Raw genomic sequence first — 72,089 nt, 5'->3', positions numbered from 1 at the left:
AAGAGTTCGTATCTCTGTTTCTCAATGTAATCAGCAAATCAAACAGATAGAAATCCGTGAGCCTGATTATTATGTGAAACAACCTGAATAGTACCAAATACCAATGTTCAAGTGTCAATCAATATAATCAACAACCAAAGGTTGGAATCTCTAATTGATTGAACTACGCACAACCTGTGATATTTCTATTACATAACAAAATATAATGCGGAAAAGAAATAACATAGACACCAGAAAATTTGTTAACGGGGAAACCGCAAATGCAGAGAAACCCCGGGATCTAGTACAGATTTTAACATCACACTGTATTAAACTGCTATAGACACTAGCCTACTCCAAGTTAACTTCGAACTGGAATGTAGTTGAGCCCTAACCAATCTCACACTGATCAAGGTACAATTGCGCTCCTTACGTCTCTGAATTCTAACAAGACTCTACGCACTTGATTCCCATAGATGATCTCACCCACAACTAAGAGTTGCTACGACCCAAAGTCGAATACTTGATAAACCAATCTGTCTCACACAAAAAAAATCTATTGTATAGATATATATGTCTCCCACAAATAAACCCTATGAGTTTTGTTCCGTCTTTTGATAAATCAAGGTGAACAGGAACCAATTGATATGCCGAACATATATTCTCGAAGAAAATCGTAGAAATATCAACCACCTCACAATAATATTAATCATATGGTAGCGAAACAAGATATTGTGGAATCACAAACGATGAGACGAAAATATTTGTGATTACTTTTTATCTTGCCTAACGGAGAATAAATCTCGAGTCAATCTTAAAGAAGATAGTACTCAATCACGATAGAAACAACAAGATCATATCACGCAACTACAGAGAAAATAGTTGGGTCTAGCTTCACAATCCCAATGAAGTCTTCAAGTTGTTAACCTACAGGGTTTCGTGAAAAACTTAAGGTTAAAGGAGAATAGACTCTGGTCTCGACTAATATCACACAAGAGGTGTGGGGATCAAGTATCCCAGTTTCTAGAGTTCTACTTTATATAGTCTTCAAATCAGGGTTTGCAATCAATGCTACCTTGGTAACAAAGAATTCAATATTCATCGTTAGATGAAAACCTGATTTGACTCAAGATAATATCTTTCAACTATTATATCGAACTTAGCTTGTTACACATGTTAGATCACTGCCGGTCGAACTCGCAAGCGTTGCTATCTCAAGCTTGTTTGTCAATGTTAGTGATCAAAACTATAAGTGTAGATTTCCAGTCTACTTATAGTGATATCTCAGACTAGGATAGATTGTGTAGTTGAGCATTAGACTTCACGACGTTCATAGAATCGAAGAACTACTAAGGCGAGCTTGTGGAACTTCATCAATAAAAGGTATGTAGAGACTGAAACTCATCCATCACATGGAAAGTCTATTTCTACTTTATCTTCTATATTGAGACACAAGTCGCATTACTATGGTTTTCGATTATACACATTTGAGATTTCGAGCTGAGTTTAACTCGCTTATATATTTCTCGAAATATGTGTTGGTAAGCTTTCGCTTTAGCCAATTTCATCTTATATTCTTGACGAAAGTCAAAATATGATCATGTGAAAATCTCCTAGTAACATCTTACATGGTTTGCGTGATACAATCATTTGGTGTAGACTTGGAATGTTTCGTTATGATTATTTCAATATCTTGAAAATTCCTTTGATGCTAATAGTGTGTGAAAACGGCTATTGTCATCCTCTAAGAAAGTTTCAATGATTGAAATAAGAGTTTAGAATACTTAACCATCATTGGATTATAAACATAGTGTGCATTCTTGCATGTATATGCATACCCGTATGCGTACTTATAGTTGTGAAATTCCGTGTACCAAGTACACATACTGGTACGCAAACTTGCGTAAGGTATAGGTCCGAGAATTTCAGCTGGGTTTAGAAGTGTACTTAGGTATGCATACCCATTCACATTCTGGCGAACCCAAACTCAGACCGGATACTTAAGTATGCGTACCCGTTTGTATACTTGAGTGGTTAAAGTTCTAAAATCGGTTTGTTCATGAACTAATACATTTATATATTAATGAATGCATTTTTCTCAAACCGTGGCTATAATGTTCATGAATTGATTCGAGTGAATCAAACCGATTTTTCTTTCATTGTGTTCTTGTATACTTTTATGAAAATATAGCAATTGAACAACTCTTTAACTAGTTTAGTTTGAGTCACTTGAACTAGTTATGGTTAAGATGAATAAGGTTGATATGAGAGTGTTCATATAGCTAACCTCGGTTAACTACTGTTGAGCCAACATGGTGTACACATTTAGGTACGGTTACATAAACCTAAATGAGGGTACATTTCGTTTGTGTATAACAAGCTAAGTTTGATCTAACGGTTGAAATATATTAGCTTGAATCTAATCAGGTTTTCATCTAACATCGAATATTGAATGCTTTATTACCAACGTAACTTAGATTGCAAACCCAGATTTAAAAACTATATAAAGGAGAACTCTAGAAACTGGGAAACCTAATCCCATACCTCCCGTGTGATGCTAGTTGTATAAGCTAAATTTGATTCTCCTTTAACATTAGGATTTTCACGAAACCCTGTAGGTTAACGACTTGAAGACTTCATTGGGATTTTGATGCCAGACCCAACTATTTTCTCTGTAGTTGCGTGTTCTGATCTTACTTCTTCTATCGTGTTTGAGTACTATCTTTGCTAAGATTTGCTCGAGATTTTATCTCCGATAGGTAATAATTAAAGTAGTCACAAACATCTTCATCTCATCGTTTGTGATTCCACAATATCTTGTTTCGCTACCATACGATTAAGATTATTGTGAGGTAATTGATATTTATATGTTGTTCTTCGGGAATATAAGTCCGGTATATCAATTGGTTCATGTTCACCTTGATTTATCAAAAGACAAAACAAAACTCGTAGGTATTTTTGTGGGAGACAGATTTATCTATTCCAATAGACTTTTCCGTGTGGGACAAATTTGTTTATCAAGTCTTCGATTCTGTGTCGTAACAAATCTTGGTTGTTGGTGAGATCAGCTAAGGGAATCAAGTGCATAGTATCTTGCTGGGATCATAGACGTACGGAGTGCAACTGTACCTTGAATAAATGTGAGATTGATTAGGGTTCAACTACAGTCCAGTCTGAAGTTCATTGGTAGTGGGCTAGTGTCTATAGCGGCTTAATACAGTGTGCTTTTCAAATTTGGACTAGGTCTCGGGGTTTTCATGCATTTGTGGTTTTCCTCGTTAACAAATTTCTGGTGTCTGTGTTATTTCTTTTCCGGATTATATTTTGTTATGTAATTGAAATATCACAGGTTGTGGTTGAATTGATCAATTGGGAAATCCAACCTTTGGTTGTTGATTGAAATTGATTGATCATTGAACATTGGTCTTTGGTACTGTTCAAGTTATTTCTCTTATATTCAATCGTGCTCGCAAATTCCTATTTACTGATTGCAAATTGAATTGAGAGATAGAGATATAAAATATTTTGATATACTTTTCTCTAGATTGAGTCTCACTGTCTAGTTGATTCTCTTGAAAGTATATTGGAGTTTTTCTATTCAGATTACCAAATGAATTATTGGGTGTGGTTGTTGTACCCCCGCTTTTTCAATTGGTATCAGAGCAGGAAAACACGTTAACGACCTTATAAGTCTGTGTTTATAGCGATCTGAATATGGACATAAGTGTTATCTCTGATAAACGCATTACTAGAAACAAAAGGTCTGTTTCTATAAAATCTATAAAATAGAAAGATTTGTCGATATCGAATATAGATGAACCTAGTGTTCCAATGAAACAGATTTCCATTGACAAGTGTTACCCGGATTACCTCACTGACGAGTCTGACTCTGAAGTTAAAAGGGAAGAAGCCAGAGAGAGTGCAGTGATTCTAAAACTTGTTAGAATCCAGGATATAATGTCAACCGGTTGAAACACAAAGTCAATGCTCTTATCGGTATGGTAAATGAGCGTGACTCGCTTATAAAGGTCCTTCGAGACGAAAACGCCTCAGTATGTTCTTCACGAACTCTGCTTGAGGAAAAACTCAAAGAGGATTCTTTTGAAACTGAACTTCTTTTAAGTAAACTCTCTATTCAAGAATGTTATAAAGAATCCAATATACCAACTGCTTCTGATTTAACTGGAAATTTTTTTGTTCCAGAAGCAAAAACAAAATCCCTTCTCGATGAAAAAGATGTGCCTGTGTCTTCCTATAATCAAGGAATATCCGCATCACTTGGAAGGAATATATCTCCCAACGGTGGCATTAAGACTGTTCTGTCTAATCACTCAGGTGATCAGAAAGTGTGTCTCTTTTGTGATTCAAAAGGACATGGTGAACAAAAGAGGAAATCCAGGTTGGATGACAATTCTATTGTTCGTCTTCAACACACCTTATATTTAATTCTCAAAGGTGTAACTGAAATTCGTATGTCTAAACCAATTGGTTTTAGTACTCACCATGTGTACCCCACCAGGAAAGTCAGTTCGATGTGTTCCTCAATGTTCAAACGCAAAACAGTCTTCCTAAACCAATTCCTCGAAGAAGAACTCAAGGATCTTTTGCTATTAAAAAGGGATATAATGTTGTTCATGATGTGAAAAAGGTACCAGAAGAAGGAAGCAAAAATGGAGAGATGGAAGATGACCTAAGAATGATAATTGAGGATTATAAAGAGATTATTAAGAGGCTGTCAATTCCCTTTAGTCAAAAATCTTCAGGTAAGAATACATATTATGCGTCGTATTTTGATTATAGTAAATTTTATGATAACTTTTCATATCATAACGGTTTTCCTCCAAATATCAGGAGAAAGAGGTTGAACCGAAAGCAACGTTTATTTGATGAGCTCAAGGCTCATACTTGTGCTAATTAATCACAAGGTTGAAATCTCACTCACAAAAATTCCTGGTTGAGTGAGATATATATCCAGGTATACTTGTTGGCAAGGTTTTTTATGATTCTCAAGCTATTTTCTTATCGTTCGTAGCGATTTATCATTCACAAATACTTTTTGCACAAGTATGTGTGTGCTTTTGCTTTGTCGAGATTTTGATTTTACTCTCGAAATTTAGGTATGTCAAAATTGCTACACTTATGCTCTAAATTTTTCTCTGATGAGAATGTAAAATTTATTGAGCTAAAAATTTGTGAAATCATTCTTGTAGCAAAACAGTGCTGATCAAGCAGCTTTCTTATTTTATGTTTTTCACTATTTGGATATTTTCCGACTATGGGTCAGTTTGTGTGTGTAAGGGTACCCATGTTACATGTCACTGGCAGACTTTGGAAACCCTAAAATCTGTTTTCCTGAGAAACAATTTAAATACCATAACCTTTTAATTGATACGCGTACTCCAGGTTTTGTTTATCTAGAATGACTGCTCCACCGTGTTCTTGGGATTTGTCGGAAAATTTTGTTAATAACTCTATTTACTTAGAGTTCAAAGTAAAAAAGAAAAGAACCATTGTTAAAGATGATTATCTTCATCCTGGTGCATCATGATTTTATGCATATTCTCCTCAAGATCGAGAAAACGCCGAGATGGTTTCTGCTGAAGTGGTTCATGGTTTCCTCAATGATCTCGGGAGAGCAAAACTGAAGCTTGGAAACTCTATGAAGGATCTTGATATGTTACGAACTAAGTTGAAAAAGGTTAATTATGACCTTATTCTCATGAAATCACATGTTAAGGATCTTCTCAAAGAGGATATCTTCTCTGAATAAGCTGTCAATGTTGTCAGTCACGAGCTTGAAGGTCTTGAAACCCGTGAAGATACTAAACACAAACTCTCATTTATCGTGTGTTCAGTTGTGGTGGTTTTGGAGTAGTTTTGTTTTTAATCTTTGTCTAGGAAACTTCTTATGAGAATTTATTCTTGTGTTTTGAGAAGAATAACTAGGGTTTGGTATAGCCATTATTGTGAGTACACATAGTTATTGCCAACGTTTTCATCTTGCAATGTTTTTAGATTTATTTATTTAAATTCTAAAGTTGATTTGGAAGATGATTTTTGCAGTATTAATTTTTATGGTTTTATATATTGCAAATTTTTATGGGATATGTTGTTTACGTCCGTGAACCTTGACTGTCCCATATTTTTTTTAAAAGTTAACTCTATTATATGTCGGTATGAAGGTATTGATAAAAGATAGAATGAACTTTTGGCTACACAAGTTAAGCTTTTTATGTCATTATGCAAATATTGATGGAAGAAATGATGAACTTTAGTTTACATAGATTAGGAATATAATGAATCTTTGATTATTCCGCAATATTGGTCTTTCCCTGATTCACATCTCTGTGTATATACTGTGTTGCTCCGTAAGTTCTCTTATGTTGAGCATGACCAATTAAATTGATCATTTTCCTTGTGGTTAATTCAATTGAGATTTTTGGATACAAATTCATGTCTCATGTGATTTGTTAATGTCCAAAGAAATCCTTTTTTTCTTGTAAAAGTAAGGTCGCTCTTGTTGTTCTTTCGGGAATGACATTTTATGGGGGAGAGTTCTTATTTGAACTTGTGCTTGATTGACAAATATTTGTGGGGAGTGTAGTTGTGGAATATTGTAGAGGTTATCTTGTATCTTTATAAACTCCTTGATGAATGCATTTAGTTTCGGCAATATGATTGCATCTAAACAAGTTGATATGTTGTTATCTTTTGGTCATGAAATATCTCTATGGAAATTTCATGAGGATCCCACTAGTTTTCGTACCTTTGCCAATTTATATTGACAAAAGGGGGGAGAATTAATGTGTAGTTCACACTACAAATACATATATGGCTTACAGATCATTATGTAAGGGGGAGTGTTTTCATTGTGAGATGAAGTATTGACTAAGAGGGAGTGATACATATTGTTGTCAAAGTTGTGATACAATTGGACTTTGATGTTGTATAATGATACTATGACACTGTATAACAATGATTGAGAGCAACTGTTTCTCATTGTTATTGCTATGGATCTTCAACAACGATAATGCAGAATTGAACACATTTGGAATCATTGGAATACCTGGAAGTGACGAAGATTTCAAGTAATGTTGAAGAACCAGGGAGATCAAGCATTTGGATGAGAAGCTACAAAGTTTATTTATTTTGTAATCCATATGTATTGAGAGTTTTGTCACTAAATTTGACAAAGAGGGAGATTGTTAGAGCACTGCTAGGTCGAACTCGCAAGCATTGCTATCTCAAGCTTGTTTGTCAATGTTAGTGATCAAAACTATAAGTCTTGATTTCTAGTCTACTTATAATGATGTCTCGGATTGTGTAGTTGAGCATTAGACTTCACGACGTTCATCAATTGAAGACGAATAACTACTAAGGTGAGCTTGTGGAACTTCATCAACAAAAAGTATGTGGAGACTGAAACTCATCTATCACTTGGAAAGTCTATTTCTACTTTATCTCCTATATTGAGACATAAGTCGTATTGCTATGGTTTTCGATTATACACATTTGAGATTTCGAGCTGAGTTTAACTCGCTTACATATTTATCGAAATATGTGTTGGTAAGCTTTCACTTCAACCAAGTTCATCTTATACTCTTGAAGAGAGTCAAAAGTTGATCATATCAAAATCGCCGAGTAACATCTTACATGGTTTGTGTGATACAATCATTTGGTGTAGACTTGGAATGTTTCATTATGATTATTTCAATATCTTGAAAATTTCCTTGATGTTAATAATGTGTGAAAACGGCTATTGTCATCCTCTAAGAAAGTTTCAATGATTGAAATAAGATTTTAGAATACTTAACCATTATTGGATTATAAACATAGTGTGCATTCTTGCATGTATGTGATCCATGAACGGAACTAAAGTATGCATACCCGTATGCGTACTTGTAGTTGTGAAATTCCGTGTACCAAGTACACATACCAGTACGCATACTTGCGTAAGGTATAGGTCCGGGAATTTCTGCTGGGTTTTGGAAGTGTACTTAGGTATGCGTACCCGTTCGCATACTGGCGAACCCAAACTCAGACCGGCTACTTAAGTATGCGTACCCGTTTGCATACTTGAGTGGTTAAAGTTCTAAAATCGGTTTTTTCATGAACTAATACATTTATATATTAAAGAATGAATTATTTGCAAACTGTGGCTATAAAGTTCATGAATTGATTCGAGTGAATCAAACCGATTTTGCTTCGATTGTGTTCTTGTATATTTTTATGAGAATATAGCAATTGAACAACTCTTTAACTAGTTTCATTTGAACTAGTTATGGTTGAGATGAGAGTGTTCATATAGCTAACCTCGGTTAACTATTGTTGAGCCAACATGGTGTACACGTTTAGGTTCGGTTACATAAACCTAAATGAGGGTACATTTCATTTGTGTATAACAAGATAAGTTCGATCTAACGGTTGAAAGATATTAGCTTGAATCTAATCAGGTTTTCATATAACGGTGAATATTGAATGCTTTGTTACCAAGGTAACTTAGATTGCAAAACCTGATTTGAAAACTATATAAAGGAGAACTCTAGAAACTGGGAAGCCTAATCCCCACACCTCTTGTGTGATACTAGTTGTATAAGCTATAGTTGGTTCTCCTTTAACCTTAGGTTTTTCACGAAACCCTGTAGGTTAACGACTTGAAGAATTCATTGGCATTGTGAATCCAGACCCAACTATTTTCTCTGTAGTTGCATGTTCTGATTTTACTTCTTCTATTTTGTTTGAGTACTATCTTTGCTAAAATTTGCTCGAGATGTTATCTCATTGATAATGACCTACAGAGTTTGGTTAAGTCCGAAATTATTGTCAAGTAATCACATTTTGATTATTGTATTGTCTCGATCTCGTATCCATAGACGATCACACAAAGTGTGAATACGAATTTGTCATATTGTCTCGACTTTTTCCATAGACAACCACTTTCGGTAAGAGGACTTATAGGTGGATATTTTAAAGATTGTGGTGTATTTGGGTACCCTCGTCTTTTCATTCTTGATCAACATGAGGAGCAACTTCCTGGACAACCTCTTGTTGTAAACCTCCTCACGCCTTTTCATCATAGTCATCATCGTCGTCGTCTTGACGACGGTAGACCGTTGGACGATCAATATCCGCTCGAATCATGTTCAGTTTTTTTTTGCTCGAATCAGGTTCATATTTCTTTTTATTCTTCTTCTTCTGTATTTTTTTTTAGGCTTTTAATTATTCTAAGAATTATAAGAGAGGAAAGAGTAATATGTTTTCCATCCTAATAAAAGCCCATGGTGGTAGTCTTTCATAAAAAAAAAAAAGTAATTGTTATTATTATTTGTGTTTTTTTTTTTGTCGACTCTGTTTGAGTTAGATATTTTATGACTTGATAGCATGTAGATTTAGGGGATTTCAATAATGTCGTCCGACCCAACGAGTCAGATTCAAATTAAGAATCTAATAATAGATTTATATGATAAATCTCCATGTTATTTATTCAATATGATAAATTCGGAATACAATGGGATTCAATACCCTTCTTTTCCTCGTTGTAAGTAAGAGGGCGAGACCGCAAGAGTTCAATTCTTATTACTGGCAATCTTAACCGAGATAAATGTGTTGCTTATAATTACTTCTTCTATATAAACACCCAAAAGAACTCGACCCCAGTTTAGAAAATAATAATGAATCCTATATTTACACGAATACCGAAATAAAATAAAAAGGTAGGTCTAAAATGAAAACCTGACTTTACTGATGTTCATTTGTTTGTCTAGTTAGAATTTTTGACTGAAGTATATGGACACAAGTATATAAAATCAGTTGTTGTCCATAATTCTTTTGGATACTTAACAAAAGGGTATTCAAATACCAAAAGTAGAAGTTTATAAGCAAAAGTAATTTATAGAAACAAAATAAATTTGATTCATAAAAAGTCTACTTTTTTACTTTTAGAAGTCACTGTGAAAATGTATTCCCAAACAAACTCATGACTTTTTGTGGTGTTTGGATACCCGGAAGCACAAGTCAATCCCATAAAATAGAGGAAAAAATATTTTCCTTCACAAAAATTAACTTTTTTGCTATAGATTACAAGTCATTTTGAAATTGTATACCAAACTCTCCTTTGACTTATTTGCTTTGTGAAATCAAAGAACAACTTCTTAAATGGTATCCAAACATGCTATTACCTTTCGACTTGTTGAAATAAAACACGATTTCGTAATAACTTTTAGAAGCAAAAAATTTAACAGAATGTTCGGATATCAGAAGTATAATCCACTCTCAAAACTTAGAAGAAAAAGTATTTGGTTCACAAAATATTACCTTTTTACTTTTATTAGAAGCCGTTTTGGAATTGTTTCGGGTAACATTTTGCTCCTTTAGATGAATACATACCCAGAAGTTGTTTTTTGACTTCCGAAAACAAAAAATCATAAATTAATTCGGATACACAATTTCAAAATGACTTCTAACAACAAAAAAGTCATTTTTTTGGTGAAGCAAAATATTTTTGCTTCTTATGCTCCGGACTTCTTCTGCTTCTAGCCAAATGCGCAATAGATACCCTTCTAGCTTCATCTGAAAGTAAAAACCCTAGACCGTTGTATGATCCGACTACAACTGATTTTCCGATTGAAGTAAGAGAAGAAGAAGAAGAGAGAAGGAAGATGAAGTAGCATCAAAAGATCGTCCTCTTGACACAAAGCTATACGCTTTACTAAACATATTTCCATAAGCTCCAGATGATGAAATTAGAAAAACATATCGTCAATGGGCTCAAATCTATCACCATGATAAATAACCTTTTTTGGTTCCTACTTATGGAAGTGTAATTTTTTATAATAATTTTGCCAATTTTATAAGATAATATTTTTTTTAAAAAATTTCTTGTGGAGACCAACTGACATATAATTATAACTTATATTTTTCATAAATATAATGCCTTGTTAAACTAGGTTTTCTTTTGCCTGATTGGACTTCACCTTAAATTTATACCAAATTTAAAATATAATTTTATAACAATATGAATAGATTTTAAAACTCAAGATTGTTATATTATGGTAATATCAATTGGCTCTATTTTACAAGAACGTTTCAATTTAGAATGATATATACTTCCTCCGATTCGAAAAGACAGTCTGATTTGATTTTGTCAAGATATTAAGGAGATCATAGTAGTTTACATTCCTAGCCATAATTACTTTCCTAATTTATTTCAATAAAAATGTTAGTAATAAAAACTACCAAAAATTGTTATAGGGTTGTAAATAGGAAATTAAAAAAAAAAAAAAAACTAAAACATGTCGATTTATGGAAACAATATCAATAAAGTAAAAGAAAACATATTCTAAATATTGGGTGGCTAAGTATATTTTCCTCCCGCTGCTTCAAAAAAAAAAAATATCCCTCCCGCGTGAAACTATAGGAGCGAAATTGAACGGGAACATTAAAATGTAAAAATCAAAGTTCGCTTCAAAATTAAAATCTGGATTTGGATAAAAGAGAGATGAAAAGATTATGGAGATAACAAATGGTGTTTGGAAAAAAATATATGAAAAGATTGTATATTTGTGGAGTATAACCTTTATAAGGAATTTAATTTGGAACCATATATATTGTCTTCAAAAATGAATGAAGGATATTTTTTTTTGAAGCATAGATTTTATTATAAGAAGTTTAATTTACAACTTGTCGTGGGTATGTGGTACCCACAGAGTCTTGAAATAAAACGTGACTGATAAAGGATGGGATTGCCTGGTCTCAGATTTTGGTGGAATAGTTTCTTGCTTGGATTCCATCCGCTGCATGATTTTCTAATCCGTCCGCTGCTTGATTTCCTTCCCTTTAGTTGTGCTGTATAACGACTTGTGGGATTTGCCTAAGTCTACTTTTTATTTCTTCAATCATTCCTTCTATGTGCCAAGGTGGCGTGGTAGTTGATGTGATGAAACGCAGGAGGTTCTCCGAGTCTGTTTCAAAAAGGATTCTAGGCCATTGTCTTTATGCTGATGTTCTTGAAGCCAATAGTAAGGCCCAGGTTTCTGCAGTTAGTGCTGTCGTAATTCCTAGTGGTTGAGCCATAGCTATTAAATTTCGTGCATCAGAGTCTCTACAGACGAATCCAGCTCCTGCAAATCCCGGGTGGCCTCTGGATTCTCCATCCGTGTTAATCTTAATCCAGTTGATATTTGGAGTGGACCAACTTACCGATATTGTTGCTATCCTTTTATCTGTTATCGGGTGGTTTAATGTTGGTGTATCTACTGGTATGATTGGTGGTGAAGCGTGCAGTGCCCATGAATATTCTTGTTGTAGTTTTTGTGCCTAGGCTACGATTTCTTCTGAAGTTGTTTGTTTTTGTTGGTAAATTAGATCATTTCTAGATAGCCATAGGTTCCAGAATAAAAAACGAAATGAGGAAATTATAGAAGTTGATGTTGGATGCTGCAGGATTTGGGATATGGTTGTTTGTGGAGTTAATGTGAAGGCCGGGGTAGGGTTGGTGTTTGGTGCATTTGAAAGTTGATTGAATAAGATGTTCCAGGAAGAAGCCGCCGCTGGACAATGAATTAAAAGGTGGCCTGCTAATTCCGTATCAGTATTGCATCTTGGGTATATGTATGTGTTGGTCAAATGGATTTGATGTAAGAGAGAGAAGGTTGGTAATCCTTCATTGATGGCTTTACACAAGAAAAGCCGAATTTTTGGTGGACATGGTAAGGTCCATAAGAATTTGGTAGGTGGTAGGGGTGTGTGGGTTTGTGGACCATGGGTTAGACATTTGTATCCCGAAAATGTGGCGTAGTTTCTAGATTTTGAGCGTGACCAGATAATTTTATTTGGGGTATTGTTTTTGGGAAGGTGGATGTTGATGATTTTTTGAATTGTTGGATTGGGAATGGTGTTCAATTTTTCATGATTCCAGGAGTGGGAGATTGGGTTGATGATATCTGCTACCATTTGGATTGGGTAGCATTGTGTTGGATCTAGATTGGGAGAGTGTGGAATCCAATTAGCCTCTATCAGAGTTGATAATCCATTTCCAATACGATGGAAAATTAAATTTTGCATGGTAGGGAAAATTGACGCGAGTTGTCTCCATTGAGGACTGGAAGAGGAGGGAATGAAAACGTTTCCTTGTAGAATTGGTTGTTCATTAAGGTATTTTGCACTGATTAGAGTTCCGCATATGGAGTTAGGTTGTTCATGCAAATTCCGGAGCTATATTATAATCAATACTTTTTCTTATTCCTAATCCTCCTTCGGCTAATGGCTTTGTTGCTTTATCCCATCCTATAGGGTGTAGTTTTTTGATTGTTGAGTCATGTGCCCAGAAAAATTCATGGTTATACGATCTATTTGTTTGTGTATATTTTTGGGTAGGTTTTCTGTTTGCATTATGTGACTTTTGGTTGGGGTTAGGGAGGTTTTGATGAGAACGAGTCTTCCGGCAGGAGTTAGGCATTTTGTCATCCATCCTTTTGCTTTTCTGGATAATCTTTGTAGGAGGGGAGTGAAGATTTGATTTGATGCTCTTCCTTGTTTAAACTGTATGCCTAGATAGGTTGGCGGTTTTGATGTGGTCGGCATATTAAAGAATTGTTGAAGATCATTTATTTTGATTGGGTCTAAATTAGGGTGATGGATGATTACTGATTTGGCAGTATTAATTACCTGCCCTGCAGAGGAACTATAGGCGTAGAGTGGGGTTTTAAGGTGTTGGTTACTCTGATTTTATGTTTTATACGTGATCGGAAGATCATCTGCATACATTAGATGAATTATGGGAGGTGCTTTTTGTAATATGTTAAGTCCTGGAACTAATTTTTTGGTTTTGAAGGTTTCCCAGGTTTGTGGATAGGATTTCAGCACATATGATAAAAATATAGGACGATAGTGGGTCTCCTTGTCTGATACCTCTACTTGGAGTGATGTATCCATGAGGTGTACCATTTATTTTGATGGAGTAAGTAACTGTTGTGACATATAGCATAATGTAGTCTATAAACGCTGATGAGAATCCAAGTTTTGTAAATGATGTTTTGATGAATCCCCAGTCTAGGCTGTCATAGGCTTTTTGGATATCTAGTTTGAGAGCTATTTTTGGATCTTTGGTGGGTTTTGAGGTTCTAATGTGATGGAAGAGTTCTCCATCAATTGCTATATTTTCGTGTATTGATATTTGCGGCACAAAAGCACTTTGGAAAGGTCTTATTAAAAAGGGTAGAATAGGTCTAATTCGGTTGATGATAGACACATTTTTGTGACCAAATTGTCCTCAATTTTCAGTATTGTTGGTACTCGATTTTCTACTTATTATGGTGTTTTATGTGTTTGTAGGTATTTTTGGAAAATAAACATTTTTGGAAAATTCGGCTCGAAAAGTTGGTATAGGCACCCGGAGGACACATGTTATTCAGACTCTCAGTTTTGGATAAGGGGCACCTAATTGATAAGGGGCACCCCAGGGAACCAACTGCTAATCGCACCCCATTACTGGTTAAGGGAGCTCCATCTTCTTCCTTGATTTGAAAAGAAAAAATTGGCAGGAAATTTGGTTTCAACGGTAAAGGATTATTATCTTTAAGATAAGAATATCTTCTTGCCTTACAAACATGAAGTTTTGAAGAAAAAGGAAGTTATCTTGTATTAAACAAGAAAGATATCCTTAGAAGATTTTATCTTGGATTTTATTCTGCGAATTAAAGAAGATATGGGTTTAGTAAAGAAATATATAGAATAAAGAGAATTCAACGAACTTATTACTACAACATCATTGAAAAACACATCAATTTTATTCTGCGAATTCAACGAACTTATTACTACAACATCATTGAAAAACACATCAATTTTTGGCACCGCCGACGCGGACTTGTCTTTAGGCTAGAGTTTTTAGACTTTTTTAAGGTTTTTATTTGTTTTTCATTTTTATTTTATTTGTTCTTCTTTACGTTTCTGGGTTTTTGTCTTTTCCTTATAGATTTTGGAATTTGGAGCGAAAGAAATTTTTTCCAAAGCTTTTGGTGAATACTTAAAGATTTGGAGTAAAAGCAAAGCGAAAGGAGCGAAAGAAAAGGAGAATAAAAATTAATAAAAAAAAAGAGAGAGAGACAATTTTTTATTTATTTCTTTTAGATTATCTTTTTCTTTTGCAATTTATTTTTGGACTTTGTACTTTGGACTGTGGACTTTGGGACTTTATTTATTTTAAACCCTACGGAAGGGTAGTTTAAATATCAACGACGATTACGATATCGCCTCGGCCCCTCGGGTTCGTACATGACATAAGAGTCGTGGCCCGAATCGACTTCAGCGGTTCATCCCCCGTCTGGTACGGGAAGTAAGTTTGTCGAAACACTCGCGAATCTCCTGTCAGCGAGTTACTGTATTCCTTTGTTTGCATATATGCTGAGGATTTGAAAACGGCTGCTTTAATTTCCTAGTAAAGGGCAAGGACTGGCCATATAAGATAAGGGTTCGGATTTCATCACCGTTCCATTCTTGCCCTCCTTAGGAAAACGAAACCAAACGCAAACCTAAGCCTAAAATTTGACTAGAACAAGACTTATAGGGTAACGAGCTTAATAGGAAAGTCATTCGAAAAATATTGGTCACTCTTTTAAGCATGCTTCAAAGTTCATGATGGTTTCTGTGAGTTTAATACGCCTCCTTGTAGCGCCGGTGAGGCCTTGGGTATCAAAGCTCCATTGAGCTTCCCTCGTCTCGATTCAACTTACTTAAACTCGGATTGATTCCATAGGGGTTTGCTTAAATTGTAACGAATTACCTTTCGAAGGATTAGAAGCTGGTCTAGAAACAATCTAAGTGGAGCCATCATGATTTTTTTTTTCTAGAAATCTTTAGGTTTGCTTTGGTGGAGTCATCCTTGTTTGTGTTTTCATAGAACTTCCCTTCCTTTTAGGATTTCTTTCTTTTTCTTTTGTTTTTCTAGTGTATGCCCAAGGTTATTAAAGATCGTGCTTGGAAAAGAAACACTCTAGGTCGTTTGATTAGTGATAAACCTAGTAGTTCTTCTTGTGAAGGCGGGGAGCTCGAAGACTCTTCTTTTAAGAGCCCTGTTTTTGGAAACTTCAGTTTTGGGAATATGGCTCTTCGTGAGGAAAATACCCCTAGTACTTTCAGTTGTGCCAGCGATGGCAACTTTGAAAGATTACATGTTCCCAACTAGGTCTACCCGAGATTCGTGCATTAAATTGCCAGCCACTACGGCTAATTTCGAGATAAAACCTAGTATTTTTCAGATGATTAACCTAGTATTTTTCAGATGATCCCTATATTCTTAGGGAAAGATGATGAGAACCCTTATTTTCATATTAGGGACTTTGAGGAAATTTGTGGGACAATTAGAATAAAAGACCTTACCGATGAAGTCTTGAAACTTAAGATGTTTCCATTTTCCTTGAGAGATAGAGCCAAGACATGGCTGAACAACCTACCATCTGAATTCATTGAAACATGGAAGGAACTTATTGCTGCTTTCTATATGAAATTCTACCCTAAGCATAAAACTGCGTATGTTAGGCAGAAAATTAGTGCTAGTGTGCAACAAGAGGGAGAGTCTCCTTATAGGTTCTTAGAGAGATTCAATGATCTCCTATCCCAGTGTCCTCACCATGGATTTGATAAGATGAAACTCGTAGAGATTATTTATGATGGTTTAGGCTATTCAACCAAAGCCATGGTTGAGTCTATGTGCGCTGGCGAGTTCACTAGTAAAAGTGTTGATGATGCTTTCACCTTCTTAGGAGTTGTCGCTGAAAAATCCCAACAGTGGGAGTCTTGTGTTGAACCCCCCAAAAGACTCTTGGTCAATAGAAGTAGCACCAATGTGGTAGATACAAGCTTCGGGTCTGATGCTAAGTTTGCTGCTTTATCTAGAAGGTTAGAAACTTTGGAATTGAATCATCCTAAACATAGGTCTCTTGTTGAACCTGATGATAGGTTTAGAGCCTCTCAAGTGTCTAGTTGTGGAGTAGAACCCAATAACTCGTTTTGGGAAGGTCGGGTTGGTGAAGAGCAAGCCCATACTGTCTATAACAATTCTAGGTTTGAGAACCGACAGAAGTTTGACCCATACTCAGAGACTTACAACCCTGGTTGGAGAAACCATCCTAATTTTTCTTGGTCTAAGGGTCAGAATCAAGGACAGTCTAGTAATTCTCAGCCTCCCCTAGGTTTTGGCTATGCTAAGAACTCTTCAGGTCAACTCCAGTTTCAGAATGAGAAAAAGATCTCCACCTTAGAAGAAACCCTTACTATGTTAGCAAGGAACCATGAGATGTTATCAAATAACCACTGTGGTTTTCAAGAAGAAACCAGGCAGAATTTTAAGAATAATTCCCAGTCTCTTGCTAACTTAGAACTTCAAGTCGGCCAAATAGCTAAGTTTCTTAGTGAAAGAGAAGATGGAAGGTTCCCTAGTCAAACTAATCCTAACCCTAAAGGAGAGAAATCGTACAATCATGTGAATTCTATAACAACCCTTAGGAGTGGAAAGAAAGTTGACAATAAGGTTTCCATGCATGATAGTGAACATGTTGTAGTTCACCCTTCTGAGCCAGAAAATCAGGAGACTGATAGAGTCTCCAAAGAGACCAATGAGGGTCTTGCTGAGCCCGGCTTTGTTCCCAGAGCCCCATTCCCCCAGCTGCTAGTTCCACTTAAGAGGGAGTCCAACTTTAATGATATATTGGAGGTTTTTAAGCAGGTTACTATCAACCTCCCATTGTTAGATGTGATTAAGCAGATTCCCGCTTATGCAAAGTTTCTTAAGGATATGTGTACACGAAAGCGAAAAATTAGTGTCCAGAAGAAACCTTCCTAGCTAGTCATGTGAGTTCTATTATTCAGAATACCACTACTCCTAAGTATAAAGACCAGGGTCCCCTACTATTTCTTGCACAATAGGTAAACACCGTGTCGAGAAAGCTTTGCTTGACTTAGGAGCCAATGTGAACTTACTGCCATACCATGTGTACCTTAAGCTAGGACTTGGTGAGATGAAACCTACCCAGATGATACTTCAGTTAGCTGATAGGTACGTTAAAATTCCTCGTGGTGTGATCGAGGACGTTCTTATTGAGGTCGACAAGTTTATTTATCCAGTGGATTTTGTTATCCTAGATACCCAACCTGTCCTTAACCCATAAAACCAAATACCAGTGATTTTAGGTCGCCCGTTTTTAGCTACATCCAATGCGATCATTAACTGTCGAAATTATATTATGAATTTCTCATCTATTGAACTGAACATTTTTAATATTAGTAAGCTACCCTCTGAACTAGATGACTCGAGCATAGAAGAGGTGAACATGATAGGAACATTAGTCGAGACTTTGTTAGAAGATCCATTAGCGAAATGCCTAGCTCACTTTGGGATTGATTTTGATGATGATAATGTGATTAATGAGGTGAATGCTTTGTTGGACTCAAACCCTTTGTTAGACACTAATAATGGATAGAAACCTAAGTTCGAACCTCTACTCGTTTCTGAGTCTACCCTAATTCCTTCGTTAGAAAAGCCTCCTAAGTTGGACCTTAAACCATTACCAGATTCCCTGAAGTATGTGTTTTTAGGCCCATCTGAAACTTTACCTGTGATTATAGCATCTGACTTGGATAGTGATTGATGTGTTTTCAAGTTGTTGTAGTAAAAAGGTTCGTTGAGACTTGTGAAAGCGGACTTTTAGATTTTTTTTAATAAATAAAAATAGCGAACTAAATTAAAAAGATGTTGTGAAAATTATGGAGAGAATAGGACTAGGATTCCACCATTGGTTGATATTAGTGATTTAATAAAACAATAATTATGCAACTCAACATTCAGATTGATTCTAATAGTATTGCCTAGACATGTAGATTTCCAAAAGAATAGATGTTAATCCAAGCATACAATATCAAAACCCTAAAGCAAGCATATTCTATCAAGAGAAAATACACCTAACTAATAAAAATCATATAAACAATTTTTAGTTCAATGCAAAAATCATAATAGAGTTGTTGTAATTAATTAATAAAAATATATCACTTTTACCGAAACAACGGCTTCCTCCATAACCCCAAGGATTGGGTTTAGCTCCACATATTGGAAACACACTCAGAATAATTTTTCATTGCTCAAAAGTGTTTACAAGTGATGAAATGGGAGAAAATAATGATTAAACCGGGTTTGCTCTAAACGATCCCCAAACTCTCCATCCCCTCACTGATACCCAAGACACTCTTATTTATACTGTGAAGCCAATCTTAGGTCGACAATCATCTCAATTACTCCAAAAGATCTTTGCAGTTAATGAAAGTATTTCACGGGAATATTTCCTCTCCATTTTCACACGTCTTCTGAGTTGTATGGTATATCCAAATATTCTCATTTAATTGAGCCAAATAATGAAGAGAATATCTTCAATTAATTCCGTGAATAATTCCTTCCCTGTTTTCGAAAATATCCAAAAGTATAAGATTTCCTTCCATTCAAGACATGTACAAAATCTTACTATCATGGTAAGAAGATAATCGTGTCTTAAAGACACAAATATCCCCATAATATCATGACCAGAATCTCACATAGTTGAGATTTCTTTTCCCGCTAAATATCCTTCCCGTGAAGAAGAAGATGGGTTCCCCCTATCCGGTCCTGGGGTGCGAATAGCAGATGCCATGAGGGGTGTCTTTGATCAGCTGTTTGGGTGCAAATATCCTTTGGGTACCCCTTATCATTTGGGCGCCCCTTATCCACAAGTGAGAGTCTGAATAACACGTTCCTTCCGGTGCTTTAGACGACTTTTCGAGCCGATTTTTCGAAGAATGTTTATTTCCAAAAATACCTAAAAACACATAAAATACCATAATAAGTACAAAAAATCGAGTACCAACAATACATGAAATTAAGGACAACGTAGACACAAAAATGTGTCTATCAGTGATCAGGAAAGTAGGCTAGTGACTGTCCTTCAGAATAACAAGGAAGCTTTAGGGTGGACCATAACATACATTAAGGGTATAAGTCCTACTGATTGTATGTATCATATCTATTTAGAGAGTGACACCAAACCTTCTAGGGAGATGCAACGTAGACTGAACCCTAATATGAAAGAAGTAGTTCGAACCGAGGTTCTTAATCTGTTAGATGCATGCATTATCTACCCCATTTCAGACAGTTAGTGGGTCAGCCCCGTTCAGGTTGTTCCCAAGAAATCCGGTATTATTATAGTCCAGAATGATAACAATGAGTTAATCCCAACCCGGGTGACCACGGGTTGGCGTGTCTGTATCGACTATAGGAAATTTAACAAGGTCACTAGGAAGGACCACTTTCCCCTTCCCTTCATCGACCAAATGCTAGAGAGATTAGCTGGACGTAGCCATTATTGCTTTTTAGATGGATAATGCGGTTATAATCAGATTGTCATAGCCCCAGAAGACCAAGAAAAAACCACTTTTACCTGTCCCTTTGGTACCTTTGCGTATAGACGCATGCCTTTCGGGCTATGTAATGCCCCTGCGACCTTTCAGCGTTGTATGTTGAGCATATTTTCTGACATGGTAGAACGGTTCTTAGAGGTCTTTATGGATGATTTTTCAGTGTTTGGTTCATCTTTCGATGAGTGCTTGCATCATTTGTCATTAGTTTTGACTAGGTGTAAGGAAAAGAATTTAGTGCTTAATTGGGAGAAATGTCACTTCATGGTTCGTTCAGGAATTGTTCTAGGTCATATCGTATCTTCGAAGGGTATATAGGTAGATAGAGCCAAAATTGACCTCATTAAAACTTTACATGTCCCAAAAACTGTAAGAGATATTAGGTCATTCTTAGGGCATGCAGGTTTTTATCGTCGATTCATTAAGGATTTTAGCTTAATTTTTAGACCTCTTTGCAATTTGCTTGCAAAAGACGTTAAGTTTGTCTTTGATGATGCTTGTTTAGATGCTTTTGAGAAGCTTAAGAATTTACTCACTACCGCCCCCATAGTCCAGGAACCCAACTGGAACCTACCCTTTGAGATCATGTGTGATGCTTCAGATTATGCTATTGGTGTTGTGCTAGGTCAGCGAGAAAATAAGTTACTTCATGTGATTTACTATGCTAGCAAAACTCTGAATGATGCCCAGTTGAACTATACACTACGGAGAAGGAACTATTAGCTATTGTGTTTGCTTTAGACAAGTTTAGATCCTACCTCTTAGGTTCTAAGGTCATAGTCTTTACTGATCATGCTGCTTTGAAGTATCTTCTTTCCAAGAAGGATACTAAACCTAGATTGATTAGATGGATCCTATTGTTGCAGGAATTTTCCTTAGACATTAGAGATAAAAAAAGGTGTAGAAAATGTAGTAGCAGACCACTTGTCCAGGCTTGTTGTGGATACCCTTAATGATTCTCCTCCTGTTAGGGATAATTTTCCTGATGAACAACTGTTCTTTGTTACCCAAGCACCTTGGTATACGAATAGTGAATTATCTTGTTACTGGTCGAATGCCTCAACATTGGGGTAAACAAGATCGTTCTAGGTTTTTAGCCGAGGTGAAGCACTTCTTTTGGGATGATCCTCCAGACCAGATTATTAGGAGATGTATACCTGAGAATGACCAGTCCAGTATTATTTCCTTTTGTCATGATCATGCTTGTGGGGGTCACTTTAGTGCTAAGAAGACTGCTGCTAAAATATTGCAGTGTGGATTCTATTGGACTTCGTTGTTTAAAGACTCCCACAGTTACTGTGTTACTTGTGAACGTTTCCAGAAATTGGGAACCATTTCCCGTAGGACGATGATGCCCTTGAACCCTATTTTAGTTGTTGAGGTCTTTGATGTGCGGGGTATTGACTTTATGGGTCCGTTTCCTAATTCTTTTGGTAACTTATACATCCTTGTCGCTGTAGACTATGTGTTTAAGTGGGTTGAGGCGGTTGCGTGTAAAACCAATGACCATAGGGTTATGATTCAGTTCTTGAAAAATAATATACTTACACGTTTTGGTACACCGCGAGCTATAATTAGTGATGGAGGGTCGCACTTTTGTAATGGACCTTTTAGGCTTTTGATGAAGAAATATGGTATTACACATAAGGTAGCTACCCCATATCATCCACAGACTAGTGGTCAGGTAGAGGTTTTCAATAGGGAGATAAAGTGTATATTAGAGAAAACAGTTAATCCTAATCGGAAAGACTGGTCGTCTAGGCTTACGGATGCCTTATGGGCTTACCATACTGCGTTTAAGAGCCTCATTGGAATTTCGCTTATCGGCTTGTGTATGGCAAGGCATGTCATTTACCTGTTGAGTTAGAACATAGAGCTTATTGGGCTGTTAAGCAGCTAAATTTTTCACTTGACAAGGTAGGAGCCCATAGGAAACTCCAGCTCAATGAGTTGGAAGAGATTCGTATAGATGCTTACGATAGTGCGAAGGAGTATAAGAACAAAATGAAACTTGTGCATGATAAGAATATTTTAAGAAAGTCATTTTCTCCAAGTCAAAAAGTTCTTCTGTATGATACCCGCTTGCATCTTTTCCCTGGGAAGTTACGTTCTCGGTGGACGGGTCCTTTTATTGTTCGCATTGTCTTTCCTCATGGATCTGTTGAGATCGAGACACCAGATGGTAGTAGTTCTTCGAAGGTTAGCGGTCAGAGATTGAAACCCTTTTTAGAGCCCTTTCCTACAGGTGATGTTGAGGAGGTCCATCTGGAGGACCCTGTTTACCCTTGATTGACCATCGAGGTGATTGTATGTTGTATATTAGTTTTTGATTTCTCTCTTCACCCAGGTACTATCTTTCCGACTTCTCTCTTTACTGATTCCTCGTGTTACCTTACTTTTTGGTATTGCTCTTTCATTATAAACATTTAGGACAATGTTATATTTAAGTTTGGGGGTGGGGAAGAAACTTTTTGTTAGCTTTTAGTTGCAATAAATAAACTCCAGAGCCTAGAAATTTATGCTTATTAAGGTTGGCACTAACCAATCTAAGTGGATGGGAACATCTTGGTTGTAGGAGTTGAGGAACCAATCTGATTAGATGGAAACATCTAAAGAGTCTATTCATAAAAGCACAGAGCTCAAGTGTTAGAATTAAAAAAAAAACATGGTAGTTTCGCCATAACTCGTTGAATCCTAATCCCTTCTGTTTTTATTTCTTAAGTGATTTGGTGGGGCACACGACTCAAGTTGTTACCATTGCTAGGGTGATTGAGATACCTAAAAAAAAGGGAAAAAAAAAATTTGAGACCAGACCATCAGACCAACCGGAATAAAATCAATAAAGTAGAACACTAGTGCCCTTGTATATGCCAGTTGTATTGACCTAAAGTTAGGTTTATCGACCACTGGTCCCCTTGTATATGCCAGTTGTGTTGATATTAGTCAGACTGGTATCTCAGTCCATTAGGATAGGTTCATCTTGCCAGAGGCCTTCAGACAGATATGGGAAACACCGTTCACTTTGAACCATCTATTTTTCTCTTTATCCATCCTCTTAATCTTTCCATGTGATTGGTTGACTCCGTTTATGATGTCTAGAAACTATCCGAGTAGAGCTCTGTCACTTATATATGAATTTTAGTATGCTGAGTGCAAACTCGTGTACAACAATTGGAATTTCGCATCAGGGTACTTCCTCCTATAGTCAATGATTGTATGTCAACCAAGGAGATTCTTTAGTGCCTTCCAAGGTTCTGCGTAGATAGCTAGGGTCTGGAGTAAAGGTTTTGTGGGTACACCTCTGGTAAACCCTCCGGAGACAACACTCCGTCGCTAGGTCCACCTAGCGGTTTAATGGCTTGATGCACGTGCTAAGTGTAGTCATTTTTATTTTTCTAGATTAGATTTTCTCGAGGACTAGCAAATAATAAGTTTGTGGGTATTTGATAGACACATTTTTGTGACCAAATTGTCCTCAATTTTCAGTATTGTTGGTTACTCGATTTTCTACTTATTATGGTGTTTTATGTGTTTGTAGGCATTTTTGGAAAATTCGGCTTGAAAATTTGGTATAGGCACCCGGAGGACACATGTTATTCGGACTCTCAGTTTTTGATAAGGGGCACCCCAGGGAACCAACTGCTAATCGCACCCCATTACTGGTTAAGGGGGCTCCATCTTCTTCCTTGATTTGAAAAGAAAAAATTGGCAGGAAATTTGGTTTCAACGGTAAAAGATTTATTATCTTTAAGATAAGAATATCTTCTTGCCTTACAAACATGAAGTTTTAAAGAAAAGGAAGTTATCTTGTATTAAACAAGAAAGATATCCTTAGTAGATTTTATCTTGGATTTTATTCTGCGAATTAAAGAAGATATGGGTTTAGTAAAGAAATATATAGAATAAAGAGAAGGAAAAATTCTGAAGATATTTTTAATTAAAAAGAAGAAGATTTTGGAGTTATGGAAGAATATATTTGAGTGATGTGTATTTGTGAGTATAAATAGAGAGCTAGAGAGCACATTTGGGAGAGTTTTTTGGGAGAGAAAAGAAAATCACTGTTTTATCATTGTTTCTCCCATTTCATCTTTGTAAACACCTTTTGAGCAATAAAAATGAATTTTGAGCGTGTTTCCATGATGATGAGCTAATTCTCGCGCAACCAAGGCAATGGATGAAGCTATCTATGCATGAATGATTGGTAACAGTTTTATTTTCTCTAATTTACAATTTATAATTCATTCAATCTCCGCTTTTGCTGAGTTCTAAATGTTCACATAATTTTCTTAATTACTTGTGATTCAATTTGATAGATTATACTTTGTTTAATTGATTGATAGTCTATTCTTAGGGAATACAATTAATATTTGGAAATATGTTTGATTATGTGTGAATTAAGAAATAAAGGACCTAAAGGATAGTTAGAGTTTTGAAACATATTTGGTATCGTTCATTCATGTATAATAGTGGAATCTAGTGTCTTGGTTACTTTTAATATCTTGAAATCAATTTTGCAATAAGTTTTCTATTTTTAAGTTTTATAAGTCTAAAATCTTTTGCTTTCACAAGTCTCAACGAACTTATGACTACAACATCATTGAAAAACACATCAGTTGACTAATATTTTTGAGATGATTTTATATGTGACGTTGCAGAGTCCTATTGGTCTGAATTGTGAAATTTTTGAAGGGTGGTCTACTTTAGGTATTAGTGTTATGTTTGTGTGATTTATGAGAGGGTGCATATTAAGATTATTAAAGAAATATTTAACCATCTCTATCAATTGAGGGTGGGTTGTATCCTAGAAAACTTTAAAAAACTTACTTATATAGCCATACGGTCCCGGAGCACTTTCGTAATTTATGGAGAAAAGTGCTTGTTTGATTTTTGTTGTAGTTACTTCCTTCATAAGTTGGTCTGATTGTCTAGGAGTCAACCTTGGTCTGATGTTTGTAAACAGATATTCATTTATTTTTGTAGGCGGGGCTGTATATTGCTGAGAATAGTGATCCAGGATGAGCTGAACAACGTCTTCATTTTTGCTAATCCAGTTGTTTTGTGAGTCTTGTAGTTGTTGTATATTGTTACAAGCTCTGTGAATGGTAGCTTTAGTATGGAAATATGTTGTGTTGAGATCGCCTGATTAAAGCCAATGAATTATAGATATTTGTTGCCAATATGTCGCATGACATTGTAATAGTTCTTCATGTTATATTCTCAGTTGTTTTTCTTGAATCAGCCAAAGTTCTAGATATGATCCTGTTTGGGAAGCACATTGGTGTTGGGCGTTCTTTATCTTGGTTGTTGATTTCTTGATCTTAGTTGGTAGGTGGCCAAAGGTTTCCTTGTTCCATTCTAAGAGAGTTTGTCCTGTTGTAATGAGCTTTAGATGGAGGTTGAATGTAGGTTCATTATCTTGTTGTTGTTCTCAAAACGATTCGACTATTTGTTTGAGTTGGGGATGAGAGAGCCATAGGTGTTCGAATTTGTAGGTTTTTGTTCCTTTCCAATCTATTGCTTTCTTCTGAAGTAGTATTGGGGCATAATCAGATGCTATTCTTGGAAGGTGAGTAACTACCGCATGGGGGTTTTCCGTCCTCCATAGTTGGTTTGCTAAAGCCCTATCTAATCTTTCTAGGATATATCTTGCCCCATTTGGTTGTTTGTCCAAGTGTATGGGTCTCCTCGGAATCCTAAATCTGTAAAACCCATCTGATCCATCAGAGTGAGGAGAGGGTCAGATTGAGCATATGTTACTTGCCTTCCTCCTTTTTTTTCCGATTGATTTACGACGTCGTTGAAATCTCCCATCAATAGCCAGGGTGTAGACGGATTAATATTGCTGAAGATTGTTGGAAATTCTTGCCAAAGATTTTTCCTTATATCCGGATGTGGAGGGCCATAGATACCCGTGAAGAACCATGGTTGTTTTGGAAGCGGTGGTGTAACTTTTGTGTGGATGTAGTTTTGAGATTGAAGTAATATTTGGATATTTAGGTTATCTTCCCACATTAAGAAAAGTCCTCCTCGTCTTCCAATTTTTGGGATGTTGAAGTAATTATTGAATTGAAGGGATTGTGCTAATCTTCTTATATGTTGATCGTTAGCAAGTGTTTCAGAGAGAAATAGGATGCTAGGCTTGTGAAGATTAACTAGTCCTTTCAAATGCTGAATTGAGAGTGGGAGGTTTATGCCTTGACAATTCCAAGCAAGAATAGTCATAATGAAAAGGAAGAATTAGTTTGGATGGGATTTGCAGTCGGAAGGATAAGGGAGGTTTAAGTTTGGTTTTAAAGATAGGTTTAAATGGGCTTTTGAGAAGATGGTATACTTAGGTTTAAGTGGTCTTTATGAGAAGAGAAGAGTTTTGGGGAATTAAGAGATGAAACGGTTAATTATACATATTTCATTAATATTTTAGATTGGGTACTATTAATAAAGATTATGAAAATAATAAACTTAAGGGTGAGTTCATTGAAAAAATATGACTATAAACAGAAGCTGGACACATTTTTGAAACAGACCAAAATGGAATAGAGGACGGTCTTTTTGAAACAGAGGGAGTATTCAACATATATTTATAACTTGGCGTTTTAACTTTCGATGAAGTAACATTATTATAAATTTTCCGACTCCGACTTTATGAGTTTATAATCGGGTTTCACAAACCTGATATGCACATCATGGCTGGTAGCATGTCCAACATACCTGATTATATTGTTAGTTTATCGTTATCAAAAAGATGAATTGAAAATTGATTTTTTTGCGAGTTTATCTTTTTAAAGTTTTTTATTGATCCAAAACATAATGTGACTGAATACCCTTCTTTTCCTCATTGTGACTGTGATAGTTCAATTCTTACAACTAGCAATCTTAAAAATATTATTAAAGTGCCTCTGAAATTGATGCGTTGCCTACAAATACTTCTTCTACATAAACACCTATTAGAACTCGACCTAGTTTAAAAAATAATAATAATGATGAATCCATAAAAAAAATGATAATAATAATAATAATACAACCCGAAATGGATGCGTTCCCTAACAATGCTTTAATTGTTTTTATCTCTCATCCCTCGCATGCTTTTTTTGGTGGATTTGTGTTTGAGTCTATGTTTTCTTTAGTAGATTATAAATGTTGGAAGAAAATAAGATCATTGAATCATTATTATTCTGATAAGAATGATGAGTGAGATCGGCTTTCATATTTTTTGGGTTAGGATTCTCACACCGAGAGTAGAGGGAATCCCCTTCTCTGAAAATTTAAAGGAATTGACGATTGCTAACCAAAATTGTAGTTAACCAGAAGAAGGAGATTGTTAGAGCATTGCTCGGTCGAACTCGCATACGTTGCTATCTCAAGCATGTTTGTCAATGTTAGTGATCAAAACTATAAGTCTTGATTTCTAGTCTACTATATCTAAGGTCTCGGACTAGGATAGAAAGTGTAGTTGAGCTCAAGAACACCATCACAATCATCATACAAGACGAAGGACTACTCAAGGAACTGGTGGATCGTCATCGACTAAAAGGTATGTGGAGACTTGAACTTATCTATCACTCAAAAGTCTATTTATCTCCTATCTTGAGACAAAAGTCGTTTTGCTATATAGACTTAGATTATACACATTTGGTATTTCGAGCCGAGTTTACCTCGCCTATCTATTTCTCGAAATGTGTGTTGGTAAAGCTTTCGCTTTAGCCAAGTTCATTTTTACTTAGTGACGAAAGTCATGTTATGTTTCAATCACTTTGAAAATTGCTCTGACGAGAAATGGTTTGTGAATAACAACTACATAACGTCCTCTGAAAATGTTTCAATGATTGAAATGAGATTTTAGACTATATAAACATTTGGAGGATATGAACGTTTTTATAGAAACACATATATGTATAAGTCCTTATTGCTTGAACCGAAGTTTGCGAACTTTGTTGATCAAGTGAACCGGAGTAGTGCTTGAGCTAAGTACGCGAACTGGTGAAGTTCTCAAACCCGAGAATTTCTGCTGGAGTTTGTGAACTCCATCCAGGAACTTAAGTCCGCGAACCCAGTCCGCGAAATTGATTAGGTTATGTCCAAAAATGATGTTTAGTGAAATTATATTTATAAACTAAGGAATGCAATTGCAAACCGTGGCTATAGAGTTCATGAACTGATTCATGTGAATCAAATCTTTTTTGCTTCAATTGTGTCTTGTGTAGTACATAAGATTTCCTTGCAATTGAACAACTCTCTAACTAGTTCATTTGAGTCATTTGAACTAGTTATGGTGAAGAAGAATATGGTTGATATGAAAGTGATCATATGGCTAACCATTTGGTTAACTATTGTTGAACCAACTAATGTACAAGTTTGGGTACGGTTACACAAGCCCAGGAACGTGCATTTCATTTGTGTATAAAAAGTTATGTTTTCGATCTAACGGTTGATATATATTAGCTTGAATCTAATCAGGTTTTCATCTAACGGTGAATATTGAATGCTTTGTTACTAAGCTAACATTGATTGCAAACCCTGATTTGAAAGACTATATAAGGGAGAACTCTAGCAACTGGGAAACCTAATCCCCACACATTATGTGTGATACTAGTTGTGCTAAGATAGAGTCGATTATCCTTTAACCTTTGGTTTCTTCTTCAAACCAGGTTAACGACTTAAAGACTTCATTGGGATTGTGAAGCCATATCGATACTACCTTTCTTGTAGTTGTGTGATTTGATCTTGATGTTTCTATCGTATGAGTATAATTGTCTTGAGATTTCTATCTCCGATAGGCAAGATAAAAAATAATCACAAACATCTTCGTCTCATCGTTTGTGATTCCACAATATCTTTTTTCGCTGCGTCGATTAAGATTATTGTGAGTTGATTGATAATACTAGGCTGTTCTTCGGGAATATAAGACCGGTTTATCAATTGGTTCCTGTTCACCTTGATTTATCAAAAGACGAAACAAAAATCATAGGTATATTCGTGGGAGACGGATTTATCTATTGTCATAGACTTTTCTGTGTGATACAAATTTGTTTATTAAAGTCTTTGACTTTGGGTCGTAGCAACTCTTAGTTGTGGGTGAGATCAGCTAAGGGAATCAAGTACGTAGCATCATGTTGGGATCAGAGACGTAGGAGCATAACTGTACCTTGGATCAGTGTGAGATTGGTTGGGGTTTAACTACAGTCCAAACCGAAGTTAGTTTGGAGTCGGCTAGTATCTGTAGCCGCTTAATACAGTGTGTGTTCAATCTGTACTAGGTCCCGGGGTTTTTCTGCATTTGCGGTTTCCTTGTTAACAAAATTTCTGGTGTCTGTGTTATTTCTTTTCCGCATTATATTTGTTTATATAATTGAAATATTACAGGTTGTGCATTGTTCAATCAATTAGAATATCCGACCTTTTGGTTGTTGAATTAAATTGATTGACACTTGAATATTGGTATTTGGTACCATCCAAGTTTATCTCTCTTGTATTTAAATTGAGACTCGCAATTTGCTTGAGTAAGATTTAAATTGAGAGATAGAGATTTAAACTCTTTGATGTACTTTTATCTAGATTGAGTCTGACTGTCTAGTTGATTCTCTAGAAAGTATATTGGAGTTTGTCCATACAAATTGCTAAGCGAAATATTGGATGTGGTTGTTAGACCCTCGCTTTTTCAATTGGTATCAGAGTAGGCAAACACGTTAAAGACCTTATAATTCTGTGTTTGTTGCGATTTGATTATGGACGAGTCTATTTATAATAACGTACTGATGTGATTTGTAGACAGTGGTAAAAAGTGATTCGATTCTCGAACTTGTGAAGGATAACTTTAGACTTAAATTCAAAACTAAATAGAAAACTCACTAATAATTATAACAAACACTGACAAAGTTGGTATCAATATTAAAAGAACACTGAGGCTAAGATTCCACTATTTTCCAAGTTCAAAGTGATTTGGTCCAAATATTTATATTCATGCAATTTTCTCGTTTACTTTGATTCTAAAATATTGCAACTAATAGATTTTCACAAGTAATAATTGTAAACACCAAGTATGAAGCATCAAGAGTCTATAAACTAAGCATACTCCATCAAAATAGATCACAATCACTCAAATAAAAATCATATTCAATAAAAGTTCAAGGCAAATAATCATAGTAATAATTGCAATAAATTAAATAAAATAGATTGTACCACTTTTTGTTGGAAAAATAGCTTCCTCTATCGCCTCAACAATGGGGTTTAGCTCCTCATATTAATCATGATCTCAAAATATTTGTTTATGGCTCAAAAGATGATTAAAAAGATGAAAAGTGATAATACAGACGATTCGCAACAGTTTGTTGATGTTGCAGAATCACTGTTACAGGGAGAAATAGTAGCTAAAGACCTAATGCAAACGCTATGATGAACGACACATAGGTTATGCTGTGAAACAACGATAGTTTTCTGCGACAGTTGCTTGTGCGTCAATGTTCTTCCTCTTCAGCAGCAGCAGCAGAATAAGGTACTTTCCTGCAACTCGATCTCTGGAGCTCTGTGGTGTTCTAAACTTCTCTGAAAGGATTCGTACCCCTTATATGACTTATCCCCTCTCCTTTTATAGGCCACAACTCGATTAAATCTCCCCCAAAATGTTGGTTTATCTCCACAACAAGTTTCGGAGTTTTCTTTCTGCCAAACTCTCTTCACGCGTATTTGACATCTCCCAATACTTCCAAACTCTTTATTAGATAACTAAGAATGTTGGGGAAGCTTTTCTAGCCTTTCCCTGAATTGTCGAAAAAATATTCCAACAGCAACCCATGACCACAACACCTCTGTTTCCTTCTCCCGGTCGATCTAACCCAATTCATTCGATCCAATCATATATACCAACCCTGTTATGCTCTAGGAAGTCCAGCCCAACAAAAATCAGCCATTGAATCTCGTTATTTCACGTCCAACTGATGCTCCCAAATTCAAGCAGGTAATAATAGAGTTTCCCGCCAAAATTGTGTTTGAACGATGAAGAAAAAGGGGGCCCCCCTTATCCAGAGTAGGGTGCCCCTTATCCAAACCGGGGGTCCGAATAGCAAGTGTCCTCCGGGTGCTTTCCGACAACTTTTCGAGCCAATTTTTTCCAAAAATGTTTATTGGCCAAAAATACCTACAAATAAATAAAACACCATAATAAGTACAAAAATGAGCCCTAACAATATATAGAATCGAGACAAATCGGACACAAAAATGTGTCTATCACGTACCAGTTCAGAAATTACCAGATGATTGTAAAAATTTGGATTCACCTGAGAGAACTGTCACATCTAAATCAATATCTAAACATTCTCTTGATGTAAAACTGTTGATTGGGAAACTCTCCTAGAAGAACAGTTGGATGAACTTTCTGATGAAGGTGATTCAGATATTGATAGATATGTTGATGAGGAAGTATCAGAGTATGTTAAGTTTTTGGATTCATGTAATATGAAGAAGATTACAACTTCTCATGTCTCACCTCTTCTGACTCCTCTCTGTCGAGAAAACAAGAAATTGAGGAGATGTTACGCAGGTGTTTATTTTTCGAATCGTTCTAACGAATTGATCCTCAAGGATTCTGAGGAAAACCTACGTATGAAGTCACTTGAATGTGATAATCTTTATCAAAAGTACTTTTTGGTGGAAGAGAAACTTGCAGAATCTGAAGCAAGGTTTAAATCTCAACAAATTAGTTTTGATGACAGAGAAAGTGCTTGTCTCGCTCGAGAAAAACGCCTTGAGGCTGATTTAGCTGCTGCTCTTGATAAAATCAAGATGTTGGAAGATGACTTGAAAAAGTTCAATACAAGTTCAACCAAATTAACCACTATGCTAGGAGTAAGTGAAAATCATCGTGATACACGGGGATTGGGATATAAGGGAATAGATGCTCCAAGTATTAGCAAAGAGGTAAAATTTGTCAAGGCTAGTGATTCTTATCAACAAAAGGTTTCCGATGATGGAAAAAGTGAAATACCTTCACCGACAATTAAGGTTCGAAAGATCAAAGTATATCAACCTCCAAAGTCAGCACATACGGATCGAGGTAAGAACATTTCTTATGTTTGCCACTATTTCGGAAATAAAGGTCACCTAGAAAGGAGATGTCGTTTTCGTATAAGGAATGAGAAACTTCATGATGTTCTTGTTTGGGCATCACAAGAAGTTGTGAAACCAAGATCATATGTTAAGGCTTATCCCCTTAATGCTACAGGTTGTAACTGTCCAACCTTTACACAAAGGAATCAGTGTTGTGATAAACCTATTTTTGCATATAAACGTCATACAAATCCTTTTCACAATCGTAATGGTTATCAAAAGGATAACTTAGTAAAGACGAAGACAAGATCCGATACTCCCAAATGGAGAAAGACTAACTTGCAAAAGAATAGTCAATCCAATTATCTTCCGAGAAATATTGAAGAGAGTAATGGGAAGAAGGTTCTGGTTGTTCCTAAACGCACTCAAAAGTGGGTACCAAAGAAAGCCAATGATGCTTTGAGTGTGAAAAGGAATGATCTTCAAAAAAATTCCATGACTATGGAGAAGGCAGTATCCATGATGTTGGAACTTAACAAGTTTTTTGGAAAATGGAATTGGATGTGAAAGGTTCTAAAAGCGATCTATTTCATGATAATCCAACGGTCACTTATGGTGAGAAAGATATTGTTCACCCCAACGAAACTTGATTGTGTTGTAAGTGCATCCTCACCAAGGAATGCCCTTCTATGTATACGGTGAGGGAAGCACGAGAATTGGGGCACAAGGATTATGTTTGGTAAGGCTCTAGAATTCGACTGGATTCTTATAAAAAGGTACGTCTATAAACCCGAACAAGATTTATGTTTTTATTTGCTTAGAGTACTTGTAATGGTCCATGTACCTTGCTTATTGTTCATTTCTATCTAACTTGATCTGTGTATAAGGTCTTTAAAAGTTTAGGTTTGAAAAAATTAGTTTGGGATGTTTGGGCTTCATGGTACACCTATCAGGTTTGCATAACATCTTTTAAAATCAAAATCCAGGGGTTTAAGTTCGCGGACTTGAAAATTCGTTCACAAACCAGTATGCATACTTAACGTCGGTAAACTTGTTTTGGCCGTAACTTCCTCGTCCGAACTCGGAATGACCTCATTATTTTTGCATTATCTTTCTCGTTGAATTATATTCAAAATGGTGATGATAAATCCTAAATGTGAATGAGTTGAGGTTGGTCCTTGTCCCGTATATTTTGTTTTTAGTGTTTTGCTCTGTTTCCTCGTACTTGTTCTACTGGACTTGGGCACTTGGATTCTTGGAGTAATTCTCTTCTAAGCTCATTTGTAGCTTTTAAAAGAATGATGTTGGTGAATTAAAAATAAGGAAATTCAAGAATGGGCAGTAGTACACATTGCTATGGGATTCTTGAATGTTCACTATCATCTTATGTGAACTATGATGCATGGTCTCTAATGACTTTGTATGTTCTTCTTTGTTAAGAAAATATTTTTATACGCTTTTGGTAACCACTCTTGGTGTAAATACGTGCGAAAAAGATTGTACCTTCCATGGGCAAAGATTGATTTTTGCAGTATTAATCTTTATGGTTTTATATACTGCAATTTGTTATGGGATATGTATGTTTGCATCCGTGAACTATGATTGTCCCATACCTTGTCAAAAGTAAAGTCTTTCGTAAGTCGATACGCATGTATTGTTAAAAGAATGAATGGAATTTGGACAAATACAAAAGTTTAGCCTATTATGTCAATTATTGATGGAAGATAGGTTAAAATCTTTTGTTTGCAAGGATTATGTCTATCGAATGTTGTTGTGCGAATAGTAATGGAAAATAGAATTAATCCTTGTGTATTCCGAAGTAATTGATATTCCCTGATCCATTTTTATGTATTACTGTGAGGCTCCGTAATGTGTCTTATGTTGAGCACTAAACAACCAAGTTGATTATTTTTATGATTAACTTTGTTGTTGTTCCGTGAGATACTTTATGTCGAGCATTTTGAACTAAATTAATCATCTTGTTTGGTTATTTAGTTATGACTCCGTAATTTTTCTTATGTTTGAGCGTTTTTGACTGGGTTGATTATTTTCATGATTAACTTAGTCATTGCTCCATAGTTTCTCTTATGTCGAGTATGACCAATTAAATTGATTATTTTTGTGATTAGTTTAGTTGTGTATTTCGATTAGATTAATTGTAAGTTTTCTTGTGATTAATCTAATTGAGTATTTTTTAAGTCTCCATAAGTTTACTTGTGTTGAGCATTTCTAATTAAGTAAATCATGGGTTCTCTTATGATTAATCTAATTGAGTTTTTTGGATTCAAATTCATACTTGTATGTAATTTGGTATGTCCAATCCTTCTTTTCTTTTTGAAATTAAGGTCGCTCTTGTTATTCTTTCGGGAATGTCATAAAATGGGGGAGAGTTCTTTTGAGCTTGTGCTTAATTGCCAAAACTTTGTGGGGAGTGCGGCTGTGGAATATTTTAGGGGTTATCTTGTATCTTAATAGACTCCTTGATGAATGAATTTAGCTTCAGCTTTATGATTGCATCTAAATAAGATGATATATGCTTTTTTTTGGTCATGAAATTCCTCTTTAGGAAATTTCATTAGGATCCCGTTCTTGTACCTTTGCCAATTTTATTGAAAAAAAGGGGGAGAATTAATATGTAGCTCACACTACAAATACATATGGTTTTCGGATCATTATGTAAGGGGGAGTGGTTTCCATGTGAGATGGAGTATTGACTAAGGGGGAGTAACATATCACCATAGTATTGTTGTTAAAGTTGTGATACAATTGAACTTTGACGTTGTGTAATGATACTATGACAATGTATAACAATGATTGAGAACTCTTGTTTTATCGTTGTTATAGCTACGGATTTTCAACAACGGTGATGTTAAACTTACAACCTTTGGGATCATTGGAGTACTTGGAAGTGACGAAGATTTCAAGTAATGTTGAAGATTAGGCACGTGGAATAGGAGCTACAAAAGTTTATTTATATATTTTTTGTATTCCATAAGTATTGATAGTTTTGTCACTAAAATTAACAAAGGGGGAGATTGTTAGAGCATTGCTCGGTCGAACTCGCATGCGTTGCTATCTCAAGCATGTTTGTCAATGTTAGTGATCAAAACTACAAGTCTTGATTTCTAGTCTACTATAGCTAAGTCTCGAACTAGGATAAAAAGTGTAGTTAAGCTCAAGAACTCCATGGCAATCATCATACAAGACGAAGGACTACTCAAGGAACTGGTGGATCTTCATCGACTAAAAGGTATGTGGAGACTTGAACTTATCTATCACTCAAAAGTCTATTTATCTCCTATCTTGAGACAAAAGTCGTTTTGCTATATAGACTTAGATTATACACATTTGGTATTTCGAGTCGAGTTTACCTCGCCTATCTATTTCTCGAAATATGTGTTGGTAAAGCTTTCGCTTTAGCCAAGTTCATCTTTACCTAGTGACGAAAGTCATGTTATGTTTCAATCACTTTGCAAATTGCTCTGACGAGAAATGGTTTGTGAATAACAACTATATAACGTCCTTTGAAAATGTTTCAATGATTGAAATGAGAGTTTAGACTATATAAGCATTTGGAGGATATGAACATTGTTGTGGAAACACATATATGTATAAGTTCTTATTGCTTGAACCGAAGTTTGTGAACTTTGTTGATCAAGTGAACCGGAGTAATGTGTGATCTAAGTCCGTGAACTCAGTCCGCGAACCCAGTCCGCGAACTGGTGAAGTTCTCAAGCCCGAGAATTTCTGCTGGAGTTTGTGAACTCCATCCGGGAACTTAAGTCCGCGAACCCAGTCCGCGAACTTTAGTAGGTTATGTCTAAAAATAATGTTTAGTGAACTTATCTTAATAAACTAAGGAATGCAATTGCAAACCGTGGCTATAGAGTTCATGAACCGATTCATGTGAATCAAATCGTTTTTGCTTTTCAATTGTGTCTTGTGTAGTACATAAGATTTCCTTGCAATTGAGCAACTCTTTAACTAGTTCATTTGAGTCATTTGAACTAGTTATGGTGAAGAAGAATATGGTTGATATGAAAGTGATCATATGGCTAACCATTTGGTTAAATATTGTTGAACCAATTAATGTACAAGTTTGGGTACGGTTACACAAGCCCAGGAACGTGCATTTCATTTTTGTATAACAAGCTATGTTTTCGATCTAACAGTTGATAAATATTAGCTTGAATCTAATCAGGTTTTCATTTAACGGTGAATATTGAATGCTTTGTTACTAAGCTAACATTGATTGCAAACCCTGATTTGAAAGACTATATAAGAGAGAACTCTAGCAACTAGGAAACCTAATCCCCACACATTCTGTGTGATATTAGTTGTGCTAAGCTATAGTAGATTCTATTTTAACCTTTGGTTTCTTCTTCTAAACCAGGTTAACGACTTAAAGACTTCATTAGGATTGTGAAGCCAGCCCGATACTACTTTTATTGTAGTTGCGTGATCTGATCTTGCTGTTCTATCGTACGAGTACAATTGTAATAATTGGCTTGAGATTTCTATCTCCGATAGGCAAGATAAAAAGTAATCACAAACATCTTCGTCTCATCGTTTGTGATTCCACGATATCTTTTTTTGTTGTGTCGATTAAGACTATGGTGAGGTGATTGATAATACTAGGTTGTTCTTCGGGAATATAAGACTGGTTTATCAATTGGTTCCTGTTCACCTTGATTTATCAAGACGGAACAAAACTCATAGGTATATTCGTAGGAGACGGATTTATCTATTATCATAAACTTTTCTGTGTGATACATATTTGTTTATTAAAGTGTTCGACTTTGGGTCGTAGCAACTCTTAGTTGTGGGTGAGATCAGCTAAGGGAATCAAGTACGTAGCATCCTGCTGGGATCAGAGACGTAGGAGCATAACTGTACCTTGGATCAGTGTGAGATTGGTTGGGGTTCAACTACAGTCCATACCAAAGTTATTTTGGAATAGGCTAGTGTCTGTAGCGGCTTAATACAATGTGTGTTCAATCTGGACTAGGTCCCGGGGTTTTTCTGCATTTGCGGTTTCCTCGTTAACAAAATTTCTGGCGTCTGTGTTATTTCTTTTCCGCATTATATTTGTTTATATAATTGAAATAATACAGGTTGTGCGTTGTTCAATCAATTAGAATATCCGACCTTTTGGTTGTTGATTTAAATTGATTGACACTTGGATATTGGTCTTTGGTACCATCTAAGATTATCTCTCTTGTATTTAAATTGAGACTCGCAGTTTGCTTGAGTAAGATTTAAATCGAGAGATAGAGATTTAAACTCTTTGATGTACTTTTATCTAGATTGAGTCTGACTGTCTAGTTGATTTTCTAGAAAGTATATTGGAGTTTGTCCATACAGATAGCTAAGCGAAATATTGGGTGTGGTTGTTAGACCACTGCTTTTTCAGAGATGATTATGACGAAGATAAATAGGGTTGAAAAAGACCAGAATTCATACCAAAATGAAGAAGTTATCAGGGGAAAAAACACAAAGAAAAATACCTCTTTATCACCCTTTCCTACCCAGATCTCCTCCAAACAATGTTAATCATATCTATATTCTTCCAAACACCACTTATCTTATACTTTATTCAACCAGGGTTTCAAGCCGCCGGGACCTTATACTACATGGTCATCCCATTGAACCCATCTTAGCTGGTTCCTGGCCTAACAGGCTTAATATCGCCTTACATGGTTTATGTTTCTACCCACACACAGGGATGATGAGAAGAAAATATTAGCGCCCCAAACAATGATAATATAAAGTACACACCGAATCCAAGAATCATATTCAAAGTTTCTCACCTACGACTTGCAATCCTAAAAATATTATTAGAGAGCCTCCAAGATGCATATGTTGCGTACAAATACTTCTTCTACAAAACACCTAAAAGAACTCGACCCCATTTTAAAACACAATGATAATGAAAAATCCAAAGTTTACACGAATATCGTGAATAAAAAAAAAGTCATAAAATGAAAAATCGATTTTATTGATGTTCATTTGTTTGTCTAGCTAGAATTTTTGACTGAAGTATATAGACACAAGTGGAAAATAGTAGTTGTTGTACATAGTTTGCTTGGATATTACTTAGTAGCAGGGTGTTCATGTACCAAAAGTAGAAGTTCATATGTAAAATTCATCCCTAGAAACAAAAACAATTTGATTCACAATAAGTCAACCTTTTTACTTCTATAAGTTATTATGAAATTGTATTCCCACACTAGAAAAATATTTTTTTTGGGTGGTATCCAAACATGCTAATAGAGTGTCTGGATACAGATACACAAGTCAATCCCATAACTCAGAAGCAAAAATATTTTCCTTCACAAAAAATTAATTTTTATGCTTTAAAAACTAGAAGTCATTATGAAATTGGATGCTCAAACTAACCTCCGACTCTTTTGCTTCCAGAAGTCAAAAAACAATTTCTTATTAGCATGTTTGGATACCAGAAGTAGAAGTGCTTCTGCTTCTCCAGAAGCAAAAGTCAGAAGCAAAACTATTTTGCTTCACAAAAGGTTAATTTCTTTTTTGCTTCTAAAAATCGTTTTGAATTTCGATACACAAACTGACTTCTTACTTTTTGACGGAAGTCAAAAAATAACTTGAAGTAAAACATTCAAAAAGTTTTGGTGGAAAACACAAGTTCACAGTAACTCTTAAAAACGAAACATTTGATAGAATGTTTGGTTATCAGAAATAAAAGTTACTCTCAGAAATCAACGAAAATATTTTATCCACAATAAAATAATTTTTTACTTTTATAAATCGTTCTGAAATTAGGTGGTAACGGAGCTTTAGACTTTTGTAGAAAAGACTTCCCAAGATGACCTTAACTTTTTGCGGAAAATTCAACTTTGAATCAACATTTGTTTCTGCTTGTAGTTCTACTTAAAACACCCTTTAGTTTCATCAGAGAGTAAAAAAGGAAGTTATACCATCCTTCTTTTCTCCCAAGTCAGACTACCTTAAATTAAAACCCTCTCACCCTAAAAACCCTAGCCGATCCGACTACAACTATCTCCGATTGAAATAAGAAAAGAAGAAGAAGAATAGATGAAGGAAGATGGAGGACCAGCATCAAAAGCTCGTCCTCCTCACACAGAGCTATATGCTTTACTGAACATATCTCCAGAAGCTCCAGATGATGAAATTAGAAAAGCATATCGTCAATGGGCTCAAATCTATCACCCTGATAAATATCAATCTGATCAGGTTTCACTTCAATTTCTTTACTAATCTCTTTAATTTTTGTGATTGCTGCTTAAAAACTTAATTTCTGTTTATACTTAAATTCAATTTCAGATGAAAGATACAGCTACACAAAACTTTCAAAGGATATGTGAAGCATATGAAATTTTAACAGATGAGAATAAGAGACAGATTTATGATATATATGGTATGGAAGGATTGAATTCTGGTTTAGAACTTGGACCTAAACTTAGTAAAGCTGATGAAATTAAAGAGGAGATTGAGAGATTAAAACGACGAAAGGAAGAAGAAGAGATTTCATCTCATGTTCGACCTTCGGGATTAGTTCTTGCTGACATGTCTTTGCCGCAGTTTCTAGATGGCGGTGGCATCATGCAGGGGTGAGTGAGTGAGTGAATGTCGTAGATTTGTAAAGTTTTGTTTCATCTGTTGGCATTACTAACTCCTTGTTGAAATGATGATCAGGATGGCAATGTCCAGTGAAGTTCAATCCCAAATATCAAAGCGGAATGCTATAGCAATTGGTGGAAATCTGAGTGTTAATAACAATTCTGGTGGTGGATTTGCTACTGCAGTATTGAGACATCAGGTTTCCTCCGTTGCTTCGGCGGAGTTCACGGTTTCAGCTGGTCTGCGAGCGTTAATTGGGGCACAGATGACACGGTATGGAAATTGATTTTCTAAGTCAGGTCAATTTCCTTTTAGTAGCTCTTGCCAGCTTAATCATTCCCTTTGCTACCACAACCGTCTAATGACCATTTCTTATTGTAATTATATTTTGTCAGCCAACTGTCGGTTCACTCAAGTGCAACAAGTGGTATTGCTGTTTCCTTGAGAGATGGCTCAGTCAATCTATCTAATGCGTGGACTCGGCAGCTCTCTGAGACATCAAGTGGAAATGTAAGCTTCTTCATTTTACACAAAAACTCATTGTTCGTTTCATGATCCAGTAACAACTAGGTTTATTTACCTCATCTAAGCTAACCTAACTTATGTTTCTATACTTTTACTAACTTAACTTGCAAATTTTATCTAATACACAAGTTTCTTCTCGGGCAGCTTAAATACTAACAACATAAATAATGAGGGATGTTACATCCCCTGAAGTATGTTGTCATTTAAGGCACATCGTTTATATCTAATTTAATCTGTAAAACAATGGTTTATTGTATGTGGTCAAAGATTGTCGATAACTCATAACTTTATGTGTATGCTCCTCTTTGCTCCTCATGCCGTTCCCTATTTCATATTTGGGCTCTGGGTAAAGAGTGGTTGTCTTCTGCTCCGCTTGAGCCACACGGTCAAAACTGTTATATCTGTACGATGCCATTTTTCTTCACGATTTCATACTAATTGTTAAACTCCAGCTTCTAGAGATATCAATTATTTGTCCTCTAACGTAGGCTGCTTTATGAAGATAACATTGTATCGTCTTTTCAGATACAACTTTCTTTAGGCGTGGAATCTTCCATTGCTGTTGGATGGCAAAAGAAGGATGAGAAAACATCTGCTACTGGAGAACTTAAGGTACTCTATTTTTTTTTCCGGGGAACAAAGATGCTCTCAACTTACTGATTTTCTTCTTTGCATATTCAAAAAGTTGATACTGGGACCTGGATTTTCTTCTGTATGTTTTCGGGTATACTAATATATTTTGAACCAAAAAGGAGTATATAGTTTTGCAAGACATTATAACTCTAGGGATTTTTACCCTAAGACTAGGATTCCATCTTGAATGTGATGAGTCAAAGCCTCGAGTGAGAGAAACCTGAACAGGTGTCTACATGTTTGATAAAAAAAGACACTTCATACAAGAATAATAAGATTCCAACGCTCTGCACAAAATTCAGCAGAGCTTGTCCTGTCTCCTGCTTAGTTGCGTCTACGCATTTCATAAACGGAGTTGCTTGTCATTTCACTAATTTCCAGTAGCAAAGCTGATGTAGTTTGTACAAATCTTGGAGGCCAAATTTGTCTTTAGAACCATTCTTCCACAGTTCCACAGTTCTTAAAAGACAAAGTTTGGTGCGTGCTAGATCTTTTGTTCAGATCGATTTTCTTCTTACGGCAGTGGATAATATTGAATAGTCTATTTCCGAACCCTGTACCCTTAACCCCGGCGCTGTTGAGAATAGTCCCACATTGTATGGGCAACTTAAGCCCTCATAGAACCTCTCTAGCCCTCCAAGTTTTCTAATTTAATTATTTTGTCCTGCAGAGGTATGCAATAAAAATCCTCCCTGTAATAGTGTTATTTTTAGTTTCGCTAGCATTTTTATTCGTCTAGTTTGGTGTCTGCTAAACATGTACTTCTGTTATATTGGAGTCATCACATTTGCAACGATTTCCTTGTTTTCTGCAAGGTTTCTTTCCTTTTCTTCATGCATGTGTTGGTTCATTCAAATGTTTTCCCTTTGCAGTTTGGGACAAGCTTTATCGGGGCTTCAGGTCAATATACTCGGCATTTCTCTTCCAAATCTCATGGTCGGATAGCAGGGAAAATTGGAAGGTGTGTTCAAGTTTGTTTTGCAACAATCTATTTGTATAGTTTGTTTAGGATGGAACAATTTGCTTAAGAAATTAGCAAACTGAGAGCGCTCGGAATATCTGTCAGGGGCTATGGCATGCATATATAGATAATGTGTAAACATACAATTGTATTGCTCTTGTTGAGTACAGTGTTGGCAATTCAGTATGGATGCTCGTTGGTGCGTGTCTGTTTCTTAGTAGATACTTTCATGACCTTCCCCTTTTGTTTTACAGCACTGCTCTCGAGTTTGAAGTTGGGGGTGGGAGGAAATTATCAGATTTCAGCTCTGTCCGGTGGTTTTATACAATAGGGATTCAGGTGACTTTTATAGATTCTGCTAATCATTTTTTGTTTCCATTTCTTTTATGCCAAGACTTTAGTAGCGTTAAGTTCAGTATTCATTGCTTCTTAAGGAACCCTTTTGGTGTGCTTTAGAATTGGTTTGGGCTTTTTACGCATACATGTACTGCATTAGTGCTATCACTTAACCTTTTTTTTCCTTTTTTGTTGGCAGGGGGTTTCGTGGAGATTCGAATTCCACCGTGGAGGCCAAAGGCTACTTATTCCTGTAAGTAGACTGCATTTTTGAAATTATGTAGTCTCTTTATACAAAATGCATCCCTTTCTAGTGTTCACTACATTAGTTTATCTTCTTCAAATCATATTGCGAGTTCATGTAAGCCTGTTGCTGACACTGTTTGGATTTGTAACGAGTTGTAGTCTTGAAGTTATCTGCTTAGAACACTATTTTTAAGTCTTTAGTTTTAAAATGTTATTTCATTGCAGCATTGACACCTTTCCAAAAAAAATGTTGAAACGTCCTATATGCCGTCAGTTGTATGTGTTCCTGCAATTAATTGACATAGCTTATCAGTCATATTATTTCTGTATCATACAACTATGATTATTATTACTTAAATATATATTGGGTAAACAATATCCTTGCGGGCCTGAAGTTTATAGATGCGGGTGCATAGGTTCGTGGATTTCGTAACACCTCCTGATTCGTATATACCAACAAACCTGGTAGTTTCTACTTGATATGTACTTTCAAATGGAGGATCTGCTGGGTTTCTCTCGTTTAACAGGGTTTTCGTGATTAGTCTTAGATGTTTTTCAATAGTTTAACTTTTCAATATTATAAGACCGGGTACTTTTGTCATTTTCAATATTTGGACCATCATCACTGATGCTAAGCAGTGCATATTTATATAGCGTCAAGACTCTGTAATAGCTTATTGAATGCTTACGCTACTCAGTGATCTAAACATAAAATAGAGAAAGGTGTAGAGTGTTGACTGAGTTGCATGCTACCCCTGCAACCCTGCTTGTTCAGAGAATTTAGCATCTTATATTGGTATTTTTGATTTAACATGCTGTACTTGTTCAGTATAAAAACACGATGATTGAGTAGAGGGTATTTCTCTGCATCATTCATGATTCATGTCCGCTATATTAATATACAATAATTAATACTGGCATATTTTATGCAGATACTGCTCTCAAGTGAGTTGACTGGGGGATTCACAGCTGGTGCATTGGTGCTTCCAACATCGCTTTATTTTCTCCTCAAGGTTGGTTTGGAGCATAACTTGCTCTTCTTTGTTTTCTCCAACAAATTCTGGTCGCTTTAATGTGCAGTACTTTATAGCTGTGACCTAGCAAAGAAAAAAGCAGTACTTTATCGCAAGAACCAATTCTCATTATGTCATTCATGTTTATCGAACTTGAGCAAGAAGAAGAAGCATATGTAGATGTAGTCTAAAGGAACATATGAACTTCGATCACGTGGTGTTGATGGTCTGATAAATAAAAACTGTACAACTGTATTTTCTCACCCTATCTTTTCGACTGTATTTTCTGTATTGGCACTATCAGATCCTATCACTATGAGCACTGACTGTACTATCTGTATTTTGTGTATGATCCATTTTTACTTTGAAAAGGCCCTGATTTATTTTCCACCCGTTCACGTGTTGATCTTAATTCCGAAGACAAACAATTATCTGTTGTATTCAGTTCAGTTTTGTAGGTTCCTTTAGCCAGTTATTCATTCATGTGTTCCCCAAGACTCATCCCTACTACTCTTGATTTGCACAATTAACAGACATTTGTTCTCAAACCTTATTTCCTCAAAAGGGAGCGCAGAAAAGCATTGGATAAGTTGGAACAATCTTCAGCTCAGGTGTGGTTTTTTTCTTTTTTCTAATATTAATCTTTCTTTACATTTCCATGTGCTCCATGCATGTTTTTCCTGTTACATTTTTTGGTCCTGAAAGTATTTAGTCACCAGGAATCTTGAAACACTAAATTGCTGGTTCTGATCGAGGTTGTAGGAATCTTGTTCTTCAGAGAACTAGATATATGTTTTCTCAACTCTTATTAAGTAGCCACACAATGACTCCAGTATGGCTCATTGAAACGTTTGCCCGCTACCTCTATACAAGATTAATTTTACGTGTTATGTAAAATATGGTTGGAAATGTTTCATGGAAAAGTTGGGTGAAGTTCATCACCCGAGATTTAGAAAATTTTTATGTCTTTTATATCCCAACCGTCCTGTTGGAAATCCGCCATGATAGTTATAGTTCCGCGATCACAGATTCAGGTGCAGATAGGCAGTTAGACTTGGTTGCTTTTGATATTCTCATCAGTGTTTTTTGTACTGTAAAATGAAGTGTGTGCATGATATATTTCTTCCTCCCGTAGATTGAAATATAGTTTATCTATTTTTCTAATCTTTGTTTACTCTTATTCTTTTTGTATCTCTGCAGGTCAGGGAGGCAAGGGAAAAAGCTGATAAAGCTCAGCAGTTATTATTAAATGTGGCCACTAGGAAGACAACAAAGCAACTAGAAAAAAACGGGTTGGTAATTATCAAAGCGTTGTATGGAAATCGTAAAGCTTTCAAAGGGAGTGAATCACAAGAAGTAGAAGAGGAGGTAGCTTCCCAAATCCTGGATGTCACCTTACCTCTGAACTTTTTGGTAACTGATTCGGGCCAACTCAAGGTATTGTTCTTTAACTTTTATGAGTCCTCAGTTTTCCCTGCAAAATCTGTTGCTGGGGTCTTCTTTGAGTACTCTAGCACCAGCTCTATAGAGCATTATTGAGGAAAGAAAATCTATGGTGAACTGTTACTGTAAAATGTGCTCTTTGGGAATAATTTCACCTGTTCTATTTGTTGATGCAGCTACATCCAGGTGTGAAGAAGTCGGGCATTATGGGCTTCTGTGATCCTTGTCCTGGAGAACCTAAGCAATTGCATGTGGAGTACACCTATGGTGGTGACAGATATGAGGTTTTAGTCGACGACTACGCTGAACTGGTGTTGCCCCAGACAGAACACAGAATATAATTTAGATCAGTGTTATAGGGAAAAAAGCAAAATTGTATCACAGAAAAGCTGACATTATTTTATTTGATCTATTTCTTTTGACTTCAAGTTAACAAAGGAGAAAGATAAAAGAAGTTGTCTTTCCACAAGCTTCTTTTTACTTTTCAGATAACTTGAGGTATGGTAGGATTAGAGTTTGACCCTATGTTGTGTACATTAGTTGAACTTCAGTTCCATTTTTGTGTAATTACATATTTTGAAACTTCAAGCTCCAAAAAGTTTTACTCCGTTTTCATTGTTGTCTACAATTTTCATTGTTATCTGTGAGTCACTGTATGCTTAATTTTATCAAAGAAAATTAAGAAAAGAGTATCTGAAAAGCTAAATAAATTTCTTTAAACCATTCAAATTGAATTAAGATATCTCTGTTTAAGGGTGCTTCTTGAGTAGTTTGAAAACAAAGAAATTAGACTTTGAATTCCAAAAAACTCTTGGCAAGTACTTTCTTAATTTCCAAGCAGAACGCTAAAGTCAACATAAATAATTACAGTTGAGGGGATTACACCCAAGTAGACTGCTAAAGTCATGTCAGTCTTGTTTTATTCGTGTGTATTTCTGGGTTCCTGGTCTAGTTGAGGTGTGTAACCAGTTGCCATATGTGTGTATTTCAGTCAACTTGTTTTGTTGTTTCCATTTATGTGTAAATACCAGTTCTTGTTTGTCCACTTCATTCAGCTTGGTTTCCTGTTTTCGTTTAGGTATTCTTTCAGACAGTAGCACGATTTGCATTTTCCCATCCCATAAAAACATTTGTAAAGGAGCATTTCACTCTGTTTATTCAACATGAGTTTTGAGGCCTTTCACTCTTCCCCCCTAGATCTGTAATATTGAAGACTTGCATATCAAGATACTATGCTAATGCATAGATGATCTTAGCCTTGAAAAAATATTTAAAATTTTTACATCTTATTTGGCGATAACCTGTTACAAACTTGTAATAATTCTCAAAATTCAAATGACCGGGTAGTAGCAATCATTTCAGGGGACAAAATGTATCAAACTGATATTCCATAGTTGCTAATCCTTGACACCTCTTTAGTAAGAGAATTTCTTTCTCGTTTAGCTTCAGAAGCCAAGTTGGAAACCTTGAAAAATCAACAGGGCAAAATCAGTATTCATTGTTACAAAGAAAACAAAAAAGTCTCTGGAGAAGCATGAGTAACGCACTTCAGATTTCACGAATTAGAACTTAAGCGAGCAACTGACCTGTGACCGAAATCGAGATGCTTCTCTACTTGGAAGTTCTCCAACAATATCCTTCAAGCCTGTTCGAAAGAAAATGCTTTTAGATAAAACTCCACTGGACACGAGATTTGAATTGTCAACTAAGCAAGTATTTTAAGGAAGAAATGTTTGTGTACCTCTGGCTTGTTTCTCAATCTTATACGCAGAACGAATAACACCTTGAATCTGATCTCCAGCTTGTCTGCATTGTAAAACCAGTTTAAACAGATGAAACCATGAAATCACTGAGACACCAGATGAATACTCTAAATCTCAACTTATAGCTGCAACAGACCTAAGTTTTGTTCTTCCTCGCCGCATCTCCTCTTCCGCTTGTAGAGCCTTTTGCTGTAAGCAATCATAAAATATTTTAATACGGAAGCAAATGGGCTCTACAACTACATCATGTGACTGGATAGAGTGTTGCCATTTTAGACATCCACAATGTGTGTATGGTAAAAGCTAAACTACAAGCTAAATTTAACTTTGGAGTTGGGTATAGCAAGTCATTACTCGTAGTGGGCAAAAAATTATTTTCACGGACTATATCGTAGAAGGATCATGATGCTAGGCTAGTTCTCAAAGACATCCTTATAGTGAAACTAACTCTCCGAGTGATCCCCATATACCAAAAAAGTTCTCAAACCTAACCTCGTTGTTAGGCCAGTTCTCGAATCTAGCTAGGACAGTTCTCAAACCTAGCGTCAAGTTAGGCCAGTTCTCAGAACTAGCCCTTGTCATATTGCTAAATTTGGCATTCAGCTCTAGCATATATGCTATAATTGAGCTTTAGCAAGGACCACTGTAAGAAAAATTATAACATGCATGCTATATTTTGGCGACATTGTGGATGGTCTAAACGAAGCAAAACTAGAAGCTGTGGAAGAATTACCAAAACTATTAACTGCATAATAATATTAAATGAGCATATATGCAAACATCCAAAAAGATAAAACATACCTCCAGTTTTTCACTTTCAGCCTTCACAAGGTCAACTGCTTGTCGCAATTCCTTCACTTTACCCTCAGCTCTGGACAGCAAAGCCTGTTGCAAGACAAAATATTATGAACAAAATGCTTGTGATGTTACCTACTACAAAATAACCGCCAGACCAATCATAAAGAACGAATCAGCTATTGTTCTGAATTTTGATGCATCTGCTCCAAATTTCCATCTAACAGAAACACCCAGTCAACATGAGACTTTATACCTTCAATTAAACTAATTCAAGGTGAGTTTATGAGGAACCCAATCAGCATTTATATCTTCCATTTTCTGTGGAGAGCTACTACTGATCACCTACCTGTTAAAAGGGAAAGTTTCTAGATTTGTGCCTATTGATTCCAACTGCATAATGTGTAACAGGTGTAACAGCAATGTTATTGAATCCCCTAAACATCTCTTCTGTGATTGTGTTTATGCACAGGCTATTTGGAGAGTGCTCGACCTTACTAAAGCTGTTTCAAATTTCAAGGAGTCGTGCACTGGTTGGGTAAACAATAAGAACCTTGATAAAAAAGATTATATATGGAAGTTTAGATGTAAAGTGGCCTTTGAGAAAATCCGACAAAATCTTATAACCCTAATAGACCAAATTAAACAAGACAGCCTGTCACTCATTCAGAGAGACAAAGTTGAGGGAATCACCCCAAAGGAGAAAATGCCTTGTAGTGATGAGCACCCTCTTTTCTTAGAAAATAATATTAACCTTGATAAGGATGTGATTTGCTTTGATGCGGCCTTTGATAAATATTCTCATGATTTTTCTAATGGACTGGTTAGAATCTCTAATAGTGGTAATAATGTTGTGGGCAGATGTTGGAGCAGCGAGGAAGCTGCAGCCAGAGCTGGGAGAGAAGCTGTAAAGTGGGTTTTAAAGCTATAGTTAGAAAAAGTTCTCTTCCTTAAGACGATAGAGATGTCACAGATTACTTTGTCGAGGGTAGAAATTCTGTGACTTGGGGAGTGGGAGCTATCCTAAACGATGCAAATAGCTATAGACAGCATTCTAAGAGTTTTTAAGTTTGGTTATGTAAATAAGAAGTGTAATAGATTGGCCGACTTTCTTGCTAAGAACATACTCAAAAGCCCAACTCCATCTCTTTGCTTTGAAGAGTTGGACATATGTCAAAAAATGCCATGGGTCGCCAAATTCTGTTAAAAGTTTGATGTAAACCTTGCCGCGACTTAATATATATGTTTCATCTGTTCATCAAAAAAACTCTAAGGGGGGAAATTCCTTAACTTATAAGATGAACTGTCTAAGACGATTGAGGTGAATTCACACATTACCAAGTTTTGTACAGTGAATAGAATATGAAATACACACTATGATACGAACTCTTACAATAAGTTTTCAGCGTCATTAACATAAAAAGCACAACATATAACAATTAACTTACCTCTTCACTCATGAAAAGACGCGAAGCGTGGTTGATCAAGAAACGCCTCGGCCCTGCATTGCGAAAAATAAATTCATTTTGTTAAAGACATACATTTGCAATAAACATTACCAGATAAATCGAATCATTTCCGACGCTAGTCACATAACAGAGACTCAAACTAATCATATTATCAATTTCACCCAAAATGTGATGACATGAACACAGTTTTTTCACTCTTAATAACAAACATTTAAAATTTCGAATCAAATAACAATACCATAAGAGAAGAACATACTTTTCAATAGCAATAACCCTAATCCAACTGCTGCTCCAGCCGTGACAGTTTGATGGGAAGCAGCAACAACAATACCTTCTTTTAACTTCCCAAACAAAACATCTTCATAATCACCATACAACGACTTCATTTCTTTCAAAGAATCAAGAGTTTGATGGAGATGAGCAGAAGAAGTAGAACGGATTTCACAAAGTCGGGATCCAGAATACTGAATAGTTGAATCAATGTTTTCTTCTAGGGTTTTCTGAATGAATTTAGCTTGTTGGATTGCGTAATCAATCCATGGAGATGACATATCTTCAACTGATCCTCCGCCACCACCACCTTGGTTTAGGGTTGATGGTTCTACTATCCCAATTATCTCTGGTTTATTTTCATTGCCGGAGTCTTCTTCTGTAGAAATCATCCCCATTTCTTCTTCTTCTCCTTCTCACTGTTTTTTCTTCTCTTTTAGTGGGGATATAAAAGGTAGCCTGATCTTGGGGCTGGGTATGGGCCTTCTGCAGTGACCATTAACCCACGAGTCCATCTCACCAACCGACTAAGACCTTGTTTGTTTGCAGCTGACTCGGCGTCTGAATCTGAGTCAACCCCTGACTCGGACCGAGTCAGCAGTCAGACCGTTTGTTTTCCATTTTGAGTCAGACCTGACTCGACCTCTGACTCAGACATAACCACTGACTCGGACTCATTTGAGTCAGGTAACAAAATACCCCTGACTCATGGGACCAAACCACTGACTCACTTATTTCCGAGTCAGATGAGTCAGATCTGACACAAAACAAACATATCGACTCAGATCCAGATGAGTCAGGTGATTTCACTCAGATCCAGATGATTCAGATCCAGACGACTCAGATGAGTCAGGAGTAAACAAACATGGTGTAAGTCTTGGATCTGCACATTTGACTCGTTTGAAAACGTGGCTTTAAATTAAGGGAATTAGTCATTTCTATCCCACAGATATGGGCCGATACACATTCTTGCCCCGTTTTTTTCGACACTATTAAAACTATCCTGTCGTTTAAAGTAAACAGTCAAAATTGTTTGATAAGTGGGACCTAGTTGAGCTGTCAATTGAAAGTCCAGGTGTTAGTCCAAGTGTTAATATCTTGTAATGGGAAAAGACGCATATAGCCTTTCTTCTTCGTTTCAACTCCATCGAATAGGTTAGTATCAGATGTAGATCTCGTTGTTAGAGAAGATGGCGGGAGAGTGGTGAGAAAGATATGGTTTGGGAAGATTACGTGCATGAATTTAGGATATATCCCAAACAACTGCATCTAATGTATCCTTATCAAGATATTTCACACCAGAAATTAGTTAGGCTTTTTCTCAGAATTTTGTTACTCTATCAGTATATAAAGAATCAATGTCTAAGTTTGTTTCTATCCGTAAATCAGTTGATAAGAGTGAAGTTTATTGAGAAAACCTAAGTAATTTTAGGCGAGTGATTTCTGTATTTTGAAGAAATGGGGAAGGAGATAATGGTTGATGAAGAGTTACTGAACAAGAACTCTGCTGCATATACTAAAAGGTATATTTTCATTAGCTAACTATGCTTTTCATCTTTGTTATTATGAATTTTTGGTTTTCGATTTAGGGATTTCTTACTGGTTCAAATTAGGGTTTTCAATTTTTTCAATTTAAGGCTTTTCAAATCGACTTCAAAATTAGGGTTTTTGATTTAGGGATAATCACAATTAGATCTTTACAGTAGTTTATGGAATGATAAGTGTTCTGTTGATGAACATTACATGAATTTTGTTACTGAATTGGTCTATTAATGGTACTTTGGTGGTTTTGTATGGATAATATGCCTCTGTGGCTTAGTATGAGATTTTGAATTAAAACTAAAATTCAGAGGATGCAGAAATGTGATCATGTCTAGAAGTTGTGCTTGATAAAAAAAAATTTATCTACTTCTTTTGTAAATGGTGTGATAACCTTCATTTTTCCATTCTCCAAAAAAGCATTATACAGATAAGATGATCCTCTTGCAAGGGTTGTCGTTTAATGAATTGGTTTTTCATAGAAAAAAAAATTTCAATTTCATACAGTCAATTATGTTTGTATATAAGAGTCATAAGAGTTGAAATCTTACATTGATATAAGAGAATTCTGGTTACACTTCTATGAGTGCCATGTGCATATCCTGTTTGTTGTATGTGTACTGTGGTTTTAGTAGTTTGGTCCAAAATACTCTTTAAAGAATCGTCTTATTTTCGGAAAGGTTCAAAGAAATGATTTTGATTGAGAAGTTATATTCCGAGATTCGTATGCTTATAGAGGAAGGGATATCTGTCACTTGATTAATGAGTTCCTGAATCGAATCTTTTCTTTTTGTTGCGTGTCTTGAAATAATTGGATGATGCACACAGAGATTTGAGAAAGTCTACTGATCATATATGTATCCGTTTATGAGAGTTCTTTGGCATTTTGTGTGTGAATTTTCTAATGCAAACCTGTTATAACTTATTTTGAATACTAGTGACTTATTATTTTTGTTCTCTTGCAGTTACATGGGACCTAATTCTGGACATATGGTTGCAAATACTTGGAGACAGGACAAAGAAAATGACAGGTGATTTGTCTTATTATGCTAGTGAAAGATGATGTTTTCTCTATTAGTTGATAGTTAGCCCCTATTGTGTAAGGGATCATATTTTGTTGTGCTAAACCATGCCATAAACTAGGTTTTTTTTGTAGCATATGATGAATATATTTTAGTGATAATAATCTTCTATTATGTAACAGGGATTCAACACCTCATAAAGGTCCAACGACAACTTTATCTCCCAGGAAAAGCCCAAGGCTGATTGAAAAAGCTAAGAGGACGGTTGGTGTTAGTTTAACTAAGATGGTTCTGGATTTTGAGAACCATGTTGAGGAGCCGACACAGGCTAGCAGTCAGGGAATTGTGAATCTAGATGATGATTCACTAGGTACTGAATTCTGGAAATCAGCCGCGGATAAAGTATATGTTGTTGAAGAAGCTGTCAATGCGACTAAGGAATCAGTGTTGCACCTTCAGAATCTTAATGCAGATGATTGTCACCCGGAAGACCAACCATGGAGCCAACCACTCATATACAGTGAGGGTGAAGATGATGCTGATTGGAAGGAGTTTTTACACAATTTTAGTATGAAAAGCAGTGCTGGTAAGGATAGTGAGGAAGACGATGAAGGTAATGTTCATATTTTGAAATTTTAGAATTCATCGATTATGTTATGTTTACAATTTGATATTAATGTGTATTTGTATATGCCTCTGAACATGTAGATGATCATTATGACCAGTTGTTGGAGACGGATGATGAAGTTGAAGGTAGTGTTGGTTTCTCTTTTAAAATTGGTTTTTATAATGATATAATGATACCCGATGTGTTAATTACTTTTTCCTTGTTGATTGTCATGACTTGAAGTTGTCAAAGAAGTTAAGGAACCACTGATTGATTTTGAGATTGAAAAGGGTAAAGGGAAGGAAATTTCTAATGGATCGGAAGATCATTATGGTCCTGAAATGGTTGGTAGGCCATTACCTAATCATGAAGTTAGAGTGGTTGATAATGGGCAACATTGGTTTGATGACAGTGATTTTGAAGATTTCCTTGTTGTTGCTGATTCAGTGGATAATGAGTTATTCCCTGAACCAGAAAATGAAATACAAGTTGTAGTTGATGACAGAATTGATGAGGGGATGGAATTTCCAGACAAGACCGCTTTTAAGAAACATCTCAGAAAATACTGTGTATCTACTAGGACAGAATGCAGGTTTAGTAAGAGTGATAATATTAGAATCAAGGCTGTGTGTAAAGGCTTTGGAGAGCCCATTCTATGTACGTAGTATATATCTGCAAGGAGGATCCCTGGTGAGGCGACTTGGAGCATAAGAGATTTCCACTTGCACCACACTTGTATTGGGGATCCTTATGGGAGGAATTCATGTGCAAATCCAGAATTTGTAGAAATGTGGTTGGGCTGGATGGTTGTCACCTGAAGGGAAAGTATAGTGGCTGTCTACTATCTGCCACTGCTCTTGATGGGCAGAATGGATTGGTTCCTTTGGGTATCATGGTTTGTAGAAACGAGTGTGCGGAGAACTAGTTCTTGTTCTTGAATAATCTCAAGCATAGATTGGCTGATCATCCCGTTGAGCCAATCAACTTCATATCTGATAGACAGAAGGGTTTGAGAGACGCTGTCCAAAAGTTGTTCCCTACTTCACCACATAGGTTCTGCTTCAGGTTACAAACTAACCTCCAACCTGATCATTTTATTGTTACAAAATACATAAAGTATGTTCTATATTCATGGCAGGCACATGTATGCAAACTTCAAAATGCACTACAAGGGATCTAAACTACACACACTATTCTGGAATGCTGCTAGAGCTTATAAGCCTAAACACTTTCAGGTTTGTTTTAGTCCGTAAATGAAATGAGTGACATTTTTTATTCTTAGAAAGTAAAATTCTTGTAACACTGAATATGTTTCAACTGTAGGCACACATGGATAGTATGATGTCAGAGAATGTTAGTGCTTGTCAGTATTTGATGGGCGAGGATCCTAAAAGCTGGTGCAGGGCCTTTTTTGACCAAAAGAGCGCTTGTGAACACTTGAGTAACAACTTTTATGAAAGTTTCAATAACATGATAACCAACATTAGGGAGAAACCTGTCTGCAAGCTAGTTTTGATGTATGGACAGCTGGTGATGGGGCTGTTTTACAAGAGAAGAAATGCTTGTGTTGGATGGGATTCTGGGGATTTGGTTCCTACTGCCAAAAAATTATTGAAGAAGATGTTTAAGAAAACAGGGGAAGATAAGGTAGAAGGAGCGGTTGCTGGCAAGCTTTATGAAGTCACAAGCATACATAATACGATATTCACTGTTGACCTTGAGAAACATACTTGCAGCTGCATGCAATGGCAGCTGAGGGGTTTCCCCTGTCAACACGCAGTCTGTGCTCTGCAGCAAATCAGGCCCAATTGGGTTGAGTAAGTGTGCAAAACACATGTAATTTTATCTATGATTCTTTCTTTATTACCAATATATGAAATGTTAAACCTGTTTGTTTTTCTTGTGTGCATTTTTATAGGTATTGTGCCAGATACTACTTAGTGGATAACTACAGGACCACCTATTCCCCTGATATAGTGCCATTGGAAGGGCCTGAGGACTGGGATGAGGTTTTTTCCTAACTCTCAACTATTCATGTTTACTTGTCCTTAATTGGATCTGATTTATGTTTGCACTATGAACTTAGACAACCTTTTACATTACATTATTAGGTTTACCTTAAATATCTGTGTGTATCTACTTAAAAGTACAATTGTGATACATGAATTCAAAGTACTCTGTGAAATATCTGAACTCAATTCTTCTCAGTTCTTGTATGAACCCTGTACCTAGCTACTTAATGGATTTTAGTGTTTGGAAGCCGGATTCCAGACCCTGCAGTAACATATATAGTGTAGATATTTAGGATGTTTAATTTTTGCGGCGGCTAAGTAATCATTTTTAGTATTATCATTCATTCTTTGTTTTTTTTTTGCTATGTCTATTACTTGGGAGGATTATTGTACACCTATTACTTACTAGGTTGTTGATCTCTTTATGCAATATTAACTTCCTTTGTTCTTCTCTTATACAGCCAAGAACAACTATTGTTCCTCCATTTCTCATTAGGAAACCGGGCCGGCCTAGGAAGAACAGAAGGAAGGCCTATAATGAGACCCTATCCGAGAAGAAAGTCAGGTGTTGCAGCAAATGCAAGCTGCCTGGTCACAACAAGACAACTTGTCCTGGTGGTGCAATTGGCTCTAATACAAAGAGAAATAGGTCTACATCTGAAGAAGGCGGACTGGCATTTCAATCCCAATCATCATCACAAGCTGGAAATGCTGGTGGTTTTATGCCTGCAACGAAGAAGCAAAGAAAAGCTACGACTCAGCAGTAGTGTTCACTGAAGATTTACTTGAAACTAGTTTTGGTTAGGATGTCTTTTGTTTGCTTTCAAGTGAGACCTATGAAACTTCCTGCATTTGCTCTGTTTATTTGGTTAAGTTTTAGTTTATCTTTTACTTTTTTTGGATATTAGCTACCTCCCAGAGATATTGTTTTTGGATGTTTTGAGTATTGGATCTTTGATTCAATGTTATCAATAAATGGTAGTATTAGTGTCATTAGCTTGCCTTGCTATGTTTTTATGATTTTATGGTTCTTCTGTCTGGTTTCTAACAGGTGAACAGGACAAAGTTTTTCGATGAGATCTCCTGAAGAAACGAGGAAAAAAGTTTAACTGAAGGGTACATTGGGCATCTTAGGTCACCCTAAATCTGCCACATGTCAGTTAACACCAGTTAACTTGTAACTGGATGGAATCTTTGTAACGGGACTACTTTGTAAGTTACCAAAAAAACGGAATTATTTTATAAACAACTTTAGAAAATGGGTTAAACTTGCAAAAGAATTTTATAAAAAAAGAATTTTGACATATCTGTAAATGACCCTTAAATTAACTATGAAAAATCATAGACTAATGAGTTTTGGTGGGGTTATCATTTGATGGTGGAATTCACTTATAGGAGAGATCTCAAAATTCTTATTAGTGGGTGTGGATGGTGCTTTTTCTACGAAAGGTAAAACGATTTTTTTAAGTCGGCTAGGATGTATGAACTGGTTTACTTGGTCAAACCGAACCTAAATCTAATGAATATGGCTTAAACTTGCAAAAGTATCGTAAAACACAACTAAAGTCGAGTAAAGATGAAGAATTAGAAAAGCTTTACCTAGACAAGGCTTATTTACGGGAGACAAGATTTCAGATAAGCTTTACCAAGGCAAGGCTTATCAAAACGAGCCAATTTCTTAGGCAAAACATATCGTGAAAAGGATTACCAAGGTAAAGCGAGAGATTCTAGGTAGGTGATACTAAGACACGCCTTATCGAGGTAAGGCAATCTTTGAGGTATGCCTTATCGAGAAAATTCAGGTTAGTCTTATTAAGACAAAGCTTACCAAAACAAAACAAAACGACAGTTTCATCTAAAGAAAATTGTTTCATCTTCCTACAATATTGCTCAGTTTTTATTATTCATCCTACAAAGGATTCATGGTATTTATTTTTCTCAAAGATAGACATCAGGTTTAAACTTTTTTTATGAGTAGCCTCATCTCCACTCTTTGTTCGAAGGCTAATTTTCCTTGATCTTATGGTTGGATAACTGTTTATCATACTTTTATGGTTGGACAAAAAATATAAAATCTTCGTCCAATCATAAAAGAACTATTATGTCCGCGTTTTTAGTTCGACAAACGGCTTTCCTTGCTCTTTTGATTAGACAAAGACTTTCCTTTGCTCTTATGGTTAGATAAGAAATATATATACCTCTCTACATACTTGTTCATGCCTTGGGTCTCTTACGAAAAATGACCATCAAGTTAATACCTGACTTTATCCAAACTTGTGTTCCTCATGTGACACACATTGATGTTAATCTTCCTCAATCTCTCCACACAACTTAGGCCGACCATCACATGCATAAAGTGACATTCATCCACCTCAGTCAATCTCGACTATGGAGAATATCACCTTTCCATATGACACATCATATCCAAAGTTGACTGAGTCACAACATAGGGGGATACCAATTGGGGTTTTGGTCCGGCAATCTATGACACGTGCGAGTATCATTATACTCACTCAGGAAGAGAACAATATGTCACAAGAAATCAGCTACGAAGGATATACTTATTATGATTGATCTTTAGTTATTCCTGATATTAGGCGAAAAATGCTTAATTATCCTATTTCTCATCCTTATCTCACTGATTTGAGATTAAGGTTTGGCAAAGGTATAAATAGAGTCAATAGAACAACTATTAGTCTTTTTTAAAAAACTTCACAACCTCCGAAGCACCATTAGCCAGTTTACCTCTCTGAAAAAGCGGGGGTACAACAACCACACCCAATAATTCGTTCGACAATATGTATGGACTAACTCTAATATAATTCCAAGAGAACCAACTTAAAAGCCAGCTCAATAAGGAAATATATCAAAGAGATTAATCTCAATTTCTCAATACAATCTGCAATCAAACAGATAGAAATATGTGAGCCTGATTGATATGGGAAATGACTTGGACGGTACTAAAGACCAATGCCCAAGTGCAAATAAATTCCTATCCAACAACAAGGTCGGATTTACCAATTAATTGAAATACGCATAATCTGTGATATTTCAATTATATAAACAAATATAATGCGGAAAAGAAATAACACAGATACCAGAAGTTTTGTTAATGAGGAACATGTAAATGCAGAAAAACCACCGGACCTATTACAGATTTGAACACCACACTATATTAAGCCTCTACAGACACTAGCCTACGAAAAGTTAACTTCGTACTGTAATGTAGTTGATCCCTAACCAAGTCTCACCCAGATTAAGGTACAATCACGTTCCTTACACCTCTAGAACCACACCGAATTCTGCGCACTTGATTTCCTTAGGTGATCTCACCCACAACAAAGAGTTGATACGACCCAAAGTCGAAGACTTATAAACAAATATGTCTCCCACAAATAAGTCTATTATGATAGATAAATATGTCTGCCACAGAAGTACCTACGAAGTTTTGTTCCGTCTTTTGATAAATCAAGGTGAACACGAACCAATTGATAATCTGGTCTTATACTCCCAAAGAGTAGCCTAGAAATATCAATCACCTCACAATAACTTAACTATATGATAGTAGAAGAAGTTATTGTGGAATCACAAAGAATGAGACGAAGAGCTTTGTGATTACTTTTTATATCTTACCTATCGGAGATAAATATCAAGCAAATCTTAGAGAAGATAATACTCAATACGATATAACAAGTAAGATCAGAACACACAACTACATAGAAAATAGTCTGGCTTCACGAATCCCAAATGAAGTCTTCAAGTCATTAACCTAATAGGGTTTTGAAAAAACCTAAGTTAAAAGAGAATCAACTCAAGTCGAACTATGACACAGGAAAGTGTCGGGATTAGGTTTTCCAGTGGCTAGAGTTCTCCCTTATATAGTCTTTCAGATCAGGGTTTGCTTTCAATCAAAGCTAAGATAGCTTAGTAACAAAGCATTCAATATTCACCGTTAAATGAAAATATGATTTAAGATTCAAGCTAAGTTTGCTTAAAACCAAAGCAATATCTCTCCACCGTTAGATGGTCTTAGCTTGTTACACACAAATTAAATATACCTTCATTTAGATATGGGTTACCGTAGCTAAACATGTATATTGAGTTGGCTCAATAATAGTTAACCGAAGTTAGCCGTATGAGCACTTTTGTCTTAACCACATTCATCTAACACTTCTAGATCAACTATGATGATCAATCAATCATGAAAGATAATCAAATGAATCTGATGGAGTTGTTCAATTGTTCACTATTTCACAGAAATATATATGAACCAATTGAATCAACGTCGGATTGATTCATAAGAACCAACTCATGAACATTAAGCCACAATTTGCAAAGATTGCATTCCTTAATTCATAATTGTGTTTGTTCATGAGTATGAAAAACATCCTTAACTGATTTTAGAACTTTAACTACTAAGTTTGAAAACAGGTACGCAAACTATAACATCCAGACTTTGGTCTTGTCCAATCGTTTGCAAACAGGCATGCAAACAGCAGTCCCGGACCTAACTCAGGTAGAACCGTTTGCGTACTGGTAAGCAGAAAAGGTTCCCGGACTTTAACAGTTAAAACTGTTCGCATACTAGGTATGCAAACAAGGTTCCCAAACCTGAATCATACCAAAACAGTTCGCATATTAGGTACGCATACTGTGTTGTATCCAGACAAAGGTTTTTGTTCTAAACTCCCGGTTCAATCATTGAAACATCCTTAGAGGACGACAATAGCTGTCTCACAAAAACTATTAGCTTATAAATAATTTTTCAAGTGATCGAATGATCAATACGAAACTTTCCGGGTCGACATCAAATGATTGTCTCACACAAATCATGTAAGATGTTTCAAGGAAATTTTCACATGATCATCTTTTGACTTATTATTTGGTTTCTAACAAATAAATTATTTCCAACTAAACTCGTCAAGAATATGATGAATGTAGCTAAAGCAAAAAGCTTCCAGCACATATTTCGAGTAATAGATAATCGAGTTAAAATCATCTCGAAATATCAAAATGGTGTATAATATAAAAGTCTATATAGCTATACGACTTAGTATCATTAGGAAATAGAATAAAATAGACTTATGAGTGATAGATAAGTTTTAGTCTCCATATACCTTTTGTTGATGAAGTTCCTCCAAGCTCTCCTCAGTAGGTTTTCGTCTTCAATCGATGAACGCCGTGAAGTCTAAATCTCAACTATACATTCTATCATAATCCGATACATAGCTATAAGTAGACTAGAAATCAAGACTATAGTTTTGATCAACTAAATTTGACAACAAGCTTGAGATAGCAACGCTTGAGAGTTCGACCGAGCAGTGCTCTAACACTCTCTCTATCTCTAGCTTTCTTTCTGCAACTAAGAACTATGATCTCATATTTTTAGCTTTACATAGCATGCAACTATGCTACCGTCGAATGTTGATAGGGAAGAAATTTGAATGATGCGTCACCAGCACAAAGGACGTGCGATCCGTTAATTCATCATGAATCATTTGAGCAACGGGAAAATTCTGCGTCGACCTTTTATCTAATAAGTGCATCCCTTCCGAAGTAGGAGTTTGTTGTATGTATTAGCTCTAGAATTACTACAATTATCCGAGCAGCAAGTACTATCAAACAAACTATAACTGATTGAAAAATCCATTCAAAGTTTCATAGTCTAAATTAGTTCATACTTATATATGCATGGTTTAATCTTTGATACAAGCATATGACTACTGGCAGGATCAACCAGGTAGCATTCCTCAATGATGCCATCTTCTGGCCTCGACCATCGCCAAAATTTCACAAGTACATCAGGCGGAAGAAGACAATAGTCGATTTTGGAAATCGTTCAGACCAACCCTTTCTCTCGTATGACTGAAGTAGCCTTTGAATGGAAATTTTCTTGGTTTAGACAAGAGTTGTTCGTGCTCAGCCTTCCACCCTCATACAAACCTTAACCATCTTTACATATATTTTCATACCCCTATTTGTCGTCATCTATAATTGGCTACCACAGCGGGAAGTGAAAATGCAGGGGATACCAAATACACCCAACTTTTTCGTCCGGCAACCTGTATAGAAAAAAATTAATATAATAGTAAGAATGCCAACTGAATGATCCATAAAAATATGTGTACAGATTTTATACCTCAACCTCTACTCAATCAGTATGTATATAGACACAAGGTCTGTGAACCTGATTGTTAAGTAAAGTACTTGAACGATCTCAAAAATCAATATCCAAAATCAATCTAGTCGTATCCAAATAATATAATTAGAATTCTACCAAGTGATTAAACTTGTTATCTATCTTTCAAGATACAAATTTTACAAGAAACAAGTCTCGTAATCGATTGTAATTAAACAGACATATCTACTTATATTGAATACGTACTAACCTGTGTAAATCTAACTATAAAGATAAACAATATAATGTGCAAAAGTAAAAACACAAGACACCAGAAATTTTGTTAACGAGGAAACCGCAACAACAGAAAAACCCCGGGATCTCGTCCAGATTGAACACCGTATAGTATTAAGCCGCTACAGACACTAGCCTACTGTAGATGGTGAAATTTGGATAAGGGGAAAAAACGTCATCTCAAGACCGTAGAAAAAATTCAACTCTCACGGGAGAGATTAATCCCTTGGTCCTCAAGGCATCCTTAGCCACGATTTCTAGTATACGTCCCCGCGAGACACTGCTGGCCGTGATGCCGTGATTCCTAGTGTACATCCTCAACGAGATAATGCTGGTCTCGTAGGTTCTATAGAGTGTAAAACTTCCCCGGCAGACTTATGAACCAGAACAACCTCAATTCCAACATGTCTTCGCGAGACACAGCTGATTGTGATGCCATGATTCCTAGTATACGTCCCCAACGAGATGCTGCTGGTCATGTAGGCTCTGTAGATGCGTAAATACGTCCCCGACGGACTTATGACCCAGAGCGGAGATTTGCATATCTCTTGTAATCACGACTCACCATATTTGAGATCAAAGACTGATTCCTAGTACATCATCGTGAGATACAATGGTCATGTCTGGTCTAGGATCTGACTCGACTTACTGAGGTTTCCTAATAACTCCTAGGACATCCCCGCGAGATACGCTGGTTATTCTACCTCTGAGCCTTTTCGACAGACTCCTATCACATCCTTTCGAGATATAGTGGTCTTATTGGCTCATCATATGAACACACAGTTGATAGACACATTTTTGTGTCTAATTTGTCCTCAATGTCCGTATTGTTGGAAATCTATTTTTGTACTAATATTGTGTTTTTATGTATTTTTAGGAAATAAACATTTTTGGAAAATTCGGCTCGAAAAGTTGATTTTGGTACCCGGAGGACAAGTGTTATTCGGACTCTCGCTTTTGGATAAGGGGTAACCTAATTACTAAGGGGTATCCCCAGGTCACCCCAAGGCATCTGCTATTCGCACCCCAGTTCAGGATAGGGGGCATATCATCTTCAACCTTTTTGAATTTCAAATTTTGGCGGGAAAATTGTTCTTGAACTGCCGTGACTAGGGTTGAGGATTTGAAGGTGTTCCAGTGAGATTCAATGGCCCAAATTAAATAGGTTTGTTCCTAGGGCCTAGATAGAGCTGGTATGGGTGTTGGATTCGGTCAAAATTGGTTAGATAACCGGTGGGAATCAAATCAGGGAAGATATTCTAAAATAGGAAAAATATTCTATTCTTGGAATTCTTGGATGGAAGAGACGTGCATGGGTTGATGCTATTGGATGGAAACAATCCCGATAGCTCAAGGATGATGCGTGAGAAGAGATAAAACAGGGAACAATCCGTAACAAATCAGAGAATTAAAGAAAAAATATCGGGAATATTTTCATGCACTTCCGAGTAATGGGAAGATTTTTTGGATTAATGAGAAGTTATTCTTGGTCCAAAGGTGTATAAATATAACTATTGGGTTAGCATAGAGGGGTGTCGAGAGTTTGGGGTCGAGAGGAGGTCCAGAGAAGCAGAAATCAAGAGTTGATGAAACTCTGTTGTTGCTGCTGCTGATGATGAAGAACACCAAGAACACGAAGAACGGACCTGCAACAACAGTCGTTTCTCTACAGTAATAACGACTCACACATGTGGGTCGTACATCAGGCAGTCTTATTTTCCACAGCGTTTGCCACACAGCGGTGGCAGTCTTATTTTGTCACTGAGGGTCGTAGGTATCTGGTTTTATTGTATTTCTCATATTCTCATCATTTGTAAACCATTTTTGATCCATAATAAATTATTTTGAGAGAATTTTTACTATGATGAGTTAAACCCCAACACTGGGATGACGGAGGAGGCCGAGCTTCATACATGGGTAATTTTATTAATTCTTTTTAAGACTTTTGCATTAAAAATTAATTGAAATATGATTTGATTAAATTGGGTGTTATTTGATTAGATGGGTCATGCTTAGCTTAGGTGATTTGATGTTCCATGCTTAACATTTACAATCAATGTTTTGAGAATCTACTTTGGCAAAATAAGAGTCCATATATGTTTTGAGCGATTATTGTTGAGAATAAATCATTGAGCCCTATGTTATGAAGATTTGCCGAATCATTAGTCCCAGTACCTCTCACCATTGTTAATATTTTTTTATATATAATTTTTATAAATCTAAAAATCCTTCACCTTCACAAGTCTTAGAGTACGAACCTTCATTACTACAACCATCAAAAAAAAAAAAAAAACTTTAATCAACAGTTGATTCCTAGCACATGTTTGCAAGATACGCTGGTCAAAGAAAAATGAGCCAAAGTCTCGCAGAGACATTAATCGGGCGTACAAAGCCTTTTTTTCTCTCTCTCCAAGCCGAGTCCCAGATGACCGCAGAGAGATAGGAATCCATTAAGAAAATATTTGGAGAGATTTTGATCCGTCCACAAAAATCTCTCTGCAAAAATCACGGAGAGATTTTTTGAGCCGTCCGGAAAAATCTCGGAGAGATTCAAATCTCTCTGCAAAAATCACGGAGAGATTCAAATCTCTCTGCAAAAATCATGGAGAGATTTTTGAGTCGTCTGCAAAATCTCGGAGAGATTCAAATCTCTTCACAAAATCTCGGATAGATTCACATGATAGGCACATGCCTTACCTTGTGCTCAAGCCTATTTCTCAGTCTCTCAAATACACTCACGGTTAGTAAATTGAGCCTGAACTATACATGGCTATCCAAAAACGTGGATGAGCTCTCTTGAGATCCGCATGCTCAACAAAGGTACCCACAAACAATAATACAGTCTTCACATGACATATGTGACCGTCATGGAGAGAGGGAGATCAGCCTTAGCTCCCCTCACACTCTGCACACGATTCTGGAGGAATTTCATTCCTTTTTACGTGTCTCATCCTAGTCATTCTCACAAATCAGAGAATATCTCTCTATCTTGGCCAACTCAGCTAAAGAGAATATTTCTCTGTCAACACATAATCACAAAGGTTGACTCAGGTTCACACAAATGGGGGGATATCAATTAGGATTTTGGTCTGGCGGTCTACGACACGTGTGAGAAATATTCCGCTTATTTCTCACCGCAGAAGAGAATAAAGGCGGTAGAATAATGAGATAAACTCAACCTAGTTTATCCCTATTCCTGAAGATACGGGAGAATTACTCCGCACGGCACGGAAAGCAATCCTTATCTTCACCGACTTGAGATTAGAGAATACAACTATAAATAAGTCATCTATTTTCCAAGCTACGATTATCTTTCTCATAACCTCTCAGAGCAATAACTTGTTCTCTGATCTCTCTCTTCATCTATTTCCCTCCCTAAGACGAGCCTTAATCCTTCTTCCCTATGACTGAAGCAGCCTTTGAACGGCCACTGTGCGTGGTTTAGACGAAGACTATTCGTGCTCAACCTCCCGTAACTCACTTTCAGAAACCCTAGAATCCCATTTCTAACCTATCTTAGATTTTAGGTAACCACATTTTGGAGACCACAGTGGGAGGTTGTTCACTCAGTTACAGATATCAATCACGGTCTTTTAGGAAGAAAGACGATTCCATCAATCCAAAAAAAAATATTCTATTGATTCAGTCTCTGTAAATCCATCACATGCTTAGAGAGTTATCCCTACCAACACTTTCTCTCTCTTTCGAGTTTGACCTTAGTGAATAGGTTAGTGCGTCCCAGATCACATGGATCTCTTCCTGCATAACAAAATGCCCTAGTAATATATTTTCATAAAAATCTACTGTTAATCCTTGAAAACGTCGGGTAAGGACCAAGGAGAACTCCCGAAGACTCAACAGAATCTTGCAAAATCTCAGATCGACATCCAGACTTATCTGAAAGCGCCTTTAGAGTTACCAATAGGGATATATCCAACAAATGTATATCGATTACACGTTTCCTAAAGAATGAGTACTGAAACTGCTGAAAATAGCACTGATGGGTTCTTGCCTGCAATCGACCTCGCCAGAGAAGATAAAGCTCATTACGAACGCGACAGAGAAAATGAGCAACCATCATGCCGACCTTATCACTCTCAAGGACCTCAAGGACCAGATGATGCTATAAACTTGGAGATTATAACGAATATTTGCTCCAAAATTCGTTTAGGTCAAGGGCCCTCAACCTGATCACAGGGGACTCGGGAAGTTTACTTTACTTTACTATTTTACTTATAACTCTTTCATTCTGTATCAGATTGACCCAGTTCTTTTCCTGTCGGATTTGTCTTTTCGTCGTTTACAGGATAAACCTAGAGAAAACTTGGAAAGGTTCCAAGAAATTGGTGACCTAGACAAAAGATTTGCAGAGCCGCGTAAGGTCATAAATCGCCAGCCGAGATGCATCTTGTCATTTTTGTGTTTCATAGGATCATGACCAGAATGCGATAAAGTATAAGATGAAACTATATTCCAAGATATTTCTCGGCCAAAGATCATACTTATCTGAATATTCAAAGCCTCCGGTCGATATGCTATCTCAACACTCGTCCTGTCATAAAGAAAAGGAGTCCTAACAATTGTACCACTAAGTCTCGATGATCCTCTATCTCGGCTAAACCAACTACTATCACTGAAGTAAACATGGGAAGGATCTGAGACCGTAGATACAAGCCACACGCTGCTCGAATTTCTGTCAATAAAAGGCTCCTCTCTAAAAAATATATGCTCGGCAGGCTATCCCATAAGTCAAAGTCATACGTGATGAGCGAAGGACAAGATATGACGATCACTTACAACTTCCTCAGGTGAAAACACAATTCTACCGCGTGAAGAAATGCCTAGAAGATTTCCAGAGAACTATCCCATGAACGAAGTCACCACAAATCGATTATTTAGCTACATCCATAGTTCTGCTAGTCCGAGAAGGCGTACACTGTTCTCAATTTTGGTTTACCATCTCCTAGAAGAAAGACAGATCTCGATAGATGATTCGGCTATGTAAGTTCGCATGAATCCTGTCAAGACACCTAGTAGAGGTGGAACAACAACTTCATCTTGTCCACAAAGACACATGCGGAAGTATCTCGACATGACTCTCCACAGATGTATCCAACCCATAGATTTATTGCATGCCTTCTCGTACGCTTCAAGGGTCTTACTTCATTTTCCAAGCGTCCCGACTCAACGGGAATCCCTACTCTTATATCAAACTGGGGACTAATTAACAAATAATCGTGCGTCACATACATGTATGGCCAACAGGAGGTGGCCCAAACATCTAGTTTTCAGATAATAAATTTAGCAACGATCAACGCAAGAGTCTCAAAAGATCGGGACACACAAGACCATTCAACTCCTCAAAACCACATCATTATAATTTATAAATTAGGGACTAAGAGACTAGAGATCGGCCTTCAAAATAGTGAACGAAACTTATTTGTGACTCAATATATCAAAGTCTCCCCTCTTTTCAGCCTCGTTGAATCTGTCACAGTTATCATGCTCTCTGCAATCAGGCGACTATGTTCCGGATCCTGACTAAATATACGAAGATTCAAATCTGAATATTTTCATTTGTTTTAGGGTTTTATACGCGTGCATCCGTACTAGGGTTTGCAATAGGTTTAAAGAGGAGTCTACAGTTTCCACTCTACTCAGACGCGGCTCATACTTTATCCACATAACTCGACGAACTAGGAAAATGGGTGGATAATTCAATAACACACCCTTGATTAGAAATACACGTTTATGTCTCTCCTATCACGTGTTAAAATGGCATGATGTTTCAAAATACGATCTAAGAGATATCATCAAAACACTTGAAGGAATTGGCTGTTGAATCTCTGGATTCCCGAGTTCAACTTCACATATGTTTACTACTGACTAAAGAAGCTCGAAATTTATCTTTGTCACTACTATATGAAAGTTGAGTCTCTTTTGTTCGATAGTTAGGGTCAACCACTGAAATCGGACGTCAAACGAAGTTTCTACAATATCCGGAGTGAAGATCGCGCAAAGAAGGACCTCCTACTACGAATTTTACTTAGAGTTTTCATCCACTCGCACAACAACAGAGCCAGCTAGGGTTCGCAAAAATTAATAACTCATGAGGGTCTTCTTCCTTTACAAGATGGGTACAAAAAAGGTCCAGAAAAGGAAAATATCAACCCTGAAGAATAGAGGCCCCTAAAGAAAATATCTTTCTTCATGTTCGTCCGCTTCGCTTTGGCCTCTGCATCTCGAGCCGACTGTTTATCATGTTCCATCTCTTCATCTACCATGTTTCATTCCAAATTAAGAAACTCTCTAAAATACGAGGACCTGAACTCAACTCACCCTGACGGATCCTGACAGAATTGAGCCTCTCGCAATCACCTCACATTGAAAGTAAAGATTCTCAGGGGACTTCACCAAGCTTCCTAGGTTTACAAGATCATCAGAAGCAAGACCGTTCAGAGTTATTATTCTCATGATACAATCCATCGGTAAGTGTTTCATCCGAAGTAAAGATATGGGTTCTATGAAATTACCCTCATGCCGGTCAGTTGTCTCTGCACCCGAATCTCTTCCTGAAATCCCTTTGAAATTGTTGAAGCCTGCCTCATCCGCATTCTGCCAATATCTAACTCGTTCTCACCATGAAGGGGACTCTACAAACAAAGAGAAGATCAGATAAGGATTCAAAGTTCAAACTACATAAATTAAAATCAAGGGAGAAATAACAAACGAATACGGTTTTATTTACATGAAGACCAGTCTTTTCCCCTAAAACCTTGTCCCAATACAATCTCTTCAATCCTTGTCTTCTCCTAATCCCTTCAACCCTAACCTCATGCCTAGAGTCTTATCCTTATCAAGGAATCCATCTCACATCTCATTGGATGCTCACATATTTGTTTGAGTCCATATTTTCTATGGAGAATCAAAATAAGACATGCTTTTTCGTAACTAAGAGTAAAAAATGTATAAGCACGCCACAGACGCGTTTTGGCTCAAGGGGATCAAATTCACGACCTATAACAAGCTAGGGAAGGTTAATTAGGTCATAAAACTCCAAAGGCCGTTTCCTAAGAGTCTCAATACATCAAGAGTTCAAACGCAACAAGGACTCCTTTCGAAAACATATATTCGCACGTTCCAGCGCAAAGACTTGAAAAATGATGACAATTCATAAGGAGTTTCGGGGTACTTTCTGAAGAAAATGTGTTCCAATATGTATTCCAAACAATATAACAAAAGGGAGATTCAAAAGGACAAACTAGCTAGGAGATGTGGTCCCAACACCGAAGTAAGTGCAATATGAAAACTCCTGAATTTTTTATACGAGATTTCTGAAGTTAAAGGTATGCATGGATTTGATTGGCCGGACGAACTCGGAATCGAGCCATTCTTTTTGTGTTATAAAGCCTATCTTATTTTATTTTGAAGTTGGGGTTAGGGACACAAATAGGAGTCCATATAAAGATTTTACATCCATTCTCTCTAAGTGTCTCAAGTATGAAGTTTTATGACGAACACCTAAACGAAGAGAATCCTTGACAAATATGACTACTTCTATTCATTCAATGGTCAAAATAATATGAATATATGAAAATATGATCGAAGATGACTCAATGGGGAACGAAGGATGGGTATCTACAACAGCAAACTCAAGATGATAAGTACTTCTGTTAACTTCTATGTCATCAGTTTGAAGAGTAGTATCGTTTTGAAAGAAGAACAAGACTACCATCGAAGCAAAAATAAGATGTGATCGTTTGTAAAAATTCATGCCATGTTTGGAATTCTTGGATCAGGATTTAATTGCAAGCATTAAGTGTAACGAAAGGGTTTCTTGTAAAACTAATTCAACTTCAAGCAGAAAGAGGAATATGACTCCGCCAAGGAAACCCAAGTCACCTAGTTGTCCAAATTAAGCCAAAAACGTTTTTAGTCTCTCTTCATGTGTGGTCAGCCTCACGCGATGGATTCCACTCGGATCTTTTCTCTCCCTCATGAGCACAAGAGCAGACAAAATTAGGGTTTTGACAAACATAATCCTGATTTGAGACTTTTCTCAATATTCATAAAAAGAGGATTTCATCAAAAGAGCCAGGAAAGTCTTCAAGTACTCACATCCATGCCTCTATATAATAGTCACTCAAATCCTTTCCATCTTATGAAGGCATCAGAAACGCTATATATAAAGGCTTTAGAAATTTTGAAGAAAACAAAAGAAGTTTGACTCGAATCAGGAAACCAACTTCCAAAAAGAGTCTAGGACGTGTTCTAATTGTTTCTATCCTTACCCAAGTAAATCACAATTCATGCCGAAGTTTCTCCACATCCTTAAACGCAGATTTATTAAGAAAAAAGGCATACGTAAACACATAAGTGCCACTAGTTCGATATTTTGGCTATTTTGAAGAAAAGGGGATTTTGCCAAGAGAAGTGATCAAGTTGTTATCCTATCATGGAACCAAACCCATACACACGGTTTTCAAGTTACCTCAGCCTCCAATGCATCCAACTAGATTTCAAGCCAAGCAAGGAAAGGAGTTTTAAGAGAAGTTAAAGGAATTCAACTAAAACAAGGAATTCTACTCTGAATAAAATTCGTGGAATATACTGGACCAGTTTTTAAACCTAGAACACGTCCAAAATAATTCTAGTTTTAATTTGATTTCAAAAGGGAAGCCTTGAAGCAAAAGCAAAAGGAGTTAGATCTAAAAGAGGAAATCAAAAGAATTTGGGTCAAATAAGGAAACCGAGGTTTTTTTTCTCCTTCCAAAATTCCTCCAAGCCGTGTCCAAGCCTTTCCTATGCGTGGGAATAGTTTTCTAGGACAATGGGACGTCACTCATTCCCTCAAAATTTTTCCGAGGGATCAAAAGTCGAAGAGAATTAGGGTTTTGAGGAAAATTTCCCCAATTTGGCTCAAATAAGGAAACCAAGGTCTTTTCTACTTCCAAAACTCTTCCAAGTCGTGGACAACCCCTTTTCATGCGTGAGGACACTCTCCTTGGTGAATGCCTAACTCTCTCAAACATGAGACTAACTCTCTCCCGTGTAGCCTACTGATTTTTCCCACTCCTTAGGGATATTTATACAGCAAACTCACTAGTCAAAACCGTGCACAACACTTGCACACGCATGGAACAACCATGTGTACCATCAGGTAGTTTCCATAACCGCCATCTTGCTTTTCCAACTGCCACCTTTTATGTTGTCAAGCCAACATATGCCACACCTGTTCTTGGTGGTTATGAACACCCCACATGGTTATAAACTTCCTTTATAACCATTCTATCTTGTCTCACTTCATTGGAATGCTCGCAAAGCCAATAACCAACTCCTAACCGTCACTTGAGCCGTATTCCACACTTGTTGTGCCATACTGGATTCTGTCTTGCACCAATGTTCAGCTCTCTTGGCCCTATATGGTTATCATTCCAAACTCATGAATGGAAAATCCTTATGCTTTAAACATCGAGGCAGCTCCTTAAGCTCACTCTAGTTACTCATGCGTCATATATGCTTCACTTTGCCAATTAGCTTGACAACAACAATGCAACTCCTGCATTACCAGCTTGTTTACATTATTCAACCTTTGTCCATCCTTGAACTAATTCATAGACTAATCCTTAGTCTATTCTACATGCTGCATCATCCTTGAGTTTGGGATAACTCAATTCCACGGACATGCCAACATGCCACCTCGCATGTTGCATGTTGCATCTTGCAACTTTGGCCTAGTCTTTCCTTCTAATTAATGAAGCTTCATTGTGTCGGCCAATAGCTTAATTACTTAGCCAAATTCATTTACAATGTAGTGCCACTCTTGCACTTCATTGTCCCTGCGGGGTTATACCATTCTCGGCAATTGACAGTCTACGCAGTGTCGCGCCATCCTGGCTGCACACTGACTTGGCCTGCAACTCTGTAAAGCGTAATCATTATGCGCCACTTGCATACTTGTTATAGACTTCCCCCACCCAATCTGTTCAACGTCCTCGTTGAATGCAACCAAGTACACTCAATATACTTGTTCTTCGGCCTTGTACACTTTCGAGCCACTCTCAGAATTCAGCAAACTTGTTTGGCCCTCATTCTTGCCAACTCTTTCTGCCTAGTACCAGATGCCATCACTTAGCTTACTGCCTTGTCATTGATCCTGCTGACTTGTATTGTTGTTGTCACGTTGCGCATACGTTCCAACTCTGCCTCAAGTCGCATATCAATACTAAAATGCAAACTGAAATTCTCCTTATCCAATTCCCTGAATTGTACTTGAACTTCGCATGAATCATTTCTGCCTAAGTGTGCACAAGTAATGATTCCTCCCAACTGATCACAACGATCATTTCCATAGTCTTTTGCCTTTATTTTTTGACTTTAGTTGCACCACTCAACATAACAATACTTATACAAAACTTGGCCTCATTCTTCAATCATAGGCGCCTACGCCAAATCATTCCATGCCTTAAGGTATGCACTCTATGACTTCATACCACTCTTGGTATACGCCAAAACCTATATCCTTTGCTGCACTTTGCAAACTTCAGGACTTTCACTAGATTTGGCCCCCAAATCATATTGCAAACTCCACCTTTTTGAACTTGCATCATATGTATGCCAAAAGAACCCGCACCTTGCTGTTCTTTGCATGCATTTTCCCAACATCATGATTGAAATGCATGACTCTGGTATAGTCATGACTTAGGGTACCCGTTATATCACACCATCTCTTTAGACCAGGCATCCTCTTTACGCGCCTTTGAAACCAGCACTTTAAGCATCGCTTTCTCTTTCAAACTGCTACACTTTAATGTGGCGGAAAAACAACATCTTGTTCATCCAAACTATGAGTTACTCTTAACTCATATACTTTATGGACTTACATCTTCATTCTTTTTGCGTTACTCCATGCATTCGCCGCCAAATTCCTTCGCACTTCCACATAACTCCCAACAGCAAACTCGACTATGCCACCAACTCTCAC

At 36.5% G+C, this 72,089-nt stretch overlaps 3 protein-coding genes and 1 long non-coding RNA gene across 4 annotated transcripts; 3 read left to right on the top strand and 1 right to left on the bottom strand.

The window, feature by feature from the left end:
- Nucleotides 1-39,352: 39,352 nt before the first annotated feature.
- Nucleotides 39,353-45,831, top strand: LOC113355457 (chaperone protein dnaJ 13-like). The gene is made up of 12 exons (XM_026598317.1): nucleotides 39,353-39,672; nucleotides 39,763-40,049; nucleotides 40,135-40,332; nucleotides 40,455-40,569; nucleotides 41,110-41,196; nucleotides 42,090-42,178; nucleotides 42,433-42,517; nucleotides 42,714-42,767; nucleotides 43,693-43,773; nucleotides 44,307-44,384; nucleotides 44,974-45,210; nucleotides 45,393-45,831. Exons 1-12 carry the CDS (start codon nucleotides 39,514-39,516, stop codon nucleotides 45,555-45,557), a joined length of 1,635 nt encoding a protein of 544 aa, XP_026454102.1. The 5' UTR covers nucleotides 39,353-39,513; the 3' UTR covers nucleotides 45,558-45,831.
- A 514-nt stretch (nucleotides 45,832-46,345) lies between these two features.
- LOC113355456 (RGS1-HXK1-interacting protein 1-like) lies at nucleotides 46,346-49,936 on the bottom strand. The gene is made up of 7 exons (XM_026598316.1): nucleotides 49,500-49,936; nucleotides 49,223-49,275; nucleotides 47,781-47,864; nucleotides 47,116-47,168; nucleotides 46,958-47,022; nucleotides 46,803-46,861; nucleotides 46,346-46,681 (listed from the first exon to the last, which is right to left on the bottom strand). The coding sequence occupies exons 1-7, from the start codon at nucleotides 49,909-49,911 to the stop codon at nucleotides 46,592-46,594; spliced, it is 816 nt and encodes a 271-aa protein (XP_026454101.1). The 5' UTR covers nucleotides 49,912-49,936; the 3' UTR covers nucleotides 46,346-46,591.
- A 2,679-nt stretch (nucleotides 49,937-52,615) lies between these two features.
- On the top strand, nucleotides 52,616-53,005 carry LOC113362246. Its single transcript, XR_003365653.1, has 3 exons — nucleotides 52,616-52,687; nucleotides 52,783-52,827; nucleotides 52,925-53,005. It is a non-coding gene; the product is annotated as an uncharacterized LOC113362246 (long non-coding RNA).
- Nucleotides 53,006-54,010: 1,005 nt separating this feature from the next.
- Nucleotides 54,011-55,460, top strand: LOC113359117. Its single transcript, XM_026602803.1, has 3 exons — nucleotides 54,011-54,498; nucleotides 54,600-54,690; nucleotides 55,155-55,460. The coding sequence occupies exons 1-3, from the start codon at nucleotides 54,011-54,013 to the stop codon at nucleotides 55,458-55,460; spliced, it is 885 nt and encodes a 294-aa protein (XP_026458588.1).
- The last annotated feature ends 16,629 nt before the right edge of the window (nucleotides 55,461-72,089 follow it).

This window comes from Papaver somniferum, chromosome 3, assembly GCF_003573695.1.
Source record: "Papaver somniferum cultivar HN1 chromosome 3, ASM357369v1, whole genome shotgun sequence".
NCBI classification, from domain to species: Eukaryota; Viridiplantae; Streptophyta; class Magnoliopsida; order Ranunculales; family Papaveraceae; genus Papaver; species Papaver somniferum.
Note: the sequence above shows the minus strand (reverse complement) of the source record. Positions and strands in the feature narration are given on the sequence as shown.

Bases quoted from the DNA above. Each gene is read 5' to 3' on its own strand.
- LOC113355457 (XM_026598317.1), top strand. From the start codon at position 39,514: ATGAAGGAAGATGGAGGACCAGCATCAAAAGCTCGTCCTCCTCACACA. The intron at 39,673-39,762 runs GTTTCACTTCAA...ATTCAATTTCAG, and splicing joins ATAAATATCAATCTGATCAG to ATGAAAGATACAGCTACACA. The intron at 42,518-42,713 runs GTGACTTTTATA...TTTTGTTGGCAG, and splicing joins TTTATACAATAGGGATTCAG to GGGGTTTCGTGGAGATTCGA.
- LOC113355456 (XM_026598316.1), bottom strand. From the start codon at position 49,911: ATGGGGATGATTTCTACAGAAGAAGACTCCGGCAATGAAAATAAACCA. The intron at 47,023-47,115 runs GTCTGTTGCAGC...TTTACAATGCAG, and splicing joins CGAGGAAGAACAAAACTTAG to ACAAGCTGGAGATCAGATTC. The intron at 46,682-46,802 runs GTCAGTTGCTCG...TGATTTTTCAAG, and splicing joins CATCTCGATTTCGGTCACAG to GTTTCCAACTTGGCTTCTGA.
- LOC113359117 (XM_026602803.1), top strand. From the start codon at position 54,011: ATGGATAGTATGATGTCAGAGAATGTTAGTGCTTGTCAGTATTTGATG. The intron at 54,499-54,599 runs GTAAGTGTGCAA...GCATTTTTATAG, and splicing joins ATCAGGCCCAATTGGGTTGA to GTATTGTGCCAGATACTACT. The intron at 54,691-55,154 runs GTTTTTTCCTAA...TCTCTTATACAG, and splicing joins GGCCTGAGGACTGGGATGAG to CCAAGAACAACTATTGTTCC.